We start from the raw sequence: 71262 nt of genomic DNA, 5'->3' as shown, positions 1-71262 counted from the left end.
CCCTCCATGTGCAGCTGGACTGGGGCTCTGTGGAGACGCCAGCTCCTGGGTATTTCCCCTGCCCACCACTGTCCACCACAAGGGAGAGAGGGAGGGAGATAGGTAGAGCTGTGGTCTCCTTGCAGCTAAGAGGGGAAGCAGCCTAGATGCCTATCAACTGATGACTGGCTGAAGAAGTGATGGGTTATGTATTCCAAGGAATACTACTATGCAATCAAAAAGATGGTATTGTGTCGTTGGAGACAAAATGGGTGGAACTGGAGGTGATTATGCTTAGTCAAATAAGATGAAATGCAACTACCAGATGGTTTCACTCATATGTGAAATGTACTGGTCTGCTTCACATGAACTCGCCAAAAGAAAAAAGAAAAAGCAGAAGGAAGCAAGCAACACGTTTCTAAGATCTGTGAGGACTAACTACGGTGGTTGTCTGTGGAAGGGTGGGGCTGCAGAGCTTTGGTGGTGCGGCGTAGAACGTAGACATTGTAATCTTGCAATTCTGTCAGTCACAAATAATTAAAAGAAAGCAGTGGTCTCTGTACTCAGTGAATTACTGCTCAGCTGTGAGAAATGAGGGACCCATCTCCTGTCTCCTGTTGGACGGAGCTTGTAGGAATCAACTAGATGTCTGTGAGCGTTTGAGGCTGAGCCTGAGGGCAGGGGGCAGGCGTAGCGCTCAGCCGGTTGTGGTGACGTGCGTGGCCCCCTGGCAGCTGGGGCAGTGGGCGCCCAGGCAGCAGCTCCTGGTCAGGGTGAGCGTCATCTTTCCATCAGCCGCCAGCTGTGCCGCCCAGTGTGGGAAACAGTATGGAGACCCCGCAGCCTGTCTTCAGGCGTCCCCAGCATTCTTAGAAGTGTGGCCACTCCTTAGTAAACGCTTGCAGGGGCAGGGTAGGTAGCAGAATGGTTATGGAGACAGATTCTCAGGCTTGGGGCTCTGAGGTCCCAAGTTCAGTCCTCTGTACCACCATAAACCAGAGCTAAGTGGTGCCCTGACATTAAAAAGAAAGAAAGGAAGGAAGAAAGGGAAGGAGGGAGGGAGGGAGGGAGGAAGGAAGGAAGGAAGGAAGGAAGGAAAGAAGGAAAAAAGGAAAGGAGGGAGGGGGAAAAATTACTGCGCTTAGTAAACTCTTGCATTCTTAAGAAAGAAAGATTAGGGGCTGGGTGTTAGCACACCTGGTTAAGTGAACACATTACAGTGCACAAGAACCTTAGTTCAAATCCCTGGTCCCCACCTGCAAGGGGAGTAGGGCTGCAGGTGTCTTTCTATCCAAAATAAATTTCAAATATATTTTCCTTTAATTAAAATTAAAGCAGGGAGTTGGACAGTAGTGCAGCGGGTTAAGCGCACGTGGCACAAAGCACAAGGACCGGTGTAAGGATCCCGGTTGGAGGCCCCGGCTTCCCACCTGCAGGGGAGTCTCTTCACAAGCGGTGAAGCAGGTCTGCAGGTGTCTGTCTTTCTCTCCCCCTCTCTGTCTTCCCCTCCTCTCTCCATTTCTCTCTGTCCTATCCAACAACAACAATAATAGCTACAACAATAAAACAACAAGGGCAACAAAAGGGAATAAATACATATTTAAAAAAAATAAAGCAAAGAAAGAGAGAAAGGTGTCTTTCTTCTCTCTTTCTCCCTCTCTGTCTTCTCCTTCCCTCTCAATTTCTCTGCCTCCATCCAAAATAAATTTAAATTTTTTTAAATTAAAGCAAAGAGAGAGAGATTAGAGCCAATTCCCTTGTCCAAGACCCCATCCACTCAAGGATTAGGGGATCACAGGCAAACATACAGCCAGATCCTGTGTCCTGTGTCCTGTTTCTGGGGGCCACACACACAGCCATTTTTAAAAAGATGCTTCTTGTACTTTCGAGCCACTGTTTGGACAGGATTTTATAAACTTAGCACAACCCTCTCCTCCTGACTCCCTCCTCTCCTCTCCAAATAGACTCACACATTAGCAGTCGACTACTTCTTAGCTAGGTAAATAGTGTCTGCCGACCTAAGCAGTGAGCCTATTGTAAGTATGTATGTGTCCCTGCGCACAAGAATTTGTATTTCTTAATTGCTTCTCAGTGGTTTTGTTTTCTGAACAAAAAAAAAAAAGAAAGAAAGAAAGAAAGAAAGAAAGAAAGAAAGAAAGAAAGAAAGAAAAGAATGATCCGTGATTCTCATTTCTAAACGTCCCAGCAGACCCAGCATGCTGGCCACCCAGGGTGAGAACAGCTACACAAGCTGAGTGGATTACTGTGGAGGGCAGCAGTCACTAAGGACCCCGTTGCAGGGCTCCAGGGGGGCCTCTTTTTACGCACACTTTCCCCAGGTGTTGCAGGACACATAGTGGCTAAAAGGACTCGGATGGTAAACCGTCATCTCCACACGGCAAACCCTAGCACTGACTTTTCTTCAAACCAGAAGCAGCAGCTGAGCTCTCCCTAGATTCTGCATATCCTTTGCTCTGCAAGTTCCCACTCTTCTGGAGGGATTAGAAATGTCACTGTTGAGGGTCCGGCAGTAGTGCAGCGGGTTAAGCGCTGGTGGCACCAAGTGCAAGGACCGGCATAAGGATCCCGGTTCGAGCCCCCGGCTCCCCACCTGCAGGGGAGTCACTTCACAGGCGGTGAAGCAGGTCTGCAGGTGTCTGTCTTTCTCTCCCCCTCTCTGTCTTCCCCTCCTCTTTCCATTTCTCTCTGTCCTATCCATCATAACAACAATAATAAAAACATAACAATGATAAAAACAACAAGGGCAACAAAAAGGGAAAATAAATTTTATATATATATGAAATGCCACTGTCACAGAGTCCTCAATCTCATTTTATTTATTTATTATTTATACCAGAGCACTGTTCTGCTCTGGCTTATGGTGCTGTGGGGGAAATTGAACTTTAACATTGGAGCCTCAGGGAAGAGAGTCTCTTTGCAGAACGATTATGCTGTTTATGGACATTTTATCGTTTCTTACAGATACCAAGGCAATCAGGCCACATAACTTACTTGGGGGGAGTGTCTGCTTTGTCATGCACCTACCCCAGGCCTGCACCCAGCCCCACTGCACAGGAAGAAATTCAGTGGAGAAAAAAAAGGAAAAAGAAAAAACAAACCTCGTTGGGGCTCTTTCCCTCTCTGCTTCTGTCTCTTTTGTTTTATCTGGAAAAGTCACCGTGGGGCTGGGCAGTGGAGAACCCAGCTAAGTGCACATAGTACTAAGCACAAGGATCCATGCAAGGATCTGGGTTTGAGCCCCCAGCTCCCCACCAGCAGGGAGGTCACTTCACAAGCGGTGAGACAGGTCGGCAGGTGTCTATCTTTCTCTCTCAATTTCTCTATCTCCTCCTCCTCTATCAATTGCTCTCTGTGCTGTCCAATAAAATGGAAAAAACGGCCGTTGGGAGCAGTGGATTCACAGTGCCAGTCCCAGCACTGAGACTCAGCGATAACCTTGGAGGAAAGAAAGAAAGAAGGAAAGAAAGAAAGAAAGAAAGAAAGAAAGAAAGAAAGAAAGAAAGAGAGAGAGAGAGAAAGGGAGGAAGGAAGGAAGGAAGGAAGGAAGGAAGGAAGGAAGATGGAAGGAAAGAGAGTGGTAGGAAGGAAAGAAGGAAGGGAGGGGAAGGAAGGGAGGGGAGGGGAAGGGAGGGGAGGGGAGGGGAGGGGAGGGGAGGAGAGGAGAGGAGGGGAGAGGAGAGGAGGGGAGAGGAGAGGAGAGGAGGGGAGGGGAGGGGAGGGGAGGGGAGAGGAGAGGAGAGGGGAAGGGAGGGGAGGAGGGGAGGGGAGGGGAGGGGAGAGGAGAGGAGAGGAGAGGAGAGGAGAGGAGAGGAGAGGAGAGGAGAGGAGAGGAGAGGAGAGGAGGGGAGGGGAGGGGAGGGGAGGGGAGGGGTGGGGAGGGGAGGGGAGGGGAGGGGAGAGGAGAGGAGGAGAGGAAAAACTGTGAATGCAGAGGGGTTCAGATGGGTAAGTGGGGTAGTGGGCTGGGATGCTTGTAGGAAAACTGTTGGCTTTTCTGTTTGTGATCTGTTGTTTAAATGTGTGACTGACTATGCAGGAGGGTCATGGCGGCAGGTAGCTCAGCTCAGCCCTCAGGTGAGGACATCTACAGGCCTCTCCACTCAGCTCTTCTCCCAGCTGGAGTGCTCACCTCAGGCTCCCATAGTCCCCTGTGTGACTGAGCTTATAATCCCATCTGGACTGCGAGTTACTTGAGGGCAAGGACATTTGTATATTTTAATGCTATTTATTTATGATTAGTGCTTTAATAGTGATTAACACTACTGTAAGATAACAGGGGTATAACTCCATATAGTTCCCATCACCAGAGTTCCCTGTCCCATCCTCTCCGTTTGAAACGTCCTTATTCTTTTTTTTTTTTTTTAGTGATTTCATAATGATTAATAAGATTGCAAGGTAACAGGCTTATAATTCCATACAATTCTCACCATCAGAGTTCTATATCCCATCCCCTCCATTGGAAGCTTCTTTATTCTTTATTCCTCTGGGAGGATGGGTCAGAATTCTTTATAAGGAGCAGAAGGTGGAGTTCTGGCTTCTGTAATTGCTTCTCTGCTGGACATGGATGTTGGCAGGTGGATCCATACTCCCAGCCTGTGTCTGTCTTTCCCTAGAGGGGCAGGGCTCTGGGGAAGTGGGGTTCCAGGACACATGGGTGAGGTTGTCTGTCCAGGGAAGTCAGGATGGAATCATAGTAGGGTCTGCAACTTGGTGGCTAAGAGGCAGTAAAATGTAAAGCAGGACAAATTGCTTAATAAACAGGAACCCAAATGTGGGAATAGAGCAGATGAAATTAGAGGCCTTTGGGTGGGAAGAAGCTAGGAAGTCTATTTTAGGTCTGTTCCATGTGGCCCATGACTTTAGTAATTTTTGCTTTAGCTTGTTAGCTAACATGCAGGTAGACTAAAAATATTGTCTGGGGATGAACTAGAAAGCTAGATGGGGGCAGACAGTAGCTCCCAAATATGAGGGAAGTACGTAAATACCATTAACTGTTTACCCCATGGATCTGACCCCGGGTCCATGTGTGTTCACATCAGCACAGGAGCCTGTGTGGCCTCTGAGTCCCTGTCAGTCTGAGCTCGCCGTCCATGGTCACAGCTGGAACATTCTAGGCTGCTCTCATGTCAGGACCAGCCTCCCTTCAGAGAGAGGGGCCGCCCCACCATGGCTGCTCTGCAGTGAGGGCAGGTCCTGGGGAGGCCCCAGGAGGGCTTGTGCGGCCTGTGCTGTCTATCATAGTACCTGGCATACAGATCTATTCACTAACTGCCATATGAATGAAAGAATGATCCCTGAAGTCTTTATTCCAACTTCTTAACTTTTTGACATTTCCTGCAAAATGTTGATAGCATCTTGGGAGCAAGAGTTCAACCTGTGCTTTAAAAACGGAATCCTGAAGAGGACCGAAGAAACGTGCTCGGGCGTGTTCTCTGTGCCTGTCTTTCTCCTTCTCACAGAGCTGGTCGATGCTTCCCTGAGAGCTTGTCTTTTTTTTTTTTTTTTTTTTCCCCCTGAGAGCTTTTCTTTCCAGAGATTCAAGTCTCAGCAAGTCTCAGCAGGTGAACAACCAGACATTAGCTTGGTGTCAAAAGACAAGTCAGGCCTGGGACCACAAACTGGGCTTTACAAAAGACCCAGACAAGAGGCTGGCTGGTGGCACATCTGGTAGAGCACACATGTTACCAGTGGAAGGACCCAGGTTCAAGCCCCCCCCCCCATTCCCACTTACAGGAAGGAAGCTTCATGAGTGGCTCTCCCTCTCGATCTCCTCCTCCCCTCGCAGTTCCTCTCTGTCTCTATCCAAAATAAATAAGTAGTGCATATTTCTTAAACACCCAGAAAAAATCCAAGTAGGGAACCAGCACAATAGCCACACAACAAAAAAAGAAAAGACACAGACGACTGGAGAAGAAACTCAAACATGACACCGATGGACGGTTGGTTGTCTCTCACCTGGTCGGTTCCCCTAGAGGTTCTGGAGGGTCCCTCAGCTTGGCTCACAGAGAAACGCCCAGAACATTGATACTCCACCTTGAGGTGTCTCTCTGGATGTCCTTGTTACACATGAGAGAACTGCAGCTGAGGGCCAGGGGTGCATTTGAAAGCAAACCCTCCTGTTAAATAGGAACAAAACAGAACAAAACACCTGGCCACATTTGAGAGAAATCCTTTTAAAAATTATTTTTTTAATTTTTTAATATTTATTTATTTACCCTTTTGTTGCCTTTGTTTTTTATTGTTGTTGTAGTTATTATTGTTGTTGTTGTTATTACTGTTGTCATTGATGTTGTTGTTGCCGGATAGCACAGAGAGAAATGGAGAAAGGAGGGAAGATAGAGAGGGGGAGAGACAGACAGACACCTGCAGACCTGCTTCACCACCTGTGAAGCGACCCCCCTGCTGGTGGGGAGCCGGGGGCTTGAACCAGGATCCGTAAGCCGGTCCTTGCGCTTTGCGCCACCTGCGCTTAACCCGCTGCGCCGCCCAGCTCTCGAGATAAGCCTTTTTATTGGAAACACTTGACTGGCTGGTTGGACTTAACGGTTCAGTCCAGCAGGACTTTGGGGGTGGGGGCAGGGGACAGAATGTGCACGTGCGCAGCTAGAGGGAGTGATCTGGAAGCCGCTCCACGTGAGGGCTGCCTTGCTTGCAGCAGGGAAGCTGTGAAGAAACCCCGTGTGTGTGTGAGTGTGTGTGAGTGTGTGTGTGAATGTGTGTGTATGTGTGTGAATGTGTGTGTGTATGTATGTGAGTGTGTGTGAATGTGTGTATGTGTATGTGTGAGAGTGTGGGTGTCTATGTGAATGTGTGTGTATGTGTGTGTGTATGAGTGTGTGTATATGTGTGTGAGTGTGTGTGTATGTGTGAGTGTGTATGTGTGTGAGTGTATGTGTATGTGTGTATGTGTATGAGTTTGTGTGTGTGAATGTGTGTGAGTGTATGTGTGTGTATGTGTGTGAGTGTATGTTAGTGTGTGTATGTGTGTGAGTGTGTGTATGTGTGAGTGTGTATATGTGAGTGTGATTGTGTGTGTGAATGTGTGTATGTGTGTGTGAATGTGTGTGTGTGAATATGTGTGTGTGAATGTGTGTGAGTGTGTGTGTGAATGTGAGTGTGTGTGTGAGTGTGTGTGTGAATGTGAGTGTATAAATGTGTGTGAGTGTGTGTGTGTGTGAATATGTGTGTGAATGTGAGTGTGTGTGAATGTGTGTGAGTGTGTGTGAGTGTGAGTGTGTGTGTGAATGTGTGTGTGTGTGTGAGTGTAGTGTGAATGTGTGTGAGTGTCAGTGTGTGTGTGAATGTGTGTGAGTGTGAGTGTGTGTGAATGTGTGTGTGAATGTGTGTGTGAATGTGTGTCTGAGTGTGTGTGTGAATGTGTGTATGTGTGTGTGTGTGTGAATGTGTGTATATGTATGTGTATGTGTGTGTGTGTATGTGAGTGTGTGTGTGTGTGTGTGTGAGTGTGTGAGTGTGTTTTCTCCTGCTTGCAGGGACCGAACATGAACCAGCAGGTGGCATGAGACACAGAGCTCAGGTGGAGAAGGAGAACCAGGGAACGTGAAAAGCTGGCAACACAAGTCTGACAGAAACAGGCCGTCCAGGTCGGGTCCCCCAGTGTCGGAAGGCCGTGAGCACAGCACCACTGGAACAGTCACTGGGACCAGGGCTCCAGGTTCCTGGGCAGGGGACTCAGGGAAGGACACAGAAGCATAAAGGCACGGCCCCAGCACCTGCATCCGGGACAAAGCCCATCCTTGCCAGGAAGCCGGATAACTGCACAGAAACCCAGCGAAGCCTGCCGGGCTTGACCAGCCTGTGGGGACAGGTACGTAGGAAGGAGAAGTGGCTCGAAGGCTTACGGCCACTCTGTGGGGCTCAGGGTGCACGGGGGCTGGGGAGGGCGCAGCAGTGCAAGGGGACCCCGGCCACGGTGCAGCCCTGCTCAGCTCTGGCTCAGGGCGGTGCAGGGGCTGGACCTGGGACCTGGGAGCCTCAGGCAGGACAGTCTGTCTGCAAAACCGTTACGCTATCTCTCCAACCCTCCTCCTCTTCCTCTTCTTCTTCCTCCTCCTCTTCCCTCTCTTCCTCCTCCTCCTGCTTTTCTAATAAGATTTTAGAGTATTTGCCTATTTAATGAATAGAGACAAAGCTGAGAGGGAAGGGGTAGAAAGAGAGAGAGAGAGAGAGACTTGTAGCACTGCTATACTGGTCATGAAGCTTTCCCCCTGCAGGTGGGGGCCAGAGGCTTGAACCCAGGGCCTTGCACTGTCACATGTGTACTCAACCAGGTGCACCACCACCTGGCCCTGGGAGTTTCTTTCTTTCTTTTTTTTATTTATTTATTCCCTTTTGTTGCCCTTGTTGTTTTATTGTTGTAGTTATTGTTGTTGTCGTTGTTGGATAGGACAGAGAGAAATGGAGAGAGGAGGGGAAGACAGAGAGGAGGGGAGAAAGATAGACACCTGCAGATCTGCTTCACCGCCTGTGAAGCGACTCCCCTGCAGGTGGGGAGCCGGGGGCTCGAACTGGGATCCTTATGCCGGTCCTTGTGCTTTGCGCCACCTGCGCTTAACCCGCTGTGCTACAGCCCGACTCCCGGGAGTTTCTTTTAGAGGGAGAGGTTGAGCTCCGAATGAGAGCCAATTTTTAAATGTATTTATTAAAAAATTTATTTATTTATTATTGGGTAGAGAAAAAGAGAAATTGAGAGAGAAAGGGGAGATAGAGAGGTTGAGAGACAGACTACCACAGCCCTGCTTCACCAATTGCAAAGCTTTCCCCCTGCAGGTAGGGACCAGGGGCTTGAACCTGGGTCCTTGTGCACTGTGATGTGAGCACTTAACCAGGTGCGCCACCACCTGGGCCCAAGCCAGTCTGATTCTAATACAGGGATCTTACCCAGGTCCATAAGGCCCTGATAGTTTTGGTTTAGCTGTAGATTCTCACCACAAACACTCAGCTGGGTGTCTGCTTTTGGAGACGTGTTTCAGGCCTCCTTGAGAATCTCGGGAACATGCTGCCAGGGCCGCTGGGGTCTCTGGCTCTCCCTGGCACGTGTACCACCACACCCGGTCCTTGCAGTAAGACAAACAGTATGTGCAGAGTGCTACTCAGCTTAGCCAGAGCCATATGCTAGCTAACCACACGTCCACACAGTGTGTCACAGTGCCCTAAGTGCTGTTAGTCTGTGTGAGTATGTGAGTGGTCACATACCCTGAAATCACCATCTTTCTTGGACGTGTCTGTGTGTGCACGCGTGTGCAACAAAGTCAGGACCCAGCTGGTCTGGTCCTGGGGAGAGGCCACATGCAAAGACCCCCACAATCTGCAAGGAGACATCTACCTCAGGTCACGTTGACCACTGACCATCAAGGGCACACACAACAGCTGGGTCATGACACCTGACCCTGGTTCCCAGAAAGACCGGTCAACAGGGCTGACACTACAGACAGAAAAGAGCATGAGGGAGCCGGGCAGTGAGGCAGTGGGTTAAGTGCACGTGGCACAAAGAGCAAGGACAGGCAAAAGGATCGCAGTTCAAGCCCCCGGCTCCCCACCTGCAGGGGAGTCACTTCACAGGCGGTAAAGTAGGTCTGCAGGTGTCTGTCTTTCTCTCCCCCTCTGTCTTCCCCTCCTCTCTCCATTTCTCTCTGTCCTATCCAACAATGACGACAACAACAATAATAAATACAACAATTATAAAACAACGAGGGCAACAAACGGGAAAATAAATAAATAAAAATAAAAAACAATGTGGGAGAAAGCTGTGAGCAGGAAGTGTCATCTTGGCTGTTGGCGCACAGACAACATTTAAGCTCCTCCTCTGGGTATGATAACTAGAGGGTTGGTGCTGATAGAACAACAAAATCTGAGGAAAGCATGAGAGACGGCATCTGCATCACGAAACTGAAGGGATGGGAGATGGCATAATGGTTCTGCAAAGTGACTTCCATACTTGAGGCTCCAAGGTCCCAGGTTCAATCCCCAGCACCACCATACACCAGTCAACCGGTGCTCTCTGGTAACAGTAAAATAAAACAAACAAAATAAACTAAATGGTGGAGGCCTGGCAGTGGCATACCAGGTTAAGTGCACATAGTACGAAGCGCAAGGATCTCAGTTCGAGCCCTCGTCTCCCCACCTGTAGGGGAGTTGCTTCACAGGCAGTGAAGCAGGTCTGCAGGTGTCTTTCTCTCCCCCTCTGTCTTCTCTTCCTCTCTCCATTTCTCTTTGTCCTTTCCAACAATGACTACAACAATAAAACAAGGGCAACAAAAGGGAATAAATAAATATTTTAAAAAAGGAAATAGTAACGGGGAGTCGGGCGGTAGCACAGTGGGTTAAGCGCACATGGCGCAAAGTGCAAGGATCGGCGTAAGTATCCCGGTTCGAACCCCGGCTCCCCACCTGCAGGGGAGTTGCTTCACAGACAATGAAGCAGGTCTGCAGGTGTCTATCTTTCTCTCCCCCTCTCTGTCTTCCCCTCCTCTCTCCATTTCTCTCTGTCCTATCCAACAACAATGACATCAATAACAACAACAATAACTACAACAATAAAACAAGGGCAGCAAAAGGGAATAAATAAATAAATAAAATATTAAAAGAGAGAGAGAGAGAAGTTAAATGGGAAGAAGAGAAAGCTGCAGAAAGACTGATTGCCAGACAGAGTTCACTGACTTCAGTAATCATCAGTCGCAAGCAAGCTTGACCTCAGAGCACAGTCGGATCTAAGCAGGGTGCCCCCCCCCCCTTCCTGTCCTTGTGAGTCTGTTCCCAGGGCGTGCACACCACTCAGCATGTGGAGGATGGCTCCCTACTCACTAGCAGCCTGAGGCGTTTCCCATTCAAGCTGCCCTCATTCTCTCCTGCTTTGTGCGGGGCGAATTTGTGGTGTTTGCTGTGAAACACAGTGGAGACTGAAGTGAAGGCTGTGAGGACAGTAGTGCTCTTTCTGAGCTCACATCAAGTTGACCGGAGTGCTGGTCCCTGTTTGGGTGCCAGATCCCGGGCTAGCTTCATGGGCAGGAGAGAAATGACCAGGGACTCACGGCTTAGCTGGGACGCAGTTCAATCTTTATTGATGAGCGGGGATGCAGTGCAATCAATCAAATCACTCTGGTCCATGAGCTGCTAGGGATTGAACTGAGGACTTCACACAGCTCTAGCCACTGCTCTACCTGGCACCACCACATTAACCACCTTAATGTTGGTGTTTTTCTGTTAGGAAAGCTTTGTCCACTTTTTAGAAAGTTCACGCTTTTATTTTTCTAAGTAGCTTTTTTTTTATTAGTGATTTAATGATGATCGACAGGATTGTGGTATATATGAGGGGCACAATTCCATACAATTCCCACCACCAGAGTACCATATGCCCTCCCCTCCATGGGAAAGAAGTCCACTCTTTCAGAACGCTCTGTCAGATGTCATCCGAGAGCCTCCCCCATCCACGCAGGGCGTGCATTTTTACCACTCAGCCAACTCCCTGGCCCTGTTCATGTTGCTTTTGTTTTTCCAAGATAGAGGCATCGTGAACCTTTCTTTCTTCATTCTTTTTTGAAACTCTAACCCTTTCTGCTTACAAACACCAAGTACCGCACAAGACCTAAAGGTTAGCAGCCTGGTGTGTCTGGAGTTCTCTGCAGTAAATACAGCGGCTCAGAAGGCCACGGTCCCGCCTTGTAGTCCCTTCATATGGTAGATGAAATGCATCCAAACCTAACCCCTTTGGGCGGGCTGACTTAAGTCTACCTCCCCCCTTTCTCTCTCTCTCTCTCTCTCTCTCTCTCTCTCTCTCTCTCTCTCTCAGTGTACTTTTGCTTTCTTTCTAGTCAAATGGGATAACAATGTGGAGAAAATTATCAGTCATTTTTTGTAGACCTCAGGCACAAATATTTTATCTGTTTTTCAAGAAAATGTGTTTCCTTGACAGTCAGATACCAGAAAAAGACTTTTAACTTTGAACATTTATAAATATTTAAGTAAAAAAAAAAAAAGGAATCAATTTGGAAAACTTTATCAACAAATTATCAAAACAGAGTTTTGTCTTTTGACAGCAAATGTACATTATAGGGTTAGCTATTATTTCCCCTCCAGGAAGGAGGAAAGAGAGAGAGAGAGAGAGAGAGAGAGAGAGAGAGAGGTACATTATAAATCATTATAAGCACTTAAAAGCAACAAGTTAGAAAAGCGCCATGGAACCAATCAACTGCAAAGCCTTTGGTCATGAGAAGTTTAAGTATGGACCACAAGTTAAGTGCTACCAAGAAATTATTTGGTATTGGATGCAAAAAAAAAAAAAAAAGATCACTGGCTACCCACAGCCCCCCAAAGAAAAGGCCTGATTAGTTAGAAATACAAAATGAAGTACTATTAGTGAAACGACTCAAGTGCACAGTATGTCAAAGCGGTCACGTGTGGGGGCCCAACCAACAGTGACTGGGCAGTGTGCATGCACTCTGCCGTGCGCGTGGCCTAGGTTCTAAGCCCAACACCGGTGCTGGGGTCCTGCCCCCACAGCGGTGAGGTCCCGGCTCCATCGGAAGCACGTCTGGATACCCGGGTTCTGGCCGGGAGGGGGAGGAGACGAGTCTGATGACAGATGAGCGTATTCTAATACGGCTGCCGATTCACATTATAAACAGACTGTGGGGTTTCACGTCTCCCACGAGTGGCACCGAGAGGAACGCACTGGACACGGACTGCTCTTGAGAAAGACGACGAAGAAGCAAGGTGTCTAGGTCATGTGTCCAAAGTCCCACGGTGCAACGCTGCAGGGGCGGCAGGGCGAGGGCAAGGGCAGTGTGAGAGGAACGCGGCACGGCTCCCATGGCCCGGGGAGAGCAGGAGGGAAGGCGATGGGATGGGGCTACCGGTCCTGCGGGATCGTCAGGCCGCAAGAACCGCTGGGATCCGGTGTCGCCCCGGCTCGCACACGGAAAGCATTCTTCTCATGCTGAGTGCACGTGTGTGCATTGGCGACCGCCGCGTGGACATCTCACGCACGCGGGTCGCTCAGGGTTGGCCCGGGAGAGTTAAGCGCTTCACAGCAGAGCTCGGCCAGGGCCAGGGAGGCCTTCGGTGAGTCACGGACACTGCGGGCTACTGCTGGTGAGACTCCATCCACATCAACAAGGCATTGTGTTTCTTTATTTCTTTTATTTGACAAGCAGCAGTATCACGTTTGTCATTTTAATGTAGATACAATTATTAGGTTATCTGTCATATTACAATATTTAAGTTTTTTTAATTTTATGTCCTTTAAGATACATTAAAAAAAAAAAACACATCAACTGCAAACATGAAGAGGAGGGAAAGCATGGGACCCAACCAGATGTCCACATCTCAGCAACGCTTCACTCATTCTTAGTCAAGTCCTAAGAAATGTCGTAGTGACGTGAGCTCGGAACGTCTCTAGGCATCTTCTCTGGCGCTCATGGCGTGGCACTGGTGATGTTGTAAACAGCAGAGAAACGGGGGCTGCCGGACGGCCGACGTGTGGGGGCGCAGGCCCGCTTCTCCCCCCCGGGACGGCGCTGACCCTCTCCCGCCCGCGCCGGCGGGCAGCGGCCATCACGCCACGTAGCTGTACTCGTCCGCGGACGCCTGGCTGCGCTCGATGTACTGCTTGTCGATCAGGACCTCGATGCACTTCTTGATCATGCTGATGCTGGGGTTGAAGCGGGCCCGGGACTGGCTGATCACCTGGGGAGGGGACAGGGGGCACGGTCAGAGCGCCGGGCGCCGGCTGAGGTTCAGGTCCGCACACGGGGGAGATACTGGACTTAGGTGTTGGGAGACGCCATTCGCCTGAACGAGATGGTGACGGACAGACGCCCCAAGAGGCAGCGACGGACAGGTGTGGGGACACGCACGCGGGGCCCCGTACCTCTTGGATGAGGGCGTTGTGCCGGAGTGCTTTCCGCGCCTTCATGATCCGGACTATGGCCGCCTGCAGGTACATCTTGCGGTCCTCGTCCACAGCGCTCCTCGTCTGCTCCAGTTCCTGGCGGGTGGGAGGCACACAGAGCCTGCTGTTCTTGGTGTTCATTTGGATTGGTGGTTTAACACTGATTTAAAGAATGACAAGCTGGGGGGGGGGGGGTGCCGGCGGGAGCGCAGTGGGTTAAGCGCACACAGTGCGAAGCGCAGGGACCGGTCTAAGGATCCTGGTTCGAGCCCCCGGCTCCCCACCTGCAGGGGAGTCGCTTCCCAGGCGGTGAAGCAGGTCTGCAGGTGTCTGTGTTTCTCTCCCCCTCTCTGTCTTCCCCTCCTCTCTCCATTTCTGTCTTATCAATAACAACAATAATAAATACAACAATAAAACAACAAGGGCAACAAAAGGGAAAATAAAGAAAATATTAAAAAAATTAAAAAATAACAAGCTAGCAGGAGTACATCTCCACCCCCCTCCCACTCCAGAGGTCTGAGTCCCCCCACTCCCACTCCCTCCCTCGGAAGCTGCGGCTGTTCTCCATTCTCCCAAGGTTGCAGGTAAGGCTTGGCTGTTATTCCTATTCACAGGCGGTGAAGCAGGTCTGCAGGTGTCTGTCTTTCTCTCGCCCTCTCTGTCTTTCCCTCCTCTCTCCATTTCTCTCTGTCCTAACCCGGCAACAACAATAGTAACTACAATAATAAAACAACAAGGGCACCAAAAGGGAATAAATATTTTTAAAAAATCAAAAAAGGAAAAAGAAAAGAAAGTAACATGACTGAAAGCTGGACTCCATCAAACACTCAAGACCGCAAACAGGCGAGAAGCAGGGCTGGAAGGAAGGGCACCGCACTGATTCCCAAGACAGCTGTCCTGTCCTACAGCAGTGAGCAAAGGAGTGAGTGTTCACAACCCTTGCAGCTGCCTGGGCCCTAAGGGAAGAGAAGTCCTGGGTTCTGTGTGGCTCAAACAAAGAGGGCCAGGCGGAGGCAGAGAAAGAGCCAGTGGGGTCCAAGGAGACAGAGGAGACCAGGGGAGGAGGCCGGCAGCACCGCAACCCTCCGTCCCTAACAGCTTTTGAACACATCTGGCAGCCCTCGTCATCTGTCAGCGAGCGGTGGGGTCTGAAGGCGTGGGGCCACCGCATTAGCGTCGGGTCCATGGGGAGCCTGGCATCATCCAACACGCTTTCACTTCCTGCCCTGAGTGCAAGGCAGGGCGGCTCTCCAGGAACCGCGGGTGTCTGAACCCCACCCCAGACCCACTGGCTAACAAGGGGAGTTTTTCACAAGATCCTAGGGAGGGGGTGGGGAAGGAGAGCTGCCCCTGTGGATGATGGTTCCGGAAGCATTTTCGAACGCTCTTAAAATAAAAAAAAAAAAGTATTTAGTCTTTCCCTTATTTTAGAATTAAAAAATGAGGTTACAATTCAAGACAGGATTTTTTTTCCCCCCCAAAGACTGGGAAGAAACAAACAGGCAAAGTTCCATGACTGAACAGTTTGAGAGCAAGTGTGAGTAAACTCCAGCCCTTTTTCCCTTAGGCACCCACAACACCACTGTTTTTAGCCCTACACGCGCTGGCAGAGATCTGGCAGGCCCAGTACACGCCAACCTCAGAGCAGCAGTGAGTGTTAGCACCGGCCTCCAACACCTGTGACTCTCCCGCAGGGGAGCACGGCACACGGCACTCACCTGGGGGGTGTCTTTCTGCACTGACGTAGTGATCTTGAATTTCGTTCTTTTACTGCTGAAGTTCATGTTTAATGAGAAGGAGGATTCTGCATCTACGTCTTCCTGTAAACACAAAGGATTTATTCACATGTCTTTTTTTTTTTTTTGAAGGCTGTCATCTTGTTATTCCTGAATAATTTTGAATACACAGGGATTATTATTATTTTATTTATTTTTATTTTTATTTATTCCCTTTCTTGCCCTTGTTTTTTTTTTTATTGTTGTAGTTATTATTGTTGTTGTCGTTGTTGGCTAGAACAGAGAGAAATGGAGAGAGGAGAAGACAGAGAGGAGGAGAGAAAGACAGACACCTGCAGACCTGCTTCACCGCCTGTGAAGCGACTCCCCTGCAGGTGGGGAGCCGGGGCTCGAACCGGGATCCTTCTGCCTGTCCTTGTGCTTTGCGCCACCTGTGCTTAACCCGCTGCGCTACAGCCCGACTCCCCACATGTCTTTTTTTAAAAGTATTTATTTATTTATTCCCTTTTGTTGCCCTTGTTGCTTTATTGTTGTAGTTATTGTTTTTGTTATTGATGCCTTCATTGTTGGATAGGACAGAGAGAAATGGAGAGAGGAGGGGAAGACAGAGAGAGGGAGAGAAAGACAGACACCTGCAGACCCGCTTCACCACCTGTGAAATGACCTCCCCCCTGCAGGTGGGGAGCCGGGGGCTCAAACCGGGATCCTTAGGCCGCTGCGCTTTGTGCCACGTGCACTTAACCTGCTGTGCTACCACCTGACTCCCCACATGTCTTTTTTTTTAATTATTTATTTATTTATTCCCTTTTGTTGCCCCTGTTGTTTTATTGTTGTAGTTATTATGTCGTCGTTGTTGGATAGGACAGGGAGAAGTGGAGAGAGGAGGGGGAGACAGAGAGAGGGAGAGAAAGACAGGTGGGGAGCCAGGGGCTCGAACCGGGATCCTCATGCCGGTCCTTGCGCTTTGCGCCATCTGCGCTTAATCCGCTCGCTGCGCTACCGCCCGACTCCCTCATTCACATTTCTAAGAAGATCTGCAGCTGCTGCAAACATGTCATGAAATTCAATAATGACCAAAGACTAAGCTGTCACAGTCTTGACACTGGAAGATTATTTAGGAGAGGGGTCTGGATGGTGGTTCACCCAGCTGAGTGCACACTGTGTCGTTCAAGCCCCCAGGCCCCACCTGCAGGGGAAGGAAGCATTATGAGCCACAAAGCAGGTCTGCAGATGCCTGTCTTTTCCATTCTCTCTCTTCCCTCCATCTTAATTCCACCTCTTGATTCTTTTCTGTCTTATCAAGTAAAAAGAAACGGAAGAAATGGCTGCCAGGAGCTGTAGCTTCATGGCCCGAGTACTGGAGTCCCAGTGGTAACCCTACTGACAATTTAAAAAAAAAAATCATTTAAGAGAAAATATATCCTCTATCAAAGACAGAAAGGAAAAAATAGTTGCTTTCTAACTTTGCATTTGAGATCCAGTTAACAGCCTCAACAAGCTACGGTTTTAAAACTTCAGTTACTAAGAATCTCCCAAATGCAGTTAGTTCTCTTACGGTGAAGTTCAGTAAACTGTCACAGTACAAAACAAATAAGGTCGACTCTCCCGGGTGCGGGGGCCCCAGCCGATACATAACTCCCCTTCCCACGGCGCTCGGAGTTCCGAGATCCCACACTGATGCAGCTGAGTGCGAGAGCTTTCGCAAACACAAGGAGTGTCAACAAGGCTAGCCTTCTTTTTAAAACTGCGAGCATCCCCAGGAAAAGAGTTTCTGGTTTATGTTAAATTCCTTAAAAAACCACGGTACCTTTTCTGAGTCGTGGTTAATCATCTTCACATCAAGCAAGGATTTGATTGTTTTGGTCAGTTCTTTCTCGTTCATCTGAGTGCTGTCCTGGAGCTCTTTATAGCTGACGGTCTCGCTGTTGTTAAAGGCTAGGAGAACTGCCATCTGGTAGGTCGTTACCATGGCTACGTAGGGTTTGCCCAAATAGTTCATTTTAACTTCACCTGCAATGAAGGCAACATTGTGAAAAACCAAATGCTCATTCTAGAAAGCACGTCAGGATGATTTGAGAAAGAATTGTTTGTTACTTATATTCTCCCAAGAGACTCCAGGGTTTGTTAAACTACTGCAGAGCCCTTCCTTCCTTCCAGAGGGTAAGCAGCTGAGTGGGTGACATAAACCACAGTTCACCTAGCCTTCTTTTATCAGGAGCTTTAAACAATGTCTCAGAATAAGTAAGAACGCCTTGGGCAGGCGGCCAGGTGGTGGCGCGCCTGGTTAAGCGTTCACATTACAGTGCACAAGGACCCGGGTTCAAGCCCTTGGTCCTTCCCTGCAGGGGGAAAGCTTCACAAGTGGGGAAGCAGGGCTGCAGGTGTCTCTCTGCCTCTTTCCCTCCCCTCTCAATTTCTGTCTCTATCCAATAATAAGTTAATTGATAATTAAAATAATGTATCAGTGGTCCAAGAGATGGTGCAGTGGATAAAGCAGTGGACTCTCAAGTAAGAGGTCCCGAGTTCAGCCCTTGGCAGCACATGCACCGGAGTGGTGTCTGGTTCTTTCTCCCTCTCCTCCTAGCTTTCTCATCAATCAATCAATCAATAAACAAAATATTTTTTTAAAAAAAACGGTATTAGAAACAGAAAGCCAGAGGCAGAAAAACCAACACATTGAGAGGAGGTGGGAATGGGTGGGGAAGCAAGTGGTCATGGAGGGGCAGGTCTGAGGCCGCTCACAGGCGCGTCTGTCTCGGGTCAGGCTCAAGTACACAGCGAGGCTACAGCATTCTGGGGAATGCTTCTCTGCTGGTGCCTTCTTAACCGTCTCTGTCAAATGTGAACACCACTCGCCTTGCAGATGACGGTCTCCCCTCAGAAGCCTCCTTCTGACGGGCCTAGCACTGGTCTGCATCACTCTGGGCTGTGACAAGCTCAGCCTCATGGAACTCCCGCGGCTGCCGTGTCGCCCGCCACCCCAGATCAGAACCACTGCCTCTGCCCCTCTGACTGCCACCATGCTCTGCAGAGCTCCAGGGAGACATTTCCAGGGGCACACACAAAAGGGAAAAAGCAATCGAGGGAGATCTCTAGTAGTTGTTTCCCAATTTGATTTTATTAGCGACTTATTAGGAGATAACGGGGGCATGATTCTGCACCCTTCCCACCACCTGAGTTCTGTATCCCCACTCCCTACAGTGGAAACCACAACTGTTCTCCGAAGGCTGCGGACGTGGGCTGACCGCTATTTCTACAGCTACGGGCAGACCCTTTATCACACAGCCCTGAGAGCCATGAAGACACGGCCGCTTTAGGTTACGAGAGCAGCCAGGGAGACAGCACAAGGAGGGGCTGTGGCACACTCTGCAACAGGCAGACGCAGCCAGAGCAAGTGAAAACACCACGGACGCCAGACGGGTGGCCTCGTGCTTCTCTCACACACAGACACAGACACTGAGTATCTCCCGACCAAGATGGGCGGAACCAGAAGGAGCTGTGCTAAGCCAAGGGGGGCAGGCTTTCCCGTGATCTTACCCCAGAGGCTGCCTTTCCCTTTTAGGGATCATTTGTAATTCTGATCGAGGTTTATCCTTTTTATTCGTTAGGTGACTAATGACTTGAAAGGGTACACGTTGATTCTCCAAGTTATTATTAACACACTCTCTCACTTATTACCACATGTTCTAACTTGGTGACTCAACTTATCACAGGAAAACAGAAACTGACGTTCAGAATCACTTTTCACATCTATAGCCGTATGACTGTCAGAAATATTTTCCAAAATCATATGATAGCTACGCTTAGAGAAGAATGCCTAGCCACTGAATTTTTATAAAATAAGGCTGAACATATTAACTAGAAGGCATGATCCAAGCAACGAGCTTTCGTGAAGACGTATTGTGAGTTACGTGCCACGACAGGACACAGTATCTTAGTAACTTGTCTCAACACTTAAGTTTGGGGACGTGGTGAGAAGGGACATCATGCAAACTGCACCGTGTCATGTGGGCAAAGCATGATCATAGGCCGACATGATGACGACGTGAAGGCAGGTCACGGCTGTGGGACCAGTGAGACTGGCGTCACACCGAACAGGTTTGCGCTGCCCCCAGAACCCAGAGAGTTCTCGGGGGAGAGGCCAAGAGTCACAGGGTCATTTACGTGTCACTATGTTTATTCTGCTGCCCTTAAGAAGAAGGAGAGCAAAAGTAAATGAATAAATAATTTTAACAAGAGCAGGAGGACGTTTGGGGCTAATTTTCAAGGAAGAAAGCTTTGTCTTGCCCACTGTACAGAAGTGACCTTTTTCTAAAGTGAAACACGGTTAATCTGATCTTTAAAAACACCATCTCCTGGAGAGTGGGGGGGTGGGAGATGGGGGGTGGGTTCAGGTCCTGGAACATGATGGCAGAGGAGGACCTAGTGGGAGTTGCTATGTGGAAAACTGGGAAATATTACACATGTGTGAACTATTGTATTTTACTGTCGACTGTAAAACATTAAACCCCCATAAAGGAGTTTTTTTTTTTTTTTTTTTTTTTTGGTTTATGTTTTTGGTTTTGGTTTTAATACCATCTCCCCAGAGTGGATGGAATGAATGCCGCCTGAAATTACTTAAGATGAAGTCTCTCTTAGGCAAAGAAAAAATTCCCTAAAGAAAGTCTCTGGCAACGGGCCAGGTTTTCTTGTGCCATTTCTCTGAGATATTAACAAGTACACCTTTTACTTCCTACACAAAGGGGAAGTGGGTCCGGCACACTTCTCAGAATGGAAGTGTTCACTTTGGCTAGCACCTTCAGACACAGTCACTGACTCCACCACCAAGGAAGTGGGTCTCACTGATTTAGAAAGAAGCAAAGACAGTGAGTGGGTACTGATTAAACATCTCTAAAACTGGAAATCCGGACACTCTGAAAAAAAGCATTCAAAACTGTGGCTCACTCCAGTACCACACATAGACAGGAGTGTTAGTTAGGCCTCCTTATGACATTGTCATATAGTTAACGCAATGCCCAAGCCCAGCTGGCATACTTCGACAGGTTAAGCCTTTAGGAGAATCTCCTTCATCAAGTCTGAATTTCCACTAGAAATATCTGGTGTTTAGTTACATAAATGTAATAATGATAAAATTCAGAAATTTTCATAAGCAGAAACACAAGCAATATTGATTATTAAAAACAACAACAACTATTAAGAAGTATTTTTTTCCTTTAGGACTAGTTGCACTCGGGATACAAGGGTCCTCTACAAAGTACCAGTAAGCGTCATGAAAGTGGATGTGACGGCATCACTTTACCTGTGCAGAGATAATGCAACCATGTAAGTTTTCGTCCGCTGAAGTGCTGACTGTAAAATAATTCAAACTGTGAAAAAGAGAAAGGACATTTTCAGCTACTATCGCATGACTGACTTGGCTATCACCATATTTTTCAAAAGTCCGTGCTAGGAGCGACCCAAGGTCCTTGTATCGAGTCTGCCTGTTCATTCTACAAAATGTCCGGAAACCCCAAGAGCACACAAGTGCGTTCTGGCAGGTCCCTTCACTCACAGCCTTATCCAGGATCCTCTCCGGCTAGACCAGAGGTCTGTAAATCATCTTTTTGCTTGTTTGTTTCATTCATTTCTTTTTTTTTTTTTTTTTTTTTTTACCACCGAGGTTATCCCTGGGGGCTCTGTGCCTGCACAGCAGACCCACTGCTCCTGCTGGCCATCTCCCCACCCCTTTATTTTCCTTGGCAGGACAGAGAGAAATTGACAGGGGCGGGGAGACAGACAGGGAGGGAGAGAGAGAGCAGAGAGGGAGAGGGACACCTGTAAGACTTGCTTCACCAACTGCTAAGCTTCCCCCCCCTGCAGATGGGGAACAGGGACTTGGAACTGGGTTCCTGCACATGGTGATGTGTGCGTTCGACCAGGTGGACCCCCGCCCAGCCCCTGTAAGTTGTCTGATCCCGGATCATATTTGAATGGTCTCGGTTTGGACTTCATAAATACAATTACTGGTCCAAAGCACCATCATGTAAGTTTCAATATGGAAACGTCACTCTACCTCCATTCCCAATGTCCTACCTGCTAACATACACGCCACCCATTCTGAAATGATTCTGCAATGATGGGCTGACTAGCATCGTCCGGTAAACAGCAAGATGGTGCCTACAGTTTAACTCCCATGTCCCCGCGGACTGACAGCCCTTTCAAGTTAGGCAACAGGGGACAGCACCTTTCAAATACCATGGTGGTGGAATTATCAGAAGGCCATTTAAAATCAACACTGTACGTGCAGTAAGCGTATTCACTTCTGACAGAACTGCCTTAAGATATGCTGCTTTATGTCTTCAGGACTAATCAGATCTGCAGAGCAGGCAGAAGAGAACTCGAGGCTCCCTTGGACAGTGTACTACTCTGCCGTGGGCGTGTGGACCAGCCGGGAGCTCCCACCTCGGTGATGTGGATTCTCGCCCCCTCTCTGTCGCTATCTGAAACAGTCGGCCCAGAGCAGTGAGGACCTGGAGATGACCACAAAAACAAACTCATTCCACAGTCTTACAGTACAGGCGTAGAATGAGAATTCTGATAAGGGGCTCCACTTCAGAGGGTGTGAAAATATGTAACCACTAAGGCCAGAGAAATCAACCTACTTGGGAAACACGTACCACACACACACAGAGGGAACTTCATCCCCATGGAAAACCTGAACTACAAATCTGTATGGACAAACTCCCTCTGCTGGCAGAGAAAATCCAAAGGAAGCGAACAGGGAACAGTATTCACGGGAAACAAAAGTACTTCCCGTCTAAAAAAGGACTCTGATAGCTACACATTGATAAAATTTAAGGAGTTAAGATTTGAAGGAAGGAGAGAGAACATGTTTGAAGAAGCCTACCTCTACCTGTCTCTTTACTGTGTTAATTCAGGAAAGTACTACTTAAGAAGATAAAAGAATTTAAAATATCAAAGGTGACAGCGTCAGTTTTCTTCCTTTTACTGGTCAGGAATAGATCGAAAAGCTTAACCTGGCAGCCCTGCCCTGGCTCCAAATTTCCCATTCTGTAAAATCCTTAAGAACTTAGTCACTGGCGCTACTCTGCCATTTCAAAGAACGTGTAGAAGTTGCCCATTAGAGTCCTATTCTGAACGCCACTCCACTCGGCCCGACTCTACCTGACCACCAATTCTGCTGTCACTACCACGAGTCCTGCCGCTTGGTCCCATCAGCCTGAGACAGTACCACGCACCACACAAAGTACTTTATCGCGGCTCGTTTGATCAACACCAACAGGAAATCAGATCCTTATACAGCTTCCGGATGGGTGAGTCTTGGCATTATGCTAAGTGACGGTGGTCACGGAAGGCCACACGTACTTTGACATCAGGCGTCCAGAATAAAACCCGTCAAGAAAGCCAAGTGGGTTGTGCAGGGCCTGGGGAAGGAGGCAGGGGTGCGCAGGGAAGGGGGAGTGACTTCAAAGGGGGCAGCAGGTTTCATTCAAGGTGGTAAAAATGGTCAAAAATTACTGTGATACTGTGTAACAACAGAAGAGAGGATTAAATTTCCGCACTTGGCGTGAACAGTATTGTACTAGCTTCCAACATGCCAGCACGTCCACCTCCCTTTCATACGCTGAAATCCAAACAGTGCACAACGGGGTAGTGTCAGGAAGTGCAGTCCTTGATTAATCAATCCATCCATCCATCAATCAATTTTTGCCAAAGCCTTGCTCAGCTCTGGCTGATGGCGGTGCAGAGGACTGAACTTGGGACTTCTGGGCCTCAGGCACGAGACTCTCTGCACAGCTGCTAAACTGGCTACTCCCACCCAGAAGGGAGAGGTGCTCGGATCCCAGAGTGGAGCCCTTGTCAACAGCCTAGTGAGCGCAGCACAAGACTGAGCCCCCAGAACTCTCTAGTCCCTTCCGGCAGGTGAGGAAACGAGCAGAGGTCTAGCACCTGGATAGTGCCCTCAGCTGGCCACACTGCGCCCAGCACCAGGCCTGTGGCCGTCAGAAGCAGAAGCAGCCACGTTTGTTTACGACCTGCCCGGTCCAGGGCATCTTGCCACAGCAGCCTCGGTGGCCATGCAAACGCATGGGTGACACGACACCCCAGGAAAGCTGGCAGAGCTGGCTTCTCTCTTGATGCACAGTGTCTAAAACATGGAACCGATCTCACCGGCCCTGACAGATGACCAGATCAAGAAGCCGTGCGAAATACATTCAGTGGGACAGATTCAACACTGACATTTCAAACAGAGGTGGCATTGGGACTCTGGAGATAAAATGGATGGAGATGGAGGATTATGTTACGGAGATATAAGCACTGGGTGGTTTCACTCACATGTGAAATATACACAGTTAATAATAATCATAATCAGACTGACTCTTAGACATTCTGTGAAAAGTCTGCCGGTTATCAGAGAAAATGGGGAGGGGGAGCAAAGGGGCGTCTTTGGTCTAATAGCACTGTGCCTGAGATGGTGGGTGGTGAGTGTTATCTTCATAAGGGTAGGTGTGAAGTGCCCCCAAATCTTGTAACACTGTAAACAGACTTGTAAAAATTTTTTTAATTAAATATATATAGTCTTTATCTCCCCAGATTTTTTCTTTTCTTTTTTTTTTAATCCTATTTACTTGGATAGAGACCAAGAGAAACTGAGAGGAGAGGGGGAAGTAGAAGGGCAGAGAGAGAGGCAGATACTTGTAGCACTGCTTTACTGTTCACGAAGCTTCCCTGCAGATGGGGACCAGCGGCTTGAACCTGGGCCCTTACACATGGCGATGTGTGCACACCAGGTGCGCCACTGCCTGGCTCCCATAACAGTCTTGTTAAAAGCGTTTTGTTGAGCATTTTAGGACTTCCAACTCAGACATACTTTAAAACAATTTTAACTTGAATTTCCCCAACACACATGTTCTTTAAGACTGAATCTATTATTTATTAATGAGAGGCAGAGGAGGAGAGGGGAAGAGAGAGAGAGAGAGAGAGAACAGGGGCATGACTCTGGCACACACAGCATCAGGGATCGCGCTTGCGAAGACAACACTTTACCCACTGGCCACCTTGGGCCACCCGTTTTCTCTAGACAATGTCACATTCTACAAAAATTCACCTAAACTAGATTCTAGAAATGAAAATAACTACCGGGGATAAGAAGGGGGTGGGGTTGTGAAGATGGCTCAAATTAATCATCAAAAAATTAGAAAATGATTTCTAAAGTACGGTCTCTAAAGCTTCTTATAATACCAATTTTGGTAACATACTACTTAAAACAGATAAAAGATTTACTTATGAGAGACACGTTTTGCCAAAGACCTGTATGCTACGCTTGACTGTTTGAATTTTAATATTAGCAACTACAGTGAACTTATATTCTTCCTACAAGGCAGGCTACTATAATTTGTGGATATATTTTCTTTTTTTAATTTAATTGTATTATTTATTTATTTATTTTTACCAATGCACTGTTCAGTTCTGGCTTATGGTGGTATGGGGGACTGAACCTGGGACTTTGGAGCCTCAGGCATGACAGTCTCTTTGCATAAGCATTATGCTATCTTCCCCCACCCTGGATATATTTTCTTATTTCTTGAGCCTTACGATGTTGGAAAAACGTTTAAAGTGATGTAATGTGAAGACCATCACTAAAATTCCTGAGGTCGTCTAAGAGGGTTCGTGGAAACATACCATCTGTACACTTTTTTCCAATTCCTGGGGAATTGCAAACGTCGATGACGGAGCCTGAGTAAGAGGCCAAGCGCCAGCCTAGAAAGGAAAAAAGAAGCAGAGAAAGTTAAATAGATAAACACCTAACCTGAAGATGAGTATTTATAACATAAGCAGCTAGAGCTTATTTCCCCTTCCCTGGAGCGTCGGTAAGGCCCAGTCACAGTATCAGTGTGCCAAGTTTCCTTCCCGAGCGAGAGAAAGAACGTGGAACTGTAGAAGCTGCAGTATTGACTGGGGGGAAAGAGATCAGCTACCCACTCAGTAATCCTCTGTGTGTCAGAATATCAGAAATGATTACCCAGTGCCCACAATAAGACACAGACTCATACCTGCAGAACATAAATCTGAAAACTAATTCCTAAGTCGATTACTGTGTCTTGATTTTTGATAAAATTGTTGAACTTATTATTGAGGTCAGCACTGACACTCATATCTGTATACATCCGATGTAATTTGCTGGTGAATTCGTAGCCACAGGCTTGCTGTAAGGAAAAACACACATCTATTGTAAAGAGACAAGGGTAGCACATTAATGACGACACGTTGCTGAGGCCAGCTTTGGTATTAAATGCCCTGTCTGACTACCTACAGCCAAAGGCCTACATTCTTCATAAACCAAAGCAGCAACTGAACAATTTAAAGGTGGGGTAGACAGCATGATGCTTATGGAAAGAGACTCTCAAGCCTAAGAGTCTCCAAATTCCCAGGTTCAGTCTCCTACACCATCAGAAACTAGAGCTAAGCAGGGCTTTGGTGACAAAAAAACAAAAACTAAAAAAAAAACAAAAAACTTTATAAGTATACATTCAACCAGTGAATTAAAATGTACTTAGAAACCAATCTACCTCTCTAAGCTCTAATTTACGTTCCACTGCACCTGGTATCTCTAAGTCTCAGGCATGAAAACTGTCTGATCATTATGCTATCTCCCTGGCTTAGAAATTCCCCTTTAAAGCAAAATACTTGTAATAAGTTCACATACTTAGACGGATACTGGGAAAGGCCCCTTCCTACAGGTAAGACAGTATCTACACAAGCCATCTAAAGACACCGCTACACATATAACCAGTAACCTATCGGTCATCTCCTGTTACTACGTATCACACTGCAGTGAGCATCATTCCTTAAATGTGTTAGTGGGTTGATGTCTAGGGCAGTATCAGATCAAAGGTTTATCTTACCTTCAATTTGTTAATCATGGCTTCCTCAGAATCCATAGACATAGATAGCCCATGGATTAAACGTTTCGCCAGCATCCTTGCATAAAACTGCATTAAGAAAACATGGGTGAAACCAGTCTGTTTCTGATGATTGAAAGTTCAGGGAAAAAAATAAATAAATAAAAGTTGACTAAAACACAGACAGCATTTCTGCATTCACAGCTTACCTTCTGAAAAACATCCTTATCGTCAATATATTTGAAGACCGTAATGAAGCTTGTGAGCTTGTCCTCTACTTCGTTCTCAGTCATCCCCTTGGCTGACTTCTTCAGTAAGTTGTCACAGTACTTAGCAAGCTCAAAGGGAAATTGGGGGTAGAGCTTACAAAGGGTCCTTTGCATGTACCGTTCCTCAAAAGAGGCAAAGTGGTAACAACACACAAGAAGACAGTGTCTGCTGTCAAGCAAAAACCTACATCTTAAAAATCACTACTTAAAAGCACTTAAAGTAGATGTCAGGGGAAAGAAAAAAAAAACTTTAAAAAATAAAAACAGGCCAAAAAATCTAACCCACACTTAGCAACTGCTAGAGCACTGACACACAAGATATGTTTCAAAAGAACACCGGTGTGAGTTCTGAGAAGTTCTGTGATTTTTGAAAACATTTAAAAAATATATTTATTTATTCCCTTTTTTTTATTGCCCTTATTGTTTTTTATTGTTGTAGTTATTGATGTCATCGTTGTTGGATAGGACAGAGAGAAAAGGAGAGAGGAGAGGAAGGCAGAGAGGGGGAGAGAAAGACAGACACCTGCAGACCTGCTTTACCGCTTGTGAAGCGACTCCCCTGCAGGTGGGGAGCCGGAGGCTCGAACCGGGATCCTTACGCCGGTCCTTGCGCTTTTGAAAGCATTTTTTAAAAGTTTGTAACAGCTCTGTATGTTGGTTTCCTTTAAGGGCTGTCAGATTTATCACAGGGCGTTTACATTTGAGATAAATCTCTCTGATAAGCAACACACATTACGGCAAAGCAAACGTACTTTCCAACTCAAATTCTGGGGGCTGGGTGTTGCCGCACTTGGCTGAGCACACATGTCCCAGGGCACAAGGTCCCAGGTCGAACCTGGTCCCCACCTGCAGCGGGAAAGCTTCATGAGCGGTGAAGCAGGGCTGCAGGGGTCTCTGTCTCTTTTCCTCTCTATCTCCCCTGCCCTCTTGATTTCTGGCTGTCTCTGTACAATAAGATTAAAAAAAAAAATCCAAATTCTGTAAAATGAGATATTTTTTCCTTCCCCAACCCCCCAACAAAGAAAAAGCAACAGCACAAAATTCAATGAAGAAAAGTCTTTGGACTGAACTGCAGAACTGAGGTTGTCAAAGGAGATGTACGTGAGTGCTGGGGCGCCGAGATGCAAGGCCAGAGGGGTCGTGTACGTAGCAAACTATTTTGAAGAAGTGTAAATGTGTTACTTCTAAAACATTTACAGTCTGGGGGGTGTATTGTTATGTGGAAATGCTACATATGTACAAACTATTGTATTTTGCTGTCAACTATAAACCATTAATCCCCCAATAAAGAAATAAAAAATAATAAAACATTTACATTCTTGTAAACCAAGGTTACCTCAAAAACAAAATGAATAGGAAACAGCTACAGTGTAAGACTTACTGTAATTTTTACACAAGTGACAAACTATATAATCTTTGTCATTTTTAAATGTGTGTATCTAGCTTCTGAAAGAAACAAAAAGCTGGGAGTCGGGCGGTAGCGCAGCGGGTTAAGCGCAGGTGGCGCAAAGCACAAGGACCGGCATAAGGATCCCGGTTCGAACCCCGGCTCCCCGCCTGCAGGGGAGTCGCTTCACAGGCGGTGAAGCAGGTCTGCAGGTGTCTGTCTTTCTCTCCTCCTCTCTGTCTTCCCCTCCTCTCTCCATTTCTCTCTGTCCTATCTAACAACGACAACAACAATAATAACTACAACAATAGAACAACAAGGGCAACAAAAGGGAATAAATAAATAAAATAAATATTTAAAAAATATATATATATATATATTAAAAATAAAAAGAAACAAAAAGCTACAGGGACACATTAGCCTTAAACTGTCCATTATAACTATTTAAGACAAATAGTCCTCCTTTAATGACTGGGGTGTTTCTAAAACCATGTGGAGAAACGCATCTGTCACCAAGCGAGGTGTCACCCCTTCCTGGGGCTCCAGGTATGTGAACGGTACTGGCAGGGAGCCAACCGTGCTCAGACACTCCGTGCCACCTGTGTGTCACTTCGGGCAGTCCTGATGGAGTGTGTGGATGCGTGTTCGGCAGTGTGCCGTGCAGTGTCTGTGACGGGAGAAGACACACAGCTCTTACCAACTCCGGGGCTTTGCAAACAGACTTGGGTTCTCGATAATTTACAACGGATGTGAGGGCCTTAAAAAAAATAAAGATACAAAAAGGTCAATAATGAGGCAGCCATATGCGGGTCACAGTTCAGTGTACGTTCTCCGCGTGCTGAACTTGTGCACTAAACACACAAGCGCGGGCCGTTAGCGGCTGCATGCCGACAGTCTTCATACCTGACACAGGGCCAGTCCCTCAGCGATCCCTCCAGGAACGACTGAGTCGGTCGCTACATCCAGCCACTACCCAAAGACGGCCTTAAAGACTCACTGCTGAGCGTGAGCACAGGGAAGGAGAGACCCCATCTCCGGGTATTTATGCTTTAAGTTTCTGGTATTGCGTTTCTCTTAAGTATTGTTTACTTGATCTAAATTATTTATTTAGTTTAACCGAAATGCTGTCTTACCCAAAGTTTGCTTTCTATGCTACCAAATTCAGTGCATATGAAAATCAAATACTCTCACATTCACATGAATGAAGCTGAGTCTACATGTCTACACTACACAGAAGTTCTGATTCTGACCTGCCTAGGAAATATTCAAGAGGAAGATTCACAGAGGGGGTGAAAAATTCCACGAGAACCCCAGGTTACCTTATCTAACGCACTCATGAAGTGCTGGTCGCCGTTCAAAACTGTATTGATAAGCTGCACAAATTTACCATGTACTTCCAAAACTGACTCCACAAATAGTGTTGGCATCTGAAAATACAAAGTACAAATTACAAATTATATTTTAGGAAGTTCTGGGATAGAAGTCGGGTTTCCTACAGAGTCATCTGATGAACAAGGAAGACTTTGGGGCCAGGTGGTGGTGCACCTGGGTGAGCGCACGAGCTACAGCGCACAAGGACCCGGGTTTAAGACCCCGGCCCTCACCTGCAGGGGGAAAGCTTCGCGAGTGGTGAAGCAGGGCTGCAGGTGTCTCTCAGTCTCCCTCTCTATGTCCCCCTTCCCTCTTGATTTCTGGCTGTCTCAGATATATCCAAGAAATAAAGATAGTGAAAAATAAAAAAAGAATGAAGGTCTTCCCCAAGCAAATCAGTGCTACACACACACAAACACACACGGAAGTTTAGATAATTAGACAAATTGCTCCCCAGCACTGCATGGGCCAGGGTGCTGCTCTCGTCTCTTCCTTTCTCTCATCTATATGCAACTCTTGCCATATTCTATGAAACAAATGAATCCTTTTTTTAATCATTAGCTTTTAAAAAAGCACTAAAATAGGAGGCTGGGTGGTAGTGCTGTGGGTATAGTTAGTCAAATCAGTTCAGCCCACCGCCAAGTGCTCTTACACTTCCACCCACTGCTCCTTGACACCAAACGATGTGCCAGTGTCGTGCAATGTTTTCAAGCTATGAAATTAACAGCATAACATAATCCACTAAACCACAGACTCAGAAGCCTAGGTCAGATAAATCACTTTACAAAAGTAGACAGCCGATGGATATCACTAAGGCAGGACAAACGTCTGGGACAAACAGCAGGACAAACGTCCTGAACAAAGAAACTACTGCATATAGTTCCACAAGGACAGAGAAATGTCATTTCACACCATGACTCTCTTCTCACCAACAGTCGCTTGTAGTAACAAGGAAAGTAATCTAATCAGATTTGATGAGAGGAATATGCTTAGATATCAAACGTCTTTTTTGGGGAGTCGGGCGGTAGCACACGTGGCATGCAAGGACCGGCTCAAGGATCCCGGTTTGAGCCCCCGGCTCCCCACCTGCAGGGGAGTCGCTTCACAGGCGGTGAAGCAGGTCTGCTGGTGTCTATCTTTCTCTCCCCCTCTCTGTCTTGCCCTCCTCTCTCCAATTCTCTGTCCTATCTAACAATGACAACATCAATAACAACAACAAAAAACAACAAGGGCAACAAAAGGGAAAATAAATAAATTTAAAAAAAACACAACAAACACCTCATTTGGTGGGCCGGAAACTCTTGAGAAGATGGATCCTAAGGACAGACGGTCCCCTTGGAGTGTGCTGTGTGGCCAACACCGTGGTGCAGAGAACACCGTTTTGATCTCATTTGCTCTGTTAGCACAGTTGGGAACGTGCACAGAGCAGACTGTGAACTGCCCACCTGACCATGAACACTGTCACCACTCTACCTGGCCCAGCCCCGATGCCACTGCGCAGGACCACAATCGCCCCCCAGAAGCCTCTCGCCCTGACTCCTAATGATGTGATAATTCTACAAAGAATCCAACAAACGAGGCTGGAGACACTCCAACAAAGGGGTTTCACTTGCTGCTTTTCATCTTTTAGGACAAAAAAACAAAAGGAAAACTTCGTGGTGATTTTTTTTTTAATTTAATTTAATTTTAATGAGAGAGATACAGAAAGACCAGGCAATGCTCAGCTTTGGCTTATGGTGGTGCTGGGGATTGAACCTTGGGATGCTGGAGCCTCAGGCAGGAGAGTCTTTTGCAGAACCACTATGCTATCTTCCCAACCCTTGATGATTTGATTAAGAGAAAGGAGACTCCTGTAACTTACGTTTTCCTGAGTAAGGTTACTGGTTGCTCGAAGGCCCTCATCGTGGATATGATTCTGCAGCTCCTGAATCATATGAGGTAAGCCGGTGGACACAGCCCGAAGTAAGATGTACATATTTGCCATGTCTGAGAGGAAAAAGAAATCCCATCATTCAAATTCCAAAATCGCCCTTTTTTCTCTCACAAGCTTTCAGCTCCAAAATGCACAGTTAGAGAGAACGCAAAGCCTCCGGCACTCATCTCCCACTGCCAGTCCTCTCCCGAGAGAAAGCGTCTCTAGCTTTCCAAAGACACCTCATGCATATTCGGGAAAATACAATATTCTTCCCTCTGCCCCATCTTGTAAAAAATGACACAAAACAAGTTTCAAACTAAGTTTACAGCTGCACGGCACTGCATTTAGATGGCACAGGACCGTGAGGTCAAGCAGCTGAGAAGATCTGGCCATCTCCAATCTTTCGGTGGAAAAGGTTACCATCAAGAACCCTGTCTGCACTCGAGAAGAACTGTAGTGACAATGCCTAGAGGCGGGGCTGCAGTGTCCAAGCCTTGATCCGACCACCAGATCCCTGTTGGCAGAGTCCCCAAGAGCAGGGAGACCCTCACGGCCGTGCTGGCAGACGTCTAACCTCCCACCAGTGGCTTCTGAGGCCCCCTAATGCCAAGTGAAGACACACAGAGCCATGGCAGCATGCCCACGGGATCAACGGGCACTAGCACACCCAGAAACCCCCCTCCCGCTCTTCTGCAGAAGCCGTCGTCAGCATGACCACCAGGCCACAGGGAGCCTCGCCTGCTCTGAACTGTCTGTAAACAGTCACGCTCCTTTCACACGTCCTTCCTCTTGTTCAAAAGTTGCACAAGGCCACTGGTGCGGCCATATGGGACCAGCAGAGGAGGAGATATCTGGGACAGGAACGGCGAGGCCCTGAGGTACATGTGTGGCCGGGTCGGTTAAGTGAACACGTTACAGTGTGCAAGGACCCAGGTTCTAGGCCCTGGTCCCCACCCACAAGGGGCGAGCTTCTCGAGTGGTTAAACAGTGCTACAGGCGCTTCTCACTCCTTCCGCTCTCAATTTCCCCTCCCTTCTCTATTTCTGTCTCTCTCAATAAATAAATAAAATTAAACACCAAAGGGATGTGTTTGGCTTCAGTCATCTTAGCTTTTCAAACTGCTGCCTCTGTCAGCCCACAGCCTGCCCCCTACAGCCCAGTGTGTGTGCCGAGGCCCCTGGACTGACGAGCTCTACAACACTGGCTCATTGCCACTCTTCTCCATCTTAGGTCAAGATAAAATTCTGACCCCACCTGCAGTGGGGTTGAGTCACACATGGTGAAACAGGTCTTCAAGTGTCTCTCTTTTGCTCTCAATTTCTTTCTGTTGTATTGAATGAAAAAAAAATTTTTTTTTAATTAAAAAGGGGAAAAAAAACAGCCATAGGGAGTGGTGGATACGTAGTGCCGGCACCAAGCCCCAGCAATAACCCTGGAGGAGGGAGGGAGGGAGGGAGGGAGGGAGGAAGGAAGGAAGGAAGGAAGGAAGGAAGGAAGGAAAGAAGGGAGGGAGGAAGGGAGGCAGAAAAAGTACTGCTATCTTAGTGTGAGGCTGACTTGCACTCTCGTTTAAATACAACTTTGCATGTTTATGGGCCACTCAGGGTACAACCTTCAGCTCTGCAGTGTCTATTCAAACCTAACTGCTTCACAGTAGATGAACTTCTCCAGCTACTGAAATGATGCCTGTAATCATCTTTTGATGATCTTAATGGTCCTTTAATCCTACAAAGGCTTAAATTTAACACAATCCACTCAATCAACCCTAGCTTTGTGGTCAATGCTTTCTGTGCCTCAAAACACCTTTCCCAGGGGTTGGGAAACCAGTAGAGTGCGCAAGTTACCATGAATGAGGCCCAGGTTCGAGCCCCCAGTCTCCACCTGCAGCAGGGGAAGCTTTAAGAGTGGTGGAGCAGTGCTGTGGGTCTCTCTCTTCCATTCATCCCTCCCCTGCCTCTCTTTGTTTCTATCAAAAAAAGGGGGGGGGAGAATGGCCAGCAGGAGCAGTGGCTTCATCAACATGCAGGCACCGAGCAACATGCAGGCACCGAGCCCCCGTAACTGCCTCGTGTGTGCGTGTGTGTCTATCTACATAGCTCTATCCTCACTTGAATTACTCACCTGCATTCTAAAAGTGCCACTGTGCTGCCTACAAAGAATCCATCCTGACTACAGTGCCTGAGGCAGAGAGCAAATTTCCCTTGCTTCCTAGTGGGAATACAATGGAAGGAGCATGGAGGCCAGCCTGGGGCTCTCCTGGCTGAGAGCCTCGTCACCACGGTTACTGTGCACCAGGACCAGGGCTCAAACCCCCCCCTTCGCTGGTGGTCACCACAGTTACTCTGCACCAGGACCAGGGCTCAACCCCCCCCCCCTTCGCTGGTGGTGAAGCAGTGCTGCAGGTGTCTCTCTTTCTCTCAATCTCCTCCTTCCCTCTCAATTTCTGTCTTATTAAATGGAGGAAGGAAGGAAGGAGGGAAGGAGGGAAGGAGGAAGGGAAGGAGGGAAGGAGGGAGGGAGATGGGAGGGGAGGGGAGGAGAGGAGGGGAGGGGAGGGGAGGGGAGGGGAGGGGAGAGAAGAGGAGAGGAGAGTAGAGAAGGGGAGGAGAGGGGAAGGGCGGGGAGGGGAGGGGAGGGGAAAAAAGGATACTGGGAGCAGTGGTCTATTTACTTATTTTTGCACCGATGCAATAGGTCAGAGACTCATGTTGAGTGAAATAAGTCAGAAACAGAAGGATGAATATGGGATGATCTCACTCTCAGGCAGAAGTTGAAAAACAAGATCAGAAGAGAAAACACAAGTAGAAATTGAACTGGAGTTGGCGTATTGCACCAAAGTAAAAGACTCTGGGTGGGTGGATGGGGAGAATACAGGTCCATGAAGGATGACAGAGGACCTAGTGGGGGTTGTATTGTTAAATGGGAAACTGGGGAATGTTATACATGCACAAACTATTGTATTTACTGTTGAATGTAAAACATGAATTCCCCAATAAAGAAATAAATTAAAAGAAATAGGTCAGAGACTTGGGGTTTGATGATATCACACTCTCCTATGAAGTGTTCCTATATTGTCCTTCAAAACTGTCTTGACTGCTCTTAGTCTAAGAATAAAATTTTCAGCGTTTTAAAAACAGAAAATGTTGCTTTGGGGCCAGAGAGCTGTCTACCCCAATGGGTAGGGGCTGTGGTGCATCGGACACCTGACACCAATCTGGGCCCCAGCACCACAGGCACACACACTCACACACACACACACACTCACACACACACACTCACACACACACACTCACACACACACACACACACACCCCGGATGTGTGAGGGTCTGGCTCTACACACACACACACACCCGGATGTGTGAGGGTCTGGCTCTACACACACACACATACACACTCACACACACACACACTCACACACACACACACGAAAAGCCAACAGAGCAACGTCTAGCTTTCTGGAGTCAGGTGTCAGTACACCTGGTAGAGCACACACTTTACAGGGCACCAGGACCCAGGTTCAAGCCCCCAGTCCCCTCCTGTAGGGGAAAGCTTCACGATGGGTGAAGCAGAGCTGCAGGTGTGTGTCTCTCTCTCTTGCTACCTTCCCCTTCACTATCGATTTCTCTCTGTATCTCCCCAATAAATAAATACAAGAAAGAAGAAAACCACCTTTCTCTTAAGGCTGGCACATATCTTATTACGTCTATTCTCCGCTATCTGGAAACTCTTAACACCGTTTCTTTTCCATCTGAACTGCTCACTGCTACTTGGTTACTTTCTCTGACCTTCTTTGCTTCTTGTCCTGCTTATTAGAAACCCATGACACGTAAGGGACATTTATTCTTGTCGAGACCGTGCAAATGTCCCAGCTCTGCTTCGATCAGTTTTCAATCAGCATACTTGGAAAACATCCTTTTTCAAAAAACGGCTGTTAAAAACGGGCTGCATTCCACAGGTGTGCCAAGCGCCTGGGAGATGATTCCTAGAAGGAGCCGGAAGCCGAGGGCAGCAGGAGGAGAACAGACAAGACGCGTTTCTGCCTTGATCCCCGCTCACACCGAGGGCCACTTACCGTTTTTTTTCTCTTGTCGGATGATATTGTGGCATTCGGCGTGTAAGAACTGTAAGTGGTCTGCTACCATGCGTTGCTGACATTCATGAATCACTTTAGTATATGAACTTGGATGCAAGTATTTTCGACATCGAATCTCTTCATCTTTTAACCTACCTAGAACCTGTAAAAACATGTTCTTACAGTCAAGTTCTCTGAGGGAAGACTGCAGTTATCAGAAGCTCCGACCGCCTTGCTTTAAGGAGGATCACATGGCCAGTTTAAATACATTCTCTATAAATCACGTCGACGCTTGACCTAAGCGACTAGATGGTGTCTGCCTGTCTGCCTCTCACGCTAGTTCTGTGAGAAAGGTTCCTGCAGGAGCAGCGTGTGTCAGAGCGTGCCTTTACACTGAAGTGACACTCCGCTGTGATGACACTCTGTTCCTGTCCTTTCTTGTCCTTTCCTGACCTCACAGGTGTCAGACAACCGCGTGGTGCCCACAGCTTGCCAGTGCCCTCCTGGTGCAACGCAGGTGTGACCTGAGGCCTGCACCACTGAGCCTCTGTAGACACTTTTCAGGACTGGCCTAGAATCTTTGAGAGTCTAAGGTGGGGTGCCTGTGCGTAATGGAAGGAGGGAAATGTCCTCGACGGCTTCCTCAAGGTCCCAGAACTAATCACTAGCAAGGGCAGGAAGAGAATCAAGATGATTTAAGTGTCTAGACCTGGGCTTTGTGGAAAACGGGTGGCAGGACTGCTATTTCCAACCTACTCTGTGAAAGACTTATCTGCGTGCCGTCTCGGGTACAGGGGGAGGGCACCAACAAGAAGTCAGCCCACCCCATAACTAATGCCCGGTGTTACAGGTGAAGACCGTGTTTGAAAAGTTTAATTTATGATGACTCTTTTTACCGAGAAGATATAAAAGTGATTGAAAACACGGCGTTCAGTGTGTTGGCTTAATGGTTAAAACGCCATGGAGGTCTTCCTGAGTCTTCCAAGATCTCAGCTTGGTTCAAAAGAAATGCCCATTCAAATATGTAAAATTCTTTCTTTTTTTTTTCCATTAAAAAAAAAAAAGGTGAAAAATAAAAACTCAACACCTGACTTGCACAACTGTCCAGTTACTTCGACACGTCCAGAAGGCACAATGCATCTTGCGATTTTCTAAGCATGTGAATATGTGTTAACTTTAAGGACAAGAAAGGCAAGAACCAAAACTTATCAAAAAAGTACCCACAGTGGAAAATATAAAAGAACTCTTCCCTCATAAAAACCGTCAACTGGGGCCAGGCAGTGGTGCACACGGTGAAGTACACAGGGTGCGAAGCCCAAGGACCGTTGTAAGGATCCCAGTTCAAACTCCTGGCTTTCCACCTGCAGGTCTGCAGGTCTGCAGGTGTCTGTCTTTCTCTCCCCTTCTCTGTCTTCCCCTCCTCTCTAGATTTCTGTCTTGGGGTCTGGGTGGTGGCACACCTGGTTGAGCGCACACATTACAATGTGCAAGGACCTGGGTTCGAGCCCCCAGTCTCTAGATGCAGGGGGAAAGCTTTGCAAGTGGTGAAGCAGGGCTGCAGGTGTCTTTCTGTCTCTCTCTCTATCACCCCCTTCCCTCTTGATTTCTGGCTGTCTCTATCCAATACATAAAGATTAAAAAGTTTAAAAAAAAATATTTCTGTCATGTCCAATAGCAACAACAGTAACACCACCACCAATAACAATGGGGGGGTGGCCTCCAGGAGCAGTGGATTTGTAGTGCAGGCACTGAGCCCCAGCGATAACCCTAGAGGTAAAAAATTTAAAAATTAAAAAAAAAACCAAACTGATCACAACATTAATAGTAGACTAACTAGAGCTCCAAGTAAGACCAGAGAACTTTTATTCACCAAAAAGTATACCAACTAGGAAAATCAATTTTAAGTGGAGCCATTCCTGAAATGGAACAGCGGCATGTAACATAACATGTTTTTCTGTCTTACCTTTTCCATATATTGAGAGCAGTTTGATTCTTGTAATAAATTTGAAGCTTCTTGTTTATAATACTCTCCTGTTTCGGTCAGAAAGGGAGACTCAAAGATTTCCTGATAAAACTAGACAAATCAAGTAAAACCGTATGTTTAAAAATCGGAGTAAGTCATTTAAGAAATCAAAGTCGTGATAGTCTGTGTTTGCTTTACCTTTAAGGGGAATTTTTTCTTATACTGTTCAACATGAACAAAGGAGTTAATAACCCCGTGGATTACTTTCTGGTTTGGATCTTCTCCACCACGATCACTGCAACGAGACGAGAAAGGAAACAAAGAAATCTCAGAACACAGCTACTGCTGCAAAATAAGCAAGGTGGCTTGCGGCTGCTTGTCCTGTGGCCTCAGAAAGCGTCTGTCTTGCTTTATAAGCCATTGGGAAGATCAAGGAAATCTTTTATCTCCTGACTGAAACATCTGTGACGGTTAACGTCCACCTTAAACACCACCTCGACAGATGAAAGTCTGGACTGCACCCGTGACGCCATGTTCGAATTAATGGACGACATGTAGAGAAGTATCCACATGGCGTCACGGGTGCAGTCCAGACTTTCATCTGTCGTCCATGTGCAGCGGGGAAGCAGTTACAGAAGCCAGACCTTCCACCTTCTGCTCCCCATAATGACCCTGGGTCCATACTCCCAGAGGGGTAAAGAATAGGAAAGCTGTCAGGGGAGGGGAGGGGATAGGGAATTCTGGTGGTGGGAACTGTGTGGAGTTGAACCCCTCTTATCCTATGGTTCTTGTCAGTGTTTCCATTTTATAAATAAATCTAAAAAAAAAAGAATGAAAAAGAATGTCTAATATTTAAGAGAGACACTGAGCAGTTACCTTTATAAATTACTGCCCCTCCCTGCCTCTGCATCCCTCTAGTCCTCTTATCATTCTTGCTTTTATTTTTCAAATAATTTCTTTTAAAATTTTTATTATCTTTTATCTATTGGATAAAGACAGCCAGAAACTGAGAGGGTAGGGGTAGACAGAGGGAGAGAGACAGAGAGACACCTGCAGCACTGCTTCAACACTCACAAAGCTTTTCCCCTGCAGGTAGGGACCGGGGGCGCAAACTTGGGTCCTTGTGCATTGCACCATGTGTGCTCAAGCAGATGCGCCACCACCCAGAACCCCCATCCTTCCTTTAATTATTACCTGCATATTCTGGGGAAAGGTTTTTGCACATAAATTAACATGACAACAATCAACCTGCCAATTCATAGGATCTTGGAAACAAACGCCCGGTTTAACATTACCAGTAATAATGCAGAGTTCAGGTAAGATCACACTGTACCCTCAGTCTCTCTGCTCACCTGTCACTAGGTTCCCTTCAGCTCACATTCCATCTGGAGAAATACCGACCTAACCTCTTATTTCCTTGCAACCCATCACCTCTGTTCCTCTCAACCTGACCCAGGCCCAGTGAGCCTCAGAGCAATGGCAGGTCACATCACATTCCTTTCCCAGCAGCCCAATCCCAGCAGTCTGGCCGCGTGCTCCTGGCCCCAAGGGTTCAGACAAGCGGTGACCGCTGTGGTGCTTGCTGGGATCACCGCTGGTGAGCTCAGAGCTAGCCGTCTCCCTCTAGCGAACAGGAGGGAACTCGGACGGAGGGCCAGATTCATAAAGAGGTCTAAGTGATGATCTGCAACAAGGGGCAACCGACCTCTAGGTGAGGGTTGCAGGCATCCACTGTGTTTACGTTTCTTGTTGATGCTATTTTGCTGCAGTCAGGGTCTCACACCTGGGGGATTTCACCACTCAGGGCAACTTTTTCATTCAACAGACCCAGGTACACACACACACACACACACACAAAAAAAAAAAAACCTTCATATTTGGGTTTTTAAAAAAACAAAAAATCTTCAGGGCGGCAGGTGGCTCACTTGAGCCCTGAGCCACCACCCACACCTTCAGGAAAGAAGTTTCCCAAGTGGCAGAGCAGCACTGTGCTCTCTCTCTCCCTCGCTCTCTCTCTCTTTCTGCCCCTGCCCAGACTCCCCCACCACTGTCTAGACCAGGGATGAGGAACCTTTGTCTGCCAGGGGTCATTTGGAAATTTATAACAGAATCTGTAGGCCATACAGAATTATCAACTTAAAAACTAACATTTATGGACTGGAGAGACATCATAATCATTATGCAAAATGGCCTTCAGGCCTGAGGTTCTGAGGGTCAATCCCCAGCACAACCATAAGCCAGAGCTGAGCAGGGTTCTGGTGTTAAAAAAAAAAAAAAAGTTGTCCTGAAGCAGTGAAGCCTTAGTGGTGGTCCACTACCAACCCCCACCCCACACCCACCCCCGCCCAAAAAAAAAAAAAAAAAAAAAAGCACTTAATATTACTATGAAAAAGTCTAGATTGATTGTGATGCCCAGTCACAATATTATTTATGGAATGTCCAGTCCCGCTGACAGCTGCCTTGGCAGGGCCAGGCTACATGAGCCCACGGGCCTGCCAGACGCGCCCATCTCCGGTCTGGAGGAAAGGAGCAATGTGCTGGTACAGGCGCTGTACCCCACTAATACCCTGCTGAGAGAAAAAGGGGGGGAAAAAAGGGAAGAGATTCACTGGAGCTACTATATACTTCCATATTATCAGCTCCAGTGATCTGAAGCGTATCATACACGCAGCCGTGCGATCTGACTTGTGCTTTGACTCCTCACAACTACAGTCTAGTACGGGTTGTTTTTTAATATTTATTTATTCCCTTTGCTGTTTTATTGTTGTAGTTATTATTGTTGTTGATGATGTCATCAATGTTGGATAGGCCAGAGAGAAATGGAGAGAGGAGGGGAAGACAGAGAGGGGAAGAGAAAGACAGACACCTGCAGACCTGTGAAGCGACTCCCCTGCAGGTGGGGAGCCGGGGCTCGAACCGGGATCCTTAAGCCGGTCCTTGCGCTTTGTGCCACGTGCGCTTAACCCACTGCGCTACCGCCAGACTCCCATAAGGATTTTTTTTCCCTTTAAAGATGAGGGAGAGTGGGAGAGAGAATCAGAGCACCTGGCAAATTCAGACTCAGAACCTCAGGCCTAAGAGTCCCGCGCTGATCAGCTGTGCCGCTTCCCAGGATGCTCGAGGGGGGAGCTTCGAGGTCAGCCACTGCCCCAAGCTGTCATTCTGCTCTGGACTCTGCAGGAGACGCCTGTGTGTCCCAGACTGTCCCCCAGCAGTCGGGCAGAGTCGCCCCGACACAGTGTGAGGCTACAGGGTGGCGGTGCTTCAAGAGGACGAGCAAACAGTCACACTCACTTTTTGATCTCGCGGAGCAGCATGCGGATGAGGATGTTCTGAAGAGGCTCGACCATCAGCTTCCTCCACAGATCCAACGCCAGCTGCCGGGAGAAAGGAGCACCGTCAGGCCCAGGCTCACTCTGCACACGCGGGTTCCCGCCCTACTTCGGGGGGAGAACTATCCGAAGCGGTGCTTATGGGAGCCAGGCGGTGGCGCATCAGGTTAAGCACACGTGGCGCCAAGTGCCAGGACCGGCTCAAGGATCCAGGTTCGAGCCCCTGGCTCTCTCCATTTCTCTCTGTCCTATCCAACAACAACAGCAACAATAATAACAACTACAACAATAAAACAAGGGCAACAAAAGGGAATAAATAAATAAATAAAATTTAAAAAAGCAGTGCTTATCACGCACTACTTCAAAATGCAAATGAGAAATGAAAACTGAGTTTGGAATGACAGTGACGGGGCTGGGAGGTGGCTCAGGGTTTCACAGCGCATGCCTGGCCTCACACGCAACCAGGGTTCAGCACCAAGGACAGCGCCCAAGGGGCACTCCAAGGATGGAGCGGGGACTCCAGTGTCTCTGTTTCTCTTCTACCTTTGTCCTCTCTACCCCCTCTCTGGCTCTATCCCTCCTTTTCTAAAAAAAAAAACAAACAAAATCAGGTCAAAAGTTGCACCACGGAGTCAGTTAAACGGCATTATGCTAATATGAAGCATAGAGTCTTTCTTTAGCACTGCACTAAGAGACATCTAAATGACAGTGACCACCAGTATTACTCAGTGTGCATGGTTTTTTTAAAATTTTTTTTCATTTTTATTTATTTTTCCTTTTGTTGCCCTTGTTTTTTGTTTTTTTTTAAATTATTGTTGTAGTTATTAATGTCGTCGTTGTTAGGACAGAGAGAAATGAAGAGAGATGGGAAAGACAGACACCTGCAGACCTGCTTCACCGCCTGTGAAGTGACTCCCCTACAAGTGGGCAGCCGGGTGCTTGAACCGGGATCCTTATGCCGGTCCCTGCGCTTTGCGTCACATGTGCTTAACCTGCTGCACTAATGCCCGACTCCCATGTGTGTTACTTTAACCAGAGCACTGATCAGCTCTGGCTGGTGGTGGTTCAAGGGGGTTGAACCTTGGACTTTGGAGCCTCAGGCATGACTGTCTCTATGCATAACCATTATGCTATCTCCCCCTCTCCCCACCATATCAGATTTATACAAAGTACAGGATTCAAGTTTCACCACAACTAAACATCTGACAGAAATAGGTTTTTGTGAAACTTTAATTTATACACCAACAAATACCCTGTGACAGGGAGGGACTATGCCAAGACTTGCGGAAACAAAAGAACTATGTTTAATTTGAAAAATGTGACTGAGCTGTTGGCTGGTGCTTCATTATAAAACCACTCATAACATAAAAGGGTGAGCTGTCTGAAGAGTAATAAAGAAAAATAAAAAATAAAATAAAACACCTCGGTGTTCACCCAACTCAGTTTAAAAACTACAACTTCACCATCTACATTGCTGAGTTCTGTCCTATCTGGCTTGGGGGTTGGAGGTTGATGCACCTGGTTGAGCGCACATGTTACAGTGTACAAGGACCCAGGTTCAAGCCCCTAGTCCGCACCTGCAGGGGGAAAATTTCACGAGTGGTAAAGCAGGACTACAGGTGTCTCTGTCTCTCTCCCTCTCTATCTCCCCCTTACTCTCTAGATTTCTGGCTGTCTCTCTCCAATAAATAAAGATGATGAAAAAAAAAAAGTTGCTGAGTGTTCAACATTTTCACCAAGGCTGGACGTCTTTTTGGCTGACTGTGCACAGATCACACATATACGAACGGCAAGTTCGGGAGTCGGGCGGTAGCGCAGCGGGTTAAGCGCATGTGGCACAAAGCACAAGGACCTGCATAAGGATCTGGGTTCGAGCCCCCAGCTCCCCACCTGCAGGGGAGTGGCTCCATAGCAGGTGTCTGTCTTTCTCTCCCCCTCTCTGTCTTCCCCTCCTCTCTCCAGTTCTCTCTGTCTTGTCCAACAATGACATCAATAACGACTACAAAGGAGTTCCAGTGGCCCATCGGTTAGCGCGCGGTACTTATACAGCAACAACTACAACAACAGTGAGAAAGAACAAGGGCAACAAAAAGGGAAAATAAACAAATAAATATAAAAATAAATAAATAAAAAGAACGGCACATTGGCAGGAAATTAAAAATGTAAGGGCCCTTTAGCCCCGAAATTCACTTGCAGGTCTTCACATGCATGAAGATTTCTACTAACGCGGACGCACGCGCGCACACACACACACATCTGTGACAGTGCGGATAGGAACTTGTCTAATCTGCTCATTACTGGACTCCAGCATACAGGACAGTGCCTGTTACCTTGCAGGATTCAAAAACAAAAATGAAGACGAAAGTTAATAAATGAACAATGAAGTTTATTGAAATATTTGTTTGCAACAAAAGAAAACCTGAATTCTAAGGGGAACCGATTAATACTAAATTATTCTATATCTTTAGGATGGAATTTTAAGCTCTCACAATAAACTTATGGAAACCCTTAGACGTGTTGCCAAAAAGGAGTAAGAAACACATGCTGTAGATCATTTCCCCGAGTCTTTTGCTTATCAAATATACAATGTTCTGTCTGATCCTTATAAGTTACATCCACCCTTAGGTTTCTATGAACTAGTCTTCACTACAAATTTATCCCGCGACTACCTTTGTTACAAGATCATACTGTTCTATGTGGTTTTTTGTTTTGTTTTTGTTTTTTACTGCTGATGTCAGAAATATAGTTTGCAGGGGGAAGCTTCACAAGCAGTGAAGCAAGTCTAAGGTGTCTATCTTATCTCCTCCTCTCAATTCCTCTCTGTGCTAGCCAATAAAAAATAAAAAACAGAAGGAAAAAATGGCGGCCAGGAGAGATGGATGCATATTACCAAGCTCTAGTGACAACTGTGGTAGCTACTTAAAAAGAAAGACATACAGGTAGCTTTCCCAAAAGTCACTGGAATCACAATGACAGCCAACAATGCCTTCACACACTGAACTTTGCTCCTTTATTTCCACAGTGCCCGAGATCTTTCTAGATCCTAGACTGCCTTGTCAGCAGGTCTCAGACACTTCTAAATGTATGGAAGTTCACCAAGCAATTTTTCTTTTCTAATTTAAAATGTCGACTTGGCTGTTTCTTTTGATAGGATCGGATCCATCTCAATCTGTCACTAGTTCTCCACTTCTCTGCATCTATTTCCGCACGCCCACAGGGAGCGGCAGTCTCCTTAGTGCCGTCCAATAATGCACGCCCGATAACAATGCCGGATAAATGTGATCCACCACATCAACAAAAGCAAGACCAAAAACCACATGGTCATATCAATAGATGCAGAGAAAGCCTTTGACAAAATACAACATCCCTTTATGATCAAAACACTACAAAAAATAGGAATAGATGGAAAATTCCTGAAGATAGTGGAGTCTATATATAGCAAACCTACAGCCAACATCATACTCAATGGTGAAAAACTGGAAGCATTTCCCCTCAGATCAGGTACTAGACAGGGCTGCCCACTATCACCATTACTATTCAACATAGTGTTGGAAGTTCTTGCCATAGCAATCAGGCAGGAGCAAGGAATTAAAGGCATACAGATTGGAAGAGAAGAAGTCAAACTCTCCTTATTTGCAGATGACATGATAGTATACATGGAAAAACCTAAGGAATCCAGCAAGAAGCTTTTGGAAATCATCAGGCAATACAGTAATGTGTCAGGCTATAAAATTAACATTCAAAAGTCAGTGGCATTCCTCTATGCAAACACTAAGTTAGAAGAAATTGAAATCCAGAAATCAGTTACTTTTTCTATAGCAACAAAAACAATAAAATATCTAGGAATAAACCTAACCAAAGAAGTGAAAGACTTGTATACTGAAAATTATGAGTCACTACTCAAAGAAATTGAAAAAGACACAAAGAAGTGGAAAGATATTCCATGTTCATGGGTTGGAAGAATTAACATCATCAAAATGAATATATTACCCAGAGCCATCTACAAATTTAATGCTATCCCCATCAAGATCCCAAGCACACTTTTTAGGAGAATAGAACAAATGCTACAAATGTTTATCTGGAACCAGAAAAGACCTAGAATTGCCAAAACAATCTTGAGAAAAAAGAACAGAATCGGAGGCATCACACTGCCAGATCTCAAACTGTATTATAGGGCCATTGTCATCAAAACTGCTTGGTACTGGAACATGAACAGACACACTGACCAGTGGAATAGAATTGAGAGCCCAGAAATGAGGCCCCACACGTATGGACATCTAATCTTTGACAAAGGGGCCCAGACTATTATATGGGGGAAGCAGAGTCTCTTCAACAAATGGTGTTGGAAACAATGGGTTGAAACATGCAGAAGAATGAAACTAAACCACTGTATTTCACCAAATACAAAAGTAAATTCCAAGTGGATCAAGGACTTGGATGTTAGACCAGAAACTATCAGATACTTAGAGGAAAATATTGGGAGAACTTTTTTCCGCATAAATTTTAAAGACATTTTCAACGAATCCAATTACAAGGAAGATTAAGGCAAGTATAAACCTATGGGACTACATCAAATTAAAAAGCAAAAGAAACCATTACCCAAATCAAGAGACCCCTCACAGAATGGGAGAAGATCTTTACATGCCATACATCAGATAAGAGTTTAATAACCAACATATATAAAGAGCTTGCCAGACTCAACAATAAGACTACAAATAACCCCATCCAAAAATGGGGGGAGGACTTGGACAGAATATTCACCACAGAAGAGATCCAAAAGGCCGAGAAACACCTGAAAAAATGCTCCAAGTCTCTGATTGTCAGAGAAATGCAAATCAAGACAACAATGAGATATCACTTCACTCCTGTGAGAATGTCACACATCAGAAAAGGTAACAGCAGCAAATGCTGGAGAGGCTGTGGGGTCAAAGGAACCCTCCTGCACTGCTGGTGGGAATGTCAATTGGTCCAACCTCTGTGGAGAACAGTCTGGAGAACTCTCAGAAGGCTAGAAATGGACCTACCCTATGACCCTGCAATTCCCCTCCTGGGGATATATCCTAAGGAACCCAACACATCCATCCAAAAAGATCTGTGTACACATATGTTCTTGGCAGCACAATTTGTAATAGCCAAAACCTGGAAGCAACCCAGGTGTCCAACAACAGATGAGTGGCTGAGCAAGTTGTGGTCTATATACACAATGGAATACTACTCAGCTATAAAAAATGGTGACTTCACCGTTTTCAGCCGATCTTGGATGGACCTTGAAAAAATCATGTTGAGTGAAATAAGTCAGAAACAGAAGGATGAATACGGGATGATCTCACTCTCAGGCCGAAGTTGAAAAACAAGATTAGAAAAGAAAACACAAGTCGAACCTGAAATGGAATTGGAGTATTACACCAAAGTAAAAGACTCTGGAGTGGGTGGGTGGGTGGGGAGAATACAGGTCCATGAAAAATGATGAATGAAATAGTGGGGGTTGTATTGTTAAATGGGTATCTGGGGAATGTTATGCATGTAAAAAAAAAAGAAGTAGAAATGCAAAGCAGAAATTGACTGAGTTTGGAGTATGGCACCAAAGTAAGAAAGCAGAAGTACACTAGAGTTTGCAGTGAGTACCCTCCCTAATAATTCCTCTCCACTTTTCCAAGCTTTGGGTCCATGATTGCTCAACAATTTGTTTGGCTTTGTATGTTAACTCTCTTTTCAGTCACCAGGTTCCAGGTGTCATCAGGATGCCGGCCAGACTTCCCTGGATTGAAGACCCCACCAATATGTCCTGGAGCTCAGCTTCCCCAGAGACCCACCCTACTAGGGAAAGAGAGAGGCAGACTGGGAGTATGGACCGACCAGTCAACGCCCATGTTCAGCGGGGAAGCAATTACAGAAGCCAGACCTTCTACCTTCTGCAACCCACAATGACCCTGGGTCCATGCTCCCAGAGGGATAGAGAAAGGGAAAGATATCAGGGGAGGGGGTGGGATATGGGGATTGGGTGGTGGGAATTGTGTGGAGTTGTACCCCTCCTACCCTATGGTTTTGTTAATTAATCCTTTCTTAAATAAAAAAAAAATAAAAATAAAAATAAAAGAACTGGCAGCCATTGGAAAAAAAAAAAAATGCCGGATAAGCGCACAGTGTGGAAAGAAATGCTAGCACGGTCTACTCCCTCTCCACGCTTACATCTGCACTGGACCGCACGGGACCAAAGGCTCTGCTCTTCACACCTCAGTGCTGGACCGAACTGAATGACTTTCACCTCTTTGGACCTCATACCCTTTGTATATTTCAAACTATAAGCAACTTAACATTTTCAAAGTTCTTCTCCTGATCTTTTATACATAGTAGAGCAGTTACGTGTTTAATAAAACAGTACTTGTGTCTCTGCTGTTCTCATCCACTGAAGATTTTTAGGAAAATAAAATAGTGTTTTGCTTATTTAAAATTTAGGATGTTTTAAATCTAAACTTCTTTTTTTTCTTTTCTTGCCTCTAGAGTTATTGCTGGGGCTCAGTACCTGCACTATAAATCCACTGCTCCTGGCAGTCATTTTTTCCACTTTGTTGTTGTTGCTGTCATTGTCACTATTATTATTATTGTTGGATAGGACAGAGAAATGGAGAGAGGAGGGGAGACAGAGAGAGGGAGAGAAAGAGAGACACCTGCAGACCTGCTTCACCACCTGTGAAGCGACACCCCTGCAGGTGGGGAGCTGGGGGCTCGAACCGGGAGCCTTATGTCAACCTTAGGTTTTGCGCCACGTGCACTTAACCCACTGCGCTACCGTCTGGCCTCCAAATCTAAACAATTTTAATCAAGTCAATTAAAAAAAAAAAAAAGCAATCATCAAATCACCTCAATATATAAAAACATTCTGATGTTCACCAGACCCCAAAATAATTTCCTTACCTCGCCTATTTCCATGAGTGGTTCATTCATATCTACACCACCGTAGCCATACTGAAGGTCAGCTTCTGTCAACTTATTCTTTTTAATAAACTGGGTGTTGAGGTACCTGGAAAACAAATGTAGTATCACTGCGACTGTTGAAACCAGCAGGAAAACCAATGGATCCTCAGTTTGTAGCAGCATCTCAGAGACGGGGTGGGCACCCGCTGCAGCCCACACATCCACCCCAGACCTGAGTCCTCCCCCGCTTCACACCTGCAGGGCAGGAGTTTCCCAAGTGACGAAGCAGGTCAGCGATTGTGTCTCTTTCTCTCTCCATCTCTCTCCTACCCTTCGCTCTCAATTTCTGTCTTAGAGTCACACATCAACTACAGAACAGTGCCACAATAAGATCAAAATAAAATGAGCAATATATTATTATTATTATTATCATTATTTTGCTTCCAGGGTTACTGCTGGGGCTCAGTGCCTGCACTAGCAATCCACTGATCCTGGAGGGTTTTTCCTTTTCTTTTCTTTGTATTAGACAGAACAAAGAGAAATTGAGGGAGGGGGAGGTAGAGAGGAAGAGAGACAGAGAGACACCTGCAGACCTGCTTCACCATTTGTGAAGCGACCCCCCTCATCCCCATCGGGGAGCCAGGGGCTTGAAGCTGATCTTTGCACAGGTCCTTGCACTTCACACTATGTGTGCTTGACCGGTGCGCCCAGCCCCAGAAATACACAATTCTAAGGCCTGGGGAAATAGGTCAGTTGGTAGAGTGTCAGCCCTGCATGCACAGGGGTTGATGCTCAAGCCCAAGTACCGCGTGCAGCAGAGTGGTGCCACTTTCTCCCTCCTGTGAAACTCTTATCACATGTGAGAGGATTAGAAAGATTAAAATATAATAAGCTTGAACAAGAGTAAAGCCTCAGAAACAATGAACTTCGCAGACTTTTACAATGTGACCAACTCCTGGAGTGAGGCAAGTACCCAGGGTCACCCCTCCTGACACACACACACACACACACACACACACACACACACACACACACACACACACACACACACACACACACACACACACGTCTGTGTGCTCAGTGCTGCCACCAGCATGAGTCAGCAGCACTGCAGTCGGTGTGCAAGGCCAGAACCACGAGGGTAGCTCTGAGCAGCTCTAGTCCCACCTTGCGTCCTCCCGACAGTTAGAGGAACAGGAAGCTAGGGGAAAAACACACCCGAAACTCACGACCACCAGGAGAAATCTTTTTTTTTTTAAATCTTTCTTTAATGTTTATTACCATACAGGCTGTAGCCAACACCGAGAATAAGTGAGACCGCTCAGGAGCAATGTGCAGTGTAAGAAAAGCAGCAGTGGAGAACAGAACCGCCCCCGAGCGACTGAGAAGAGCCTGTCTAGCAGAGGTCGCAGCAGCGTGAAGTTAAAGGGGACACGCAGAACAAGGCCCGCATGGCGGTGTGCCAGGACGTGCAGTCGCGGTTCTGCAGAAGTGGTCCCGGGTTCAACCCAGAGCTGAGTGGGCAGCATGCTGGCAAGACAGACAGACAGACAGACAGACAGACAGACAGACAGATAACCCGCACGGCAGGAAATGCTCTGCTCCCGAGCCTTTCAGTGGCTGACTGACAGGTGAGGCATGCGCGGCGTCCCCTGCCCGCCCAGTCCCGGGGCCTCACCTGTACAAGCAGTCCATGTAGTCCGCCCCCTTGCTGTACTCCTCCCAGTATCTGTGGTACATGACGAGCACTTGCTCCTCAGACTCCAGGACTCTCTACAGAAGGAGAAAAGCACCTTTACTCGGAAAGCACCAACGGTTTTCCGTCGTGAGCTATAAAAATTATCAGAAGTGACTTCATGATGCAAGTGCTGGCATGTATACACAGATCACAGTATTTATTTTTTAGAAAATAAAATAGAAGTGGAGAAATGACATGACAGGGAAGGGTACTGTCCACACAAGAGGTGACACTGTTTTCTTGAGGTCACAGTGGAGGGCTCGATGCTGTCTGACGGTGAGGAGATTATACTAAGGTCGACTGAAACAGAACATAATTCTACTGCTGCTTATCTAAATGTTCCTTCCAATCCATCAACTCTGACCAGCCTGCCAGAGGTCAGAAGGGTAAGGTTAAACATGGCCTGCTCGAAACCCTCCTGTTTTTCTGTCTAGCAGTTCCATCATCTTCAGCTACTAAACGGATTCTCCTAAGGACCCAGCAACAGCATGCCTGAGGCGTAATCAGGTCCCCAATACATACTGTTAAAGTTTGGCTCATTGATTTTTTCAAAATTTTATTTATTAATTATTGGATAGAGACAGAGAGAAATTGAGAGGGGAGGGGTAAATAGGGAGAGATACAGAGAGACACCTGCAGACCTGCTTCACCATTTCCCTCTGCCGGTGGGGCTTGAACCCGTTTCAGTGAACAACCCAGCTCCATCTTGATGTAAGTTCTGCACTGGGGAACAGTGAGCAGTGGACTAGTCGATTAACCATGCAGCCACAAGACAGCTATATCCCACATCGTCCTTACCTTGTGCAAATGCCGCACGTGGTTTTCCAAAAAAATCTTTGTTTCTGTATAAAGTCTTTCTCCAAGGGGTTCAGGATAGGCCACACATAAAGCATAAATATCTCTAGTTATACTGTTAAGGTTTTCACAACCACTGAAGTTAGTACTTTAAAACAAATCAGGTTTGACATTAAAAAATAAAAAACGACAGCAATAACAACAACAACTACAACAAGAAAAACAACAAAGGCAACAAAAAGAAAAAAATGGCCTCCAGGAGCAGTGGATTCATAGTGGAGGCACTGAGCTCCAGCAAAAACCCTGGAGGCAAAAAATAAGTAAAAGAAATTACAGCCATGTGCCAACAACTATCCTGTAATGATTCAAAGAATAAATGAAGAAAAAGATCATAGTTCATGACATAATTGCTATTTCCAAGTGTTTTATCAATCTCACTACTCATCAGAAACGTACCCCATTCACTTCAGAGATCAGAGAGATGTCAGAATTAAATGTATTAGAAGCCTGGAGAGCAGTTAAATTTCATGACAGAGAGTCCTTCTGTGGTGCTTGGAGTGTCTTACATTTGCCTACACGGGATCGTTCATGTGCAGTTTTATCCAAAACTATTCCCTAAGTCTATGGTAGTGCCTGACATATGAAGTGCTCAGCGAGTAGCTATTGAATGGAAGGTCGTCAGAGAATGCTGACTGCCAGTGGTCCGGGAGGTGGTGCAGTGGATAAAGCATCAGACTCTCAAGCATGAGGTCCTAAGTTCAATTCCTGGCAGCACAAGTACCAGAGTGATGTCTGGCTTGTTTGTTTTTTTTTCCTCTCCTCCTATCTCTTTAATAAGTAAATAAAATCTTTTTTAAAAATGTTGACTGCCACATACAGGATATAAACTAATGAAATAATACACCAGCTTGTTGAAGAAGGCACGATGCATATTTTGCATAGAAAAAAAAATGCATCACAACTTTTCTTTTTTTTCTTTTTTTTTTTTTTTGCATCACAACTTTTCTGACAGCCCAATATTTGAAATTAGTCATACTGGAATGTTCTTGCACTTAAAAGTTTAAGACTTATTCTCACTTTTAGAATCTTATCAATGTTCATTAGCACATTGACCAGGATAATACCAATAAGAACACGTATCAGGCTAGGGAGATAGCATACTGGTTATGCAAAGTCTTTCTTGCCTGCTTGTGGGGTCCAGGGGATTGAACCCAGGTCCTTGGGCACGGTCATGTGTGTGCTTTACTGGGAGCCCCACTGCCTGCCCCTGGTTTTATGTCTTCAGTGCCTAGGTCAGGCCATGATAATGTCTCAAGCATTAGGGTGCTCGGTTCTTTTGGGGAAATCAATTCAGTTGTTCAAAATCGTGTTAAGACCAAATGGAAAACCAGGGGGCCTTACAGTCGGGGTTGTCAACCTTAAAAGGTGCTCTCAAGTCCTCGGGGCGGTGCTGGCAGAATTAAGTTTTCTTGGGTTGCTCCCCAGCTCTTTATAAATCTGTATTTCTAAAAAATGTGAGTATAACATATGCAAGCAAATATATACACCTATGTTCATTTTCAAAAGTTCTGTAAGGTTCTTTATTCATGAAACAAATATTTACTAAGGATCGTTTGTATGGCATTGTAAAGAAAACGGTTCCTCTCAGAGATAAACAGTCAGAGAAGAATTCTGGGTAGTCAAGTAGCCCTGAAACCTACAAAATGAAGTCCAGGAACTAGAGGGGCCGGGCAGTGGTGGGCCGGGCAGTGGCGTAGCGGGTTAAGCACACATAGCACTAACCGCAAGACCCACACGAGGATCCAGTTTGAGCCCCTGGCTCCCCACCTGCAGGGGGAAAGCTTCAGAAGCGGGGAAGCAGGTCTGCAGGAGTCCATCTTTCTCTCCTCCCGTCTTCCCCTCCTCTCTCCATTTCTCTCTGTCCTATCTCACAAAGTGGAAAAGATGGCTGCCAGGAGCAGTGGATTTGTAGAGCCAGCAGCAAACTCCAGCGCTAACCCTGGAGGAATAAACAAATTACTAAAGTTTAGAAGTGAAGAAGCCAGCCTTGTAGCTCAGTGGCAGGGCTTGTGTTGGGCATTGTGTGAGGTCCTGAGTTTAATCCCTGGCATGGTAAAAAATAATAGGATAAGAATGGGCAGAAGCACTCCAGAAAGAGCTGTGAAGTCCAAGAGTCAGCGATGGTCACGCAACTCTAAGAAGGGCCCCGAGTCACAAGTTCCTGGGCTCTCACACCCTAAGGGGAGGGTACACCCCGATGAGTGCACACGCCGCCACTGTGTAAGCCCTCCACCTACAAGCGGCAGACTACCAGCCGTGAAGCTGGGCTGCAGCTGTCTCTCTTTCTCTGGCTTTCTACTCTCTCCCTCAATCCAAGGAAGGAAGGAAGGAAGGAAGGAAGGAAGGAAGGAAGGAAGGAAAGAAGGAGTGAGAAAAAGAGGAAAAAAGGGGCGGGGAACCACTTCTAGGAGCAGTGTATTCATCATGAAAGCACCCAGCCCCAGAAATCACCCTGGTGGCAATATATGTATTTTTTTTCCCTCCAGGGTTATTGCTGGGCTCGGTGCCTGCACCATGAATCCACTGCTCCTGGAGGCCATTTTTCCCCCTTTTGTTGCCCTTGTTGTAGCCTCGTTGTGGTTATTATTATTACCATTGTTGATGTTGTTCGTTGTTGGATAGGACAGAGAGAAATGGAGAAAGGAGGGGAAGACAGAGAGGGGGAGAGAAAGACAGACACCTGCAGACCTGCTTCACCGCCTGTGAAGCGACTCCCCTGCAGGTGGGGAGCCGGGGGCTCGAACCAGGATCCTTATGCCGGTCCTTGTGCTTTGCACCACATGTGCTTAACCCGCTGCGCTACCGCCCGGCCCCCAATGTGTGTATTTTTTAATAGTAAAGAGTGATCACACTTCAGCTCCAGAAGGTTGAGCTGGTTTGGGTTTGCAGATTGCTGTCACAGAGAAACGTAGGACACCGGCTTTCAGATTATCCTGGGGAGACCACGACTTTCTATTTCCATCTGAAACTCCTAATCTGCAAACGCAGAGAGAACCTCAAGTCTCCATCTCATGCCGCCGAACTTGACAGTAACGTTGGGCCTAGATCGCTCTCCCCGCAGACGGCTGCAGCTCCATCTCCCTGGCCTTGCTCCACACCAAGTTCGAGCACCACCACCCTTGGTCCCGGGCCACCCTGCTCATGGGGCAACGTGGGGCCTCCGACCTCCCACACCCTCAGCCGGCTGCGGCTTCCTCCTCCGCTCCCCACGACTTATCGGGGTACAGGCACTCCTGCTTCTTTGACAAGGCTCTCGATGGGAAGGGGGTTAGCTCTGATCAAAACTACATCCCCCAAGCAGAAGGTACAGTCTGACACAGACTAGCTGCTCGGTAAGAGGCGGCCGTCACCACGAAAGGATGCGAGAAGCGGTCGTTCCACGTGGCCCTCTCGACGTGCTCCAGCATGACGACGGCTTTGACTGTCGTTAACAGCTTGCTCCACGTCTCATCGAAGTCTACGACTCTTGGCTTCAGAGACATTGTGCAGGCGTAGTGTTGAAATCTGTGAGGCAAAGAACAGTCTCATCAGCAGGGAGCCCGCGGTGTGGCGTGCACAGCTGCTTCACGGAGATCTGGAAGCCTCCTTCAGTGCTCGGAGGGGACGGGGCAGCGACTGTCAGCCACAAATAATCTACTGCCATACAAAACTGCAAGAGACACTCAATAAGCAGGTTCTGGCCTTGTGGTTTAGTCTCCCACAAACTGGAGCAGGAAGCATGCAGGTTGAATGCAGGAGACACAGGGAACAAAAAGAATGTTTCCTGTGACCCAGCCTGACCCAGTTCATTCCCTGCGGCTGCATATGCCAGAGTGATGCTCTGCTGTCTCTCTCTCTACCTCTCTCCCCCCCTTCCCCCCTCTCTCTCCCACTCTCTCCCCCTCTCCCTCTCTCTCCCCCTCTCCCTCTCTTTCACTCTCTCCTTCTCTCTCTCCCCCCTCTCTCCCCCCCTCTCCCTCTCTCTCTCTCCCCCCCTTCCTACCCTCCCTCCACATTTCTCTCATTGGTGCATACATTTTTGAAAATAAAAGGCTTTTCGGGAGTCAAGTGGCAGCACAGCAGAGTTAAGCGCATGTGGCGCCAAGCGCAAGGACCGGCATAAGGATCCCCCGGTTCAAGCCCCTGGTTCCCCACCTGCAGGGGAGTCGCCTCACAGGCGGTGAAGCAGGTCTGCAGGCGTCTGTCTCTCCCCCTCTCTATCTCCCCATTCTTTCTCAATTTCTCTCTGTCCTATCCAACAACATCAATTACAACAACAACAATTTTTTAAAAAGGGCAACAAAAGGGAAAATAAATATTTAAAAAAAAATTTAAAAAAAGAAAAGAAAAGGCTTTCAGGGAGGGTGGGCAGACCTGGTTGAGCGCACATATCACAATGCACAAAGACTTGAGTTCAAATCCCTGGTCCCCACCTGCGAAGGGGAAGCTTCACAAGTGATGAAGCAAGGCCGCAGCTGCCTCTCCTAGTCTCTTCCTCTCTAACGCCCCCTCCCCTCTCAAATCCTCTGTCTCTATCCAAAATAAACAAATAAAAATAAATAATAGGCTTTATCTTCTTGGAGCATCAACTTAGATAAAAGACTAGGGAATCAATTTAGATTTATAATTAAAAGTGATGAAGAAGAAGAAATCCGTAAGCACTCTTAAGGTAAACCCAGTTCAGGATGTCAAAGAAATGTAAGGGCTATCGGAGAGAGCTCACTCGACTCAAGGCATCCAGTTCCACTTCTCTAGTGAAAAGCTTAGCTGTAGCCTAGAATCCCTGACTCAGGTGAATCTGACCAACTTTGCTGAGAGTCTGTGAGGAAGAGTACTTTTACTTACCAGACAAGTTAGCAGTTAGTACTTTTACTTACCAGACAAGTTAGTTAACTAGGAGTTAGCAGCACAACATGGTCCCAAGGACACAGACATTTGATTCAAGCTATAGTACAGATCTTTCTCAACATCACATCACAAGAACCACTTTAAAAGTAATCTACTTCATTTCTTTCTTTTCTTTTTTTTTTTTTTCCCCCAGAGCCCTGCTCAGCTCTGGCTTATGATGGGAGCTGGGGGCTGAATCTGGGTCTTTGAAGCCTCACACACGAGACTCTCCTTGTGTAACCACTGTGCCGTCGTTACCCACTCCTATGGACAACTAACTTCTGACAAGGGGTCCCAAAATGTTAAATGGAGAGAGTCTTCATCAGACGGTGCTCGGAAAATGGGCCGACCTACACAGCAGAATGAAACAGAACCGCCACATATCATCATGCGCAAAAACGAACTCCAAATGGGTCAAAGACTTTGACATGATACCAGAAACCAGCCAGTAGGTCGAAGACTGCATACACCAGGACAGCAGACGCTGCTTCAGAAATGTCTTTGAAGAGCTAAGTCCAACGGCAAGGAAAACAACAAATCAACCAGTGAGACTACATCAAACTGAAAAGTTTCTGCACAGAGATGTGGTATTAAACGAGAGATCTTTCTGCCAGCCATACATGAGACAAAGGGCTAAGAGCCCACATGTACAAAGAGCTCACGAAACTCAGTAACAACAAACAATCCCTTTAGAAAAAGGGGAGAGGGCAGGGACAGTATGTTGGCCTGTGAGAGATCCAGATGGCTCGCAGACATGAAAAAAAGGCTCAAAGTCACTAAATGCAAATAAAGACGATGATGAGCTCTCACTTCACACTTGTGAGATTCAGGAAGGGCAGAAACAAGTGTTGCCAAGGATGTGGGAGAAAGGAACCTTTCTGTACTGCTGGGAGGCATGTCAATTGGTCCAAGCCCTCTGGAAACTGAGTCTACTGATTCCTAAGAACAAGGAAAGGAAGCTGCCCTATGACCCAGCAATCCCTCTCCTGAGGATCTCTCTACTCAAAGAAAACAAAAACACCTAAGCAAAGAGATCTTTCTACAACTGTGTTAATTTTAAACGCAACAGTGAAGAGTTGAAAGCATTTCCTATAAGGCCAGGAACAAGACATTTTTATCCAACATCAGACTGGATGTCCTAGTCAGAGCAACTAGAAGAGAAAAAAAGAAGAAGAAGAAGAGGAAGGAAGGAAGGAAGGAAGAAAAGAGGGGGGCCAGGCAGTGGAGCACCCAGTTAAAAGCACGTAGTACTAAGCACAAGGATCCCAGTTCAAACCCCTAGCTCCCCACCTGCAAGGGAGTCACTTCACAAGTGGTGAAGCAGGTCTGCAGGTGCCTTTTATTTCTCTCTCCCTCCCTATCTCTCCCTCCCCTCTCAATTTCTTTCTGTCCTGTCCAATAAAAAAAAAAAAAATGGAAAAAATGGCCACCAGGAGCAGCGGATTTATAGTGAGAGAAACAAAGAGAGAGGGAGAAAGACAGAGGGAAGGGAGGAAGGGAGAAAGATAAAGCCATTCTAAATGGAGAGGAATGAAAGTGTCACTATCTGCATCTGGAAAAGGCTCAGCTCTCCACTGGAACTGAAGGGGAAATGAATTCACAGAGCTGCGGGAACACCTGTCATGTCTCCAAATGCACTAATGAGCCACCAGGAACACGGCCTGGGAAGATAGCTCCATCCACAAGGACCCGCTGTTTCTAAGGCAGAGTCACCGAGCCGCCTCGCCAAGGGTCCAGTTTCTATTTAGAATGCCTAGAGAAAGCAACGAGACAGGGGGCCAGAGACGCCTGTCTGTCTTGAAGGCCGCCATGTGGTGCAGAGGGTCAAACCCAGGCACTCACAGCTTGTAGGCGGACACTCTACCCAGCTGGTGGTGGTGAGCCACCACCCAGACCCATTTAACAGGAAGAGCAAATACCAGGGTACCGAAAACTGTATCATGTCACCAGAAGGCAACACTCCATGCGTAGGAACTGGCAGAACTAAGCTCGTTACCATTCCCCCTCTAGGACAACGGCACAGCCCAGGCCGGAGCCTGGCCCTCCCCGCACTGTGGTCTCTCACGGCCTTGCTGTCTCTCTTCTTCAACCAAATAAGTTGACAACATTCCCATTCAACTCAAAGTAGTCTACAATAATAACTTCTATGAAGATTCCAATGGCGTTTTCCAGGAAAAGACAACCCTGAAGTATGTGCGGGGCTACAAGAGACACAGCGTCGCCAAGGCGTCCAGGGAAAGGACAAAGCTGACCTTGGACTGCACGGCAGACAGCAATTATCAGAAAGGAGCACTGGCACAGGTACAGATGCACAGGTCACTGGGACGGAGCAGTCCTGAAATAACCCACGTGTATAATACTGTCCGTGAGTTTACGGCAGGTTTGCCAAGAATAGACAATGGGGAAAGGAAAGCGTCTCAAATGAGTGGCATTGGGAAAACGGGACAGCTGTGCCCAAAGGAATGAGACCGCACCACTGTCTCACACAGCACTTGAGGGTCAACTCAGAATGGATTACAGATGTGGACAGAAGACGTGAAAACCCCAGAAGTCCCAGAGCAAAACACAGGTGGTAAATGCCTTAACATTAAGTCTTGGAGATGATTTCTTTTTATTCTGACACCAAAAGCAAAAAAATTTTTTTAAAGTAGGACTAGATTTCAATAAAAAGTTTCTGCACGGCAAAGAAAGCCATTGGCAAAATGCAAAGGCAGCCTACAGATTGGGAGAAACATTTACAGGTCACGTGTCTGAGACGCAGGAACAATAACTAAAGTATTTAAAAAAAAAAAAAAAAACATCTTGTGTGTCGGGTGGTAGCGCAGCGGGTTAAGCGCAGGTGACACAAAGCGCAGGGACCGGCGTAAGGATCCCGGTTCGAGCCCCGGCTCCCCACCTGCAGGGGAGTCTCTTCACAGGCGGTGAAGCAGGTCTGCAGGTGTCTGTCTTTCTCTCCCCCTCTCTGTCTTCCCCTCCTCTCTCTATTTCTCTCTGTCCTATCCAACAACAACATCAATAACAACAAAGGCAAAAAAAGGGAATAAATATTTTAAAAAAAGAAAAAACTTAAAATTCACACAATTCAGTCACAAAAAAGGGAACAGCTGATTTTTTTTTTCCAATGAATCGAGTATTTATTCGGAAAGACATTTTGCCAAAGAAATGTTACTATTACGGACCACCGCGTGCCTGCAGAGGGACTAAGCATCACTAGTCCTCAGGGAGATAGATGCAGGCCACAACTCTACAGAACTAAAGCTTCCCGCTGGTTTGAACTGGTACAGCCACTAAGAAACAGTGCGGAGGTCCCCCGGCCCAGATAAAAACAGTGATGGTTCGATGATGTGTGCGGTTCAGCATTCTCACTTCCTGAGATTTGGTCAAAGTGAAGATGCTGACTTGAAGACATGGACGGGCCTCCAAGTTTGTCACGGCACCAGGAGTGACAGTCACCCACTTCAGGGAGGCAGCCAGAGCTGTCCCACAGGTGAAGAAACTGAGATTCAGATAACGGAAGGTCGGTCACTCAGCCCCCAAACCTGGAGAAATCTTGCCGTTTGTGTCTACGGGGACAGAACCGGAGGGCGTTATGTTGGGTGAACTAAGTCAGACAGAGAGAAATACCCTGTCATCGCACTTGTAATTCCATGCCAGCTAAAAACATCAAGCACCAAACTCCCAGGTGGGCCGAGAGACCATGCAGACGGTGGCTAGCACTGAGGACTGGCGGCAGGAGGAATGTGTGACGGTGTTTGTTCAAAAGGTACAAGCTTCCCGTCGTAAATGAAGGAGTGAATCCTGGGTATGTAATAGACAAGACAGCGACGGCAGCTGATAGTGTGTGATGGGCCAGGGAGAAGGCGGGATGGCTGAGCAAAAGACGTGCATGCCTGGGACTCGAGGGCCCATCCAGAGATCAGTAAGTCAGGTGCGGTACACACAGGACGAAAGATGATGCCAAGAAACACTACGGCAGCGGTGAACCTAGAAGGCGAACCTTGTCGACCCCAGTGCCAGCCCTGCAGCTGTGCTCGCATCTGACCTGGGCCATGCCCCTAAGACGGGCACACAGAGAGAGCCCCAGGCAGGAGTGGAGTTACTAGCCAATAATGATTGGACTCTGCTGTGTTTCTACCAGAGCACCACTACTTAGTTTTAGCTTATGGCAGTCTTGGGGATTGAACTTAGGACCTTTGGTGCCGTAGGCATGAGAAGTCTTCTCACATAACCATGATGTGAAATGTCTTCATTAAACCACCGAGCCCTGAGTATTACAGTTCCTGTTTGAAGGAATGAAAAAGCTTTGGAACTAGTGATGATGGTTGTGATAACAGGACGTGTGTATTTATTTATACATTTATTTTGTTAGTGCGGTAACTGGTAATGCAATTAATCCTACTGTGGTCAACTGTACACAGTTAAATGGTGGCAGCCAGGTGTTGGCGCCCCAGCAATAACCCTCCTGGCCATTAAAAAAAAGTATGCTGTGTACTTTACTGCAATTATAAGAAAGAAAAAAAAAAAGACACATAAGAACATATTGTTTAAAACCTAGATCATCTGGCCAATAAAGTTCTGGCACAGAAATATGTGAATTTCAGTGCAAAATGCTCTCTAAACCTTTCTACGCACTAAGCAAAAACTACTTAGAATTACAATGACAAAATATTACTATGTTTTGGATTAACCAGACCTGTTCTAAATAAAATGAACATTTTGAGAAGGTTTCAGACTCTTCTTAATGTGAGCGACAGCAGTCACAAGAGATAAGGCCCCGTGAGATTCCTGGCATTGCACGTGCCAGAGAGGCACCCTGGTCCTGTCTCTCCTTGCTCTCTCCAAACAAACAAGCAAATCCTATTTTAGGATAAAATAAAAATAAATAAATTTTTAGAAAAATCTCTGTTGATCGCTAGCAGGGTTAGGGGTGGGGTTCGGTGCCTACACCATGAATTCAGCAGTCACTTTTTCTTTATTTTTTAAATTAGAACAGAGAGAAACTGGGGGGGGGGGGGAAGACAGGCAGGGAGAGAGAGAGAAAAACCTGCAGTCCTGCTTCACCGCTCATGAAGCTTCCCCCCTGCAGATGGGTAATGGAGGTTCAAACTGGGTCTCTGCACATGGTAGCGTGTGCTTAACCAGGTGTGCAGCTGCCTGCCGCCCCGCCCCAAACTCTTCTGAAGGCTCAGGAATACTCGGGGACATTTTTCTTGCCACAGTACCCAGTACTCGGGTGACCTGGTCATTAGCAAAGCCTGCTCTCTGCCGCAGGGCCTGAGACAGCAGCGCCGGGGGAGGCTGGCAGGGGCTGTCGGGTTTGACTGGAATCAGCTCTGCACGCGAACTCAGGCTTTGGGACCCAGGCAGCCACAGGCGCCTGCGGGTTCTTGTCACCACAGGTGTCTCTAGCTGTGTCTGCTGGCGGTCGGGGCCAGAGCACACACACACACGGAGCACGCGGGGCCCGGCTTCTCAGCGCCACCCTCCGCCACAAAGAGCCGGGACCCTCTGGCCAGCGAGCGAGTCCAGGCCCGGAAGTCTTCTGCTCAGCCATCACGCCATCTCCCTGGCTCGTAACGTTTCTTCTTTTTGAGACTTTGAAGCAGTCGGCGGAGCACCATCAGGGAGAAGCCAAGAAGAGCCTGGAGCATCACAGGTGCCAGGGAAAAGGAAATGTTTTCCTAAAGACAAGCCGGGCACGAGCCGAAGACACAGAGCCAGCCCGAAGGCCTTGCCCAAAACATCAGGACAACAGGATAAACAGTGACAACAGGAGGAATGAGACCACAGAAAACAGAAGCATATATGACTGAAAATGCTACCCAGATGGCCGAGTAGGTACGTGGAAGGAAGAGCTCTTCCTCAGACGATTACGGAGCGCCAAAAAGAAAGGGGAAAACATCAAACTCGGGAGAAGAGCAGTGTAAGAGGCAATGCACAGGAAGCCTGCGAGGCTGAGTGGACAAAGGTCCAGGGCAGCAGCGTGACCTACGCGGCTGCAGAGACCCCCCAACAGACCTAGAAATCAGGGGGCAGCGTGACCTACGCGGCTGCAGAGACCCCCCAACAGACCTAGAAATCAGGGGGCAGTGTGACCTACGCGGCTGCAGAGACCCCCCAACAGACCTAGAAATCAGGGGGCAGCGTGACCTACGCGGCTGCAGAGACCCCCCCCAACAGACCTAGAAATCAGGGGGCAGCGTGACCTTCGCGGCTGCAGAGACCCCCCCAACAGACCTAGAAATCAGGGGGCAGCGTGACCTACGCGGCTGCAGAGACCCCCCCAACAGACCTAGAAATCAGGGGGCAGCGTGACCTACGCGGCTGCAGAGACCCCCCAACAGACCTAGAAATCAGGGGGCAGCGTGACCTTCGCGGCTGCAGAGACCCCCCCAACAGACCTAGAAATCAGGGGGCAGCGTGACCTACGCGGCTGCAGAGACCCCCCCCAACAGACCTAGAAATCAGGGGGCAGCGTGACCTTCGCGGCTGCAGAGACCCCCCCAACAGACCTAGAAATCAGGGGGCAGCGTGACCTTCGCGGCTGCAGAGACCTCCCCCCCAACAGACCTAGAAATCAGGATAGGAAAGTGGGCTCTGTCGATGCACTGGCACGGCCAACATGGCTTCTCACAGGCCACGGAACCAGACTCTGGTCCTGGGGACACACAGACCTTGGAGCGGAGCCGACAGCATTAAACGGACCTCTGTGCCGAATGAGACAGAGGCGGGGAGAAGTGCTCAGCACTCTGACACACCTGGCTGACATACATGCCAGGAGCAGGACCGCAGAGCCCAGTCCTCCACACGGTCCCCGAGCCGTAAGGTTGGCTACAAATAATCAGTTGTGAAGGGCGGTGGCGCAGCGGGTTAAGCGCACGTGGCGCAAAGCGCAAGGACTGGTGTCAGGATCCCGGTTCGAGCCCCCGGCTCCCCACCTGCAGGGGAGTCGCTTCACAGGCGGTGAAGCAGGTCTACAGGTGTCTGTCTCTCCCCCTCTCTGTCTTCCCCTCCTCTCTCCATTTCTCTCTGTCCTATCCAACAACGACAACAATAACTACAACAATAAAACAACAAAGGCAACAAAAGGGAATAAACAAAATATTTTTTAAAAAAAGGTTGTGTAGCCCCTCTCTAGAGATGTTCAACTGTCCCATAAAAAGACTTTAAAGCATCTTAGGTTATTGTGAGAATGAAAAACACAAGATGAACCTCTTCACACACGTTAGAATGATTAATCATCATTCATGGAAGTAAAAGTAACTGTCGGGGAGGACTTAGAGACATGATTACTTAAGAAAAAAGCCCAATTCAACTTTTTATATGGGTTTAAAACAAACGTCTCTAAGGCACAGCACAGTGTTGGATATGTCATTAATCTGGGTGCTATGATTCCTTCATTTTATTTCTCTTACTCTATGCACTGTTAAAAAAAAAAAGAGAAATGCCGGGAGGCGGGCGGTAGCGCACATGTTGTGAAGCACAAGGACCGGCGTAAGGATCCCGGTTCGAGCCCCCGGCTCCCCACCTGTAGGGGAGTCGCTTCACAAGGTGTGAAACAGGTCTGCAGGTGTCTTTCTCTCCCAGTCTTCCCATCTTCTCTCTACTTCTCTCTGTCCTATGAAACAACGACATTAATAACAACAGTAATAACTATAACAATAAAAAAATAACAAGGGCAACAAAAGGGAATAAATAAAGAAATATTTTTTTAAATGCCTGGGACAGGCAGGAGCCAGACACTGACACTCCTGGTTAAGTGCACATGTCATCATGTTCAAGGACCCCGGTTCAAGCCCCTGGTCCCCACCTGAAGGGGGACAGCTTCACGAGTGGTGAAGCAGGGCTACAAGTGTTTTTGTTTTTTTTTTTCCCTCAAGGGTTATTGCTGGGCTCGATGCCTGCACCATGAATCCACGGCTTCTGGAGGCCATTTTTCCCCCTTTTGTTGCCCTTGTTGTTGTAGCCTCGTTGTGGTTATTATTATTGCCATTGTTGATGTAGTTGTTGTTGGATAGGACAGAGAGAAGTGGAGAGAGGAGGGGAAGACAGAGAGGGGGAGAGAAAGACAGACACCTGCAGACCTGCTTCACCACCTGTGAAGCGACTCCCCTGCAGGTGGGGAGCCGGGGGCTCGAATCGGGATCCTTACGCCGGTCCTTGCACTTTGTGCCACCTGCACTTAACCCACTGCGCCACTGCCCAACCCCCTACAAATGCCTTTGTCTCTTTCCCTTTCTATCTTCCCCTCCCCTCTAAAAATTTCTCTCTATCCAGTAATAAATAAAATATTTAAAAAATAATAAAAATTTTAAAGATGCCAAAGCTGAGAGGTACTTTGATGTTTGATGTCCCTCCCTCCCACCCACCTCTCCTTCTCTCTCTCTCTCTCTCTCACACACACACACACACACACACACACACACACACATATAAATAAATAAATCTCAGAAAAGAAAAAATACATGGGGTAAATCCAACATTTCTTTGCAAAACAACCTACAATGAGACTTTTGTCATGGATAGGTGTGTATTAAGAATTCACTGTTTCAGAGCAGGGGTAGATAGCAAAATGGTTATGCAAACAGCTGTCATGCCTGAGGCTTCGAAGTTCCAAGTTCAATCCCCTGCACCACCATAAACCAAAGCTGATCAGTGCTCTGGTAAAAAAAAAAAAAAAAAAAAAAAAAAAAATTCACTGTTTCTTATCATTTTCCTGTGCTAGGAAAGTTAGCTTCAAGAAGCAAAAACAAGGTGGCCAATGAGATGGTTCAGAGCACAGCACATGCCTATCAGAAGTGAGACCCTGATTTAGCCCCTGGCGGCACATATGAAAGACTCTGGTGCACACAGTCAGGTCATTCTCCATTGACAAGGTAACAACAGATGCACCATTTATGTTACATATATAAATGAGGGGCCAGGCAGTGGTGCACCGGGTTAAGCACACATGGTGTGCAGTGTGTAGGGATCCCAGTTCGAGCCGCCGGCTCCCCACCTGCAGGGGAGTCGCTTCACAGGCGGTGAAGCAGGTCTGCAGGTGTCTGTCTTTCTCTCCCCCTCTGTCTTCCCCTCCTCTCTCCATTTCTCTCAACAACTACAAAACAATAACAACAACAGCATCAACAATGATGACGACGACAACAACAAAACAAATGGCCACAGGAGCAGTAGATTTGCAGTGCAGGCGCAGAGCCCCAGCGATAACCCTGGAGGCAGTAAATAAATAAATAGAAATGCTTGGACAACTGAAGCAGCCAGGTAGGCTAGGAACCAGCACGGAGCGAGCACACTGCCTGAGCATCCCTCCCAGGACAACCTCAACAGAGAGACCTCGCGCTTTGGCAAGTGCCGCTGAAGCTTCCTGACAACAGACTGACCTGCTCGTTGAGTCTCACACAGGAAAAGACAGAGAGGATGAGAGGGAGGTCTGACAGAGAGAGCCGCAGAAACCATACTGAGCTGAACAGCTTAATATTTTAGTGACGGGGGGGGGGGGGGGGAGGCAGAGAAAGAGCTCGATTTTCAGATCAAAAAACAATCTCAGGGCCAAACACATTAAAAGAAAAAAGTCTCAGGGAAAAAGATGTCATGTTACGAAGCACGTGTGTATCCGGCTAAAACAGCTAACAATTCAAATATGTCAACCAATAAAAAAATAATAAAGTTCAATAAAGACCATGGTGTGAATCTCAAATTCTTAAAACATATAAAGCTGGGCGGTAGCGCAGTGGGTTGAGCACACATGATGCAAAGCACAGGGACGGGCCTAAGGATCCCGGTTCAAGCCCCCCGGGCTCCCCACCTGCAGGGGGTTAAGCAGGTTAACCGCTTCACAGGGGGTTAAGCAGGTCTGCAAGTGTCTGTCTTTCTCTCCCTCCCCCTCTGTCTTCCCCTCCTCTCTTGATTTCTCTGTCCTATACAACAACAATAACAATAATAACGATAATGATAAACAAGGGCAACAAAAGAAGGAAAAAAAAAAGCCTCCAGGAGCAGTGAGTTCGTACTGCAGGCACTGAGCCCCAGCAATAACCCTGCAGATATATAGCTTAGGGGCCAGGCGGTGGCACACCTGGTTGAGGACATGTGTTAGTTACCATGTGCAAGGGCCTGGGTTCAAGACCCCAGACCCCACCAGTGGGATGTGTGTCTTATGAATGATGAATCAGTGCTGCAGGTGTGTGTCTCCCTCCCTATCTTCTCCTCTCTCAATTTCTCTGTCTCTATCATTTACATATATGTGTATCTATCACTTACATATATATGTATATGTGTGTGTGTGTGGTTTTTTTTTTTTTTTTACCAGAGCACTGTTCAGCTCTGGCTTATGGTGGTGCGGGGGATTGAACCTGGGACTTTGGAGCCTCAGGCATGAGAGTCTGTTTGCATAACCATCATGCTATTCAGCCCTCCCATGTGTATTCTTTTTAGAGAACTCTAAGAACTGTCCATCTCTCCCCAAAGTTGTTGCAGATGTTAGTATCATACTCGACACTTCTTGTGGCCTCAAAACTTAGAAATCAGAAGAACTGCCCTAACCTAATGACCTCACAGGCCTTTTCATAAAAATAAAAAAATTAAAAAATAGAATGGGATCAACTTTTAACTGCTAGATAGCAAGGCAAGGGCTATGTGGACATCTGCAATGGGACAGAAGCATTACTGTTACGATTCAAACCCAGGCAGAAGGCCAAATCACTGGGCAGATATTCTGATTACTGCTGAGAACTGGAAGAGGATTCAGCTATGCAGCTGGAGTGTCAATACCTTATCAGCAACTTCATAGTGACATTCTAAATCTCTACCTGGTTTTCTAAGATTTAATGGAAACCAGACAGCTTCATCACACTGACCCAATGGCCTGTCGTCAATGCATTCGAATGTAGTGGATATTACACGTGTGGAGACGTTATTTTATACCATAATCACTATTTGCCCGGCATATAGAGAGCTGGGGGGGGGGGGGGGTCGGGCGGTAGCACAGCAGGTGAAGCGCAAGGACCAGCGTAGGGATCCCGGTTTGAGCCCCCTCCCAGTGAGGCAGGTCTGCAGGCGTCTGTCTTTCTCTCCCCCTCTGTCTTCCCCTCCTCTCTCCATTTCTCTCTGTCCTATCCAACAACGGTGACATCAAATAACAACAACAATAATTACTACAACAATAAAACAACAAGGGCAACAAAAGGGAACAAATATTTAAAAAAAAAAAAAAAAGGACATCAGGATGGGGGTAGATAGCATAATGGAACTCTCTTGCCTGAGGCTCCAAAGTCCCAGGTTCAATGCCCTTACCACCTTAAGCCAGAGCTGAGCCGTGCTCTGGTAAAAAAAAATAAGTAAATAAATAAAACAAACACACCATCACCCATCTTAAACTGAAGCCTAAGACCCAGGGGCTGCTCCCACCTGGTGAACTGCACCAGGTCCAAAACACAACAGTCTCAAGACACACCATTAATTTTAAAAGACATCGCACGTTGTTTACAAAAAAAAAAAATTTAACTAGACAGACAGATGGAGGGAGACCAGAGCATTACTCTGGCTCGAGCAGTGCTGGGGACAGAACGCAGAGAAACTCCTTCGTCAAGGTCGGCACTATTCACTGCACCACCTCCAGGACACTGAAATCTCTCTCGAAGTTTGAGTATTCTCGATAATACTCAAACTTACCACCACCTCATTCGTCCCCTGCCTCTTTCCCTCCCTTACGTAAGAGTCCCCACAGTCAGATGGTACACTAGGCCACACCACTTCCAGCTCTGCAGGAATTCCAAGAGCTGTGCAGTAAACTTTAAGAGTCCACTCGCTTCAAGAACTCGCGCAATCCAGTCCCTAGATCACAAGCTGACTTCCTGCCCCGAGATCCTTCCGGCTGGGCGGAAACCAAGGTTTCTCTGTGCGGCTCCTTCGGGAGAGAACACTCCTCCAGGTCGTCTGTCCCTCCCTCGGCTGTCTCTGGACACGTCCACCTGCTGATCCCTCAGGCAAGCTCTTCCCTGCTCTCCTCCAAGTAAACCCTTGTCACTCTGCAGGTGTCAAGTCAAAGGTCAGCCCGGACAGGTCTTTCCTGAGCAGGGCACCTGAAGGCATGCCCCGGTCACCGCCAGCACCGCCGATCCTGTCGCCTTCCTGCACTGACCCTTGAAATCATTCTGTTATTCGTGACTGCCTGGCTCTCCTTCTCCCAGGAGAACTGAAGCCCCAGCAAGGCCGAGAGATTCCAGCTGTCTACTCCCTCCAGCCAGCGGCCGCAGCAGTGCCCAGGCTACCAGTCCGGCGCTCAAGGAAGATACCCCACTGGCCCGGGACACTTCAGAGCTCACCTGACAAGGCGGCCACGGCATTCCAGATACCGGCAGATGGCTGAGGCTCAGGGGTAGGGCAGTTCTTCGCATTTATAATAAATAAATAAAATTAAATAAATAAATACATAAATAAATAAAAACGACCATGGCCACAGGGGGGAGAGTGAAGGCTTATGTGTCCTGCGGGTGAACAGGCAAATACACGCGGGAGGAATGTGTTCACACTGGCCTGTGGGCGCCCTGCAGACGCGTCCCCATCTGAGGAGGAGGAGGAGGCAAGTAAACAAACAAATGTGCACACATCTGGGGAGGGAGGAGGGGGAACGCGAAACCAGGTAAACAAACAAATGTGCACACATCTGGGGAGGGAGGGGGAACGCCAAAGCAAGTCTACCTGGCACTTCGTGTGTGTCCGTGTGTGTCGGTCTGCCTGTCTGTCTTCCGGACACCCGTTGGGCAAAAGAGGCAAAACTATCAGCCGGTTTCGTCTAGAAAGTACCACGAGGGGCGGCGGGCGGTAGCGCAGCGCGTTAAGCGCACGTGGAGCAAAGCACAAGGACCGGTGTCAGGATCCCGGTTCGAGCCCCGGCTCCCCACCTACAGGGGAGTCGCTTCACAGGCGGTGAAGCAGGTCTGCAGGTGTCTGTCTTTCTCTCCCCCTCTCTGTCTTCCCCTCCTCTCTCCATCTCTCTCTGTCCTATCCAACAACGATGACAACAATCATAACTACAACAATAAAACAACAAGGGTAACAAAAGGAAGTAAATATTTTTTTAAAATTTGATGCTGGGGGCCGGGCGGTAGTGCAGCGGGTTAATCGCACGTGGCACTAAGCGCAAGGACCGGCGTAAAAATCCAGGTTCGAGCCCCCCGACTCCCCACCTGCAGGGGAGTCGCTTCACAGGCGGTGAAGCAGGTCTGCAGGTGTCTGTCTGTCTCTCCCCCTCTCTGTCTTCCCCTCCTCTCTCCATGTCTCTCTGTCCTATCCAACAACGATGAAAGACAACGATAACGACAACAACAATAACGACAACAAGAAGCAACAAAGGGAAAATAGATAAATAAGTTAATTTGAAAAAAAAAGAAAGAAAGAAAGAAAAGGAAAAAAAAATACCCAGAGAGTCTGAAGCGCAGGGAGACACCTGGGGAGTGTTTCTTAGGCTGCAAGGCAGCAGCTGTCTCTCTCAGGCCCTCAGTGGCTGTATGAATGGAGGCGGGCTTGGGACAGGCCTCGTTCCTTCCCTTCCCAAATCCTCCAATAACAACAACAACAAGAATAATGATGATGACAATAAAAAAAAAAAACACTTTTGTTGTTATTGTTGTTGTTGTTGTTTTAAATTAAATCTCGGTAAGTCACAAGTCCAAGGGCAGGGTCACCAGATCACCTGTGCTTGTGCTCCCAGCCTCAACTTCCAGGGGGAACCGTCGCCCTGGTGCGTGGGGGGGGGGGGGGGGAGGAGGATGGCGGGATGCCGGGGTGGAGGTGAAGAGGGCCGCACGGTTGCAGCCCGCGGGTGGCAGGGGTCCTCCCGGCAGGCGCCCATGGTGGCTGGGGTCGCGTGTCCCCGGGGTGGGGAGGTGGGGGCGCAGAGAGGAGTCCGCAGGGAAGGGACGGAGGGACGGAAGGAGGAAGGAAGGAAGGAAAGAGGGAGGGAAAGAGGGACGGAGAGGGAAGGAGGGGTCCAGCCCGGGTCCTCCGAGCGCGGCTGGGACTCCCGGCCCGTCTGCGGAAACAAAAAAGTGCAAACACGGGCGGGCGGCCGCGGTGTAGACGGGGCGGCGGGTGTAGACCGTGAGGAGGCCCCCGGCCGGCCCGCAGCACCGCCGCGCGCCCCGCGCCCGCCTCCCGCGTCCCCGCCGCCCGTCCCCGACTCCCGCCCGTCCCCGACTCCCGCCCGTCCCCGGGGCGCCGCGTGGCCGTCGGCCGCTTACCGCGCACAGAAGCGGGTCCGGGGGCGGCGGGGGCGGCGGGCGGCGGCGGGAGTCGGGGCGCGGGCGGCGGGGCTGTCACTCGCGTCCCCCGCTCACAGCGCCGCCATCACTGTGCGCCGAGGCCGCCTCCCCGGCCGGCCGCTGCCACCCGCCGCCCCCGCGGGGGGATCCGCTCGCCCGCAGGCCCCGCGCCCGCCCGATGCCGACCCCGAAAACCGCCCGGCGCGGCCCCGGAGCGCGGGAAAACTCGGCCCCCGACGGCCCGCGGGGGAGCCCGGACGGTCGTGGGTCGCGTCCCCGGGGCGCCCAGCGCCGCCGCCCGCCGCCCCCCCCCCGCGAGCGCGGTGGTAGCGCCCGAGCTACGGCGAGCGCCTAGGGCCCGTCCCCGCGTCTCCGCGCCTTCGCGAAAGGCCACGGGAGCCCAGGGCGGCGGGAGGGGCGGCGCGGGCAAGGGCCCCGGGGGCCGCTCAGCCGCGTGGGCTTTTCCCGAGCATCCGAAATCCATCCGCCAAACTGCTTCTTTTATTATTATTAATTATTTTTATTTTTACCGAAGCACTATTCAGCTCTGGTTTAGGGTGGTGGAGGGGGTTGAACCTGGGACTTCAGTGCCTCAGGCCTGAGAGTCTCTTTGCATAAACATTATGCTATCTACTCCTGCCTCTTTTATCATCATCATTATTATTAGTTGTTGTTGTTGTTGACCAGAACACTGCTCAGCTGTGGTGCGGGGGACTGAACCTGGGACTTGACGGAGCCTCAGGCATGAAAGTCTGTTTGCATAACCATTATGCTATCTACTCCTGTCTCTTTTATTATTATTATTATAATAAGCCTCCCCCAGGGCTCTGTTCTGGCTCCTACACTATTTAATATTTACATCAATGACCTCCCAGAAACTTCTTCAAGGAAATTCATCTAAGCCGGTGACATCTGCTGTGCAACTCAGGCATCCAAGTTCGACATCCTCGAGGAAACACTCACGAAAGACATGTCTCTGATATCTGATTACTGTAAAAAATGGCGACTAATCCCTAGCACTGCAAAAACGGTATCATCTGTTTTCCATCTACACCATGCCTCCGCCTCGCGGGAGCTTAATGTGCAGCTTGGCGATACGAGAATCCGGCATGAAGCCCAGCCAGTCTATCTTGGCGTTACTCTCGATCGCACCCTGTCATTTCACGAACATCTCATAAAAACTTCAGCAAAGGTGGCCGCGAGGGATAACATCATTGCAAGACTGGCCAGCTCCTCATGGGGCGCGAGCACTTCCACACTGCGATCATCATCTCTGGCATTATGCTGTGCCCCAGTATGGTTCCGTAGCCCCCATGTCCACTTGGTCGACTCCAAATTATACTCCTCCATGAGGATAATTTCTGGAACCATCCGTTCCACCCCGGTTCCATGGCTGCCAGTTCTCAGCAACATCGCCCCGCCAGATATTCGTCGGGATGCGGCATCATCTAACTTCATTTCCCACGTCTACGCTCGACCGGACCTGCCAATATACGCGGATATCTTCGCCCACCCTGTCCAACGCTTGACGTCTCGTCACCCAATCTGGTCCCCTACGCCTACACTGAACTTCTCTGTTCCAGTCTCTTGGAAACAGAGTTGGCAGTCAGCTGAGGTCAAGAACAAACACCTCATCACAGACCCCTGCAAGCGTCAACCCGGCTTTGACCTAGCACGTTATGACTGGGCCCTCCTCAATCGCTATCGAACAGGCCATGGCCGGTGTGCCGCTATGTTCCATCGCTGGGGAGCCAGAGACGACCCGAA

General features: G+C 47.8%; 1 protein-coding gene across 4 annotated transcripts; it reads right to left on the bottom strand.

Moving 5' to 3' along the window:
* Positions 1 to 13144: 13144 nt before the first annotated feature.
* CUL2 (cullin 2) lies at positions 13145 to 69546 on the bottom strand. Of its 4 annotated transcripts, XM_060192478.1 has the most exons (21): positions 69475 to 69546; positions 53732 to 53872; positions 50312 to 50414; positions 49454 to 49548; positions 47776 to 47881; positions 40823 to 40905; positions 37727 to 37823; positions 37529 to 37639; positions 35566 to 35728; positions 31438 to 31562; positions 29525 to 29632; positions 28903 to 28962; positions 26759 to 26887; positions 26553 to 26639; positions 25701 to 25853; positions 25330 to 25407; positions 20945 to 21011; positions 17453 to 17655; positions 15628 to 15729; positions 13889 to 14005; positions 13145 to 13704 (listed from the first exon to the last, which is right to left on the bottom strand). In XM_060192478.1, the coding sequence occupies exons 2-21, from the start codon at positions 53848 to 53850 to the stop codon at positions 13573 to 13575; spliced, it is 2238 nt and encodes a 745-aa protein (XP_060048461.1). In that variant the 5' UTR covers positions 53851 to 53872; positions 69475 to 69546; the 3' UTR covers positions 13145 to 13572. The 4 variants fall into 4 exon arrangements, with proteins under 4 accessions (XP_060048461.1, XP_060048462.1, XP_060048463.1 ...); XM_060192479.1 differs by lacking the exon at positions 50312 to 50414 and having other exon boundaries at positions 53677 to 53872; XM_060192480.1 differs by lacking the exons at positions 49454 to 49548; positions 69475 to 69546 and having other exon boundaries at positions 53732 to 53869.
* Between the last annotated feature and the right edge of the window lie 1716 nt (positions 69547 to 71262).

This window comes from Erinaceus europaeus, chromosome 6 (genome assembly GCF_950295315.1).
Source record: "Erinaceus europaeus chromosome 6, mEriEur2.1, whole genome shotgun sequence".
Classification (NCBI taxonomy): Eukaryota; Metazoa; Chordata; class Mammalia; order Eulipotyphla; family Erinaceidae; genus Erinaceus; species Erinaceus europaeus.
The sequence above is the reverse complement of the archived record's forward strand: the minus strand, read 5'-3'. Positions and strand labels throughout refer to the sequence as shown.

What these genes read in the sequence shown, in the direction of transcription:
- CUL2 (XM_060192478.1), bottom strand. Translation starts at nt 53,850, where the DNA reads ATGTCTCTGAAGCCAAGAGTCGTAGACTTCGATGAGACGTGGAGCAAG. An exon ending in CTGCTCCGCGAGATCAAAAA is followed by an intron (nt 37,824 to 40,822) that starts GTGAGTGTGACT and finishes GTCTCGTTGCAG; the next exon opens with TGATCGTGGTGGAGAAGATC. An exon ending in ATAAGGATGTTTTTCAGAAG is followed by an intron (nt 26,640 to 26,758) that starts GTAAGCTGTGAA and finishes TTCTTAATGCAG; the next exon opens with TTTTATGCAAGGATGCTGGC.